Raw genomic sequence first — 72089 nt, 5'->3', positions numbered from 1 at the left:
TATAAATTGATATATTATTTTCAATATATCCAGTCCTACTTGTTGCTTGTTTCTCCTTAGATTTCTTGTCGTTTGTCCCTCCATGTTGTGTATGTGGATTTAAAACTGACAAATCTTTTGGTGATAGAGTTAGCTAAATTACTATTGGACCTTGTTATGTGTATTTTAGTTTGAATGAAGATTTGTTTTTTAACACTTGTACTGGGTCAATCTTTGATATTATTACATGTTGGTTACCTCAAAGATTGGGTAGTAAATGTATTTCATATGGCATTTTCTTAGAAATCACTAGCTTTATGTAGCATAATCTCCCGTGGTTTTTAGTAACTTTATTACCATTATTACCTAATTTGAGGACTACTGTCTCCTCTAGTGTTGTTACTGCTTTGTGCCTCCCTTTTGCTTTGAGATTTAACTTTGTTAAATATTAGTTTACATTGCCTTTGAGTGCTATATTACAGTTCTTGTTGGTTAGTGTAACTGAACCCCATTTTAAGTCAAAGTTTAGATCAATCAAATTTCATATGGTTATTTTATTTTTTTATCATTGTGAATAGATGCTAACTCTTATTATGTGTTCTTTTCACGTGAAATCTCCCCAAATCCTGATGGATTATATCTCCTCTTCGTGCATTTCTTATTGGGCCATAAAGGCCCAATAGTAATGTTCATCGAGTCAGCCAGCAGGAAATTAAATTATGGGAATCTAGCGATTTAACGAAGTTGGACTTTGAATTTTCAAAGTCTGAAACCATGAAAAGGGTAATATAATCAGAAAATATGATATACAGGTCAAAATGTGAAAATGTGGAAATACAAAAGAGTGTGTTTGGTATGAAGGAAAACATGAAATGTTTTCTAATTTTCTCATGTTTGGGTGGAACAAAAGTTTTGGAAAATGTTTTTCAAATCAACTCATTTTTCTCAAAATTAAGGAAAATGACTTCCCTTCAAAAATTAAGGAAAACATTTTCCATAACTCTCCTCCAATTTCAAATTACATTTTTTTTGGGAAAAAAATATCAATTTAAAAAAAATATTTTCAATTTTAAAATTTTATTTTTTAACTTGATCCTTGACCCCCCCCTCCCCAAAAAATCAATTTTGCTTTTTAAAAATATTTTCAACTTCAAATTTTTATTTTTAAAACCTACCCCTCCCTCCCCCCTCCCCCGGCCAGCCCCCACCCACACCAACCCCTAAAAAAATTAGTTTTGTTTTTTTAAAAAAATACTATCAATTTTAAATTTTTATTTTTTCATTCCTACCCCCTCCCCTCCCCCAAAAAATCAATTTTGCTTTTTAAAAATATTTTCAACTTCAAATTTTTATTTTTAACTCCTACCCCTCCCTCCCCCCTCCCCCGGCCAGCCCCCACCCACACCAATCCCCAAAAAAGTTAATTTTATTTTTTTAAAAAATAATATCAACATTAAATTTTTATTTTTTCATTCCTACCCCCTCCCCACCCACTACCCCCACCCCACCCCCATCACCACTCCCTAATAATAATTTTGATTTTAAAAATATTTGCAATGTCATTATTTTTTTTTACTCTAGTAAAAATAAAAGGTGTCTCTCAAAAATATTTTTCATTCATAAATCAAACACTAAAAATCATTTTTGGAAAATATTTTTCACTCACCAACCAAACAAACATGAGAAAATAAGTTCAAAATCTACTTGTTTTTCCAGAAAAACATTTTCTAGGAAAACATTTTTCATGGAAAACATTTTCCTCCATACCAAACACACCCAAAATTCAGATAAATTTACAGGTACGGAAGTTTGAGAATTAGCGATATACATGGTCTATACATCAAATATACACTTGGTGTATATCATGACAAATGAGAATGAAAAAGGTCCAAAAACCCAAAGAATTTCCACAGGTTCAACAATTTGGGTTCAAGTGCATTTGTGAACAATTTTTTTGAGTTAGGACAGGTGGGCCAAAGGCCCAACTTAGTTGAATTAGGCAAATGGATCAAGTTCAAACATTCTCTTCTTTTACCTCTTTATTTGTTTATTATTGTATTAACTAACACTTTTGGTTGAATTTGATTGATTTTCCAAAGATGTGCTTCTCTTTTATATTCAAAAAGTTGAAATATTTTTCTTTTATATATATTTTATTTTACTTAGTTCTATTTTATTATTAGTCTTATCAACCACTTGAATTATTTCCTTTAGAAGATTTCCCTTTAGTTGTTCCCCTAAAAAAAAAGTTAGGACATTTTGAGGGCCTAACACCTTCTCGGAACGTATATTTAATTTAGAACATATTTTTTCAAATTGATTCTTATCTATTTAAATTCATTTGAAAACCTTTTTTTTATTTATTTTTTCTAAAAAAATTAAGTGGCGACTCTATTACTTTGAAAATTCGATTTCTCTTAAATCATAAGTTCAATTGATTTTTCAAAAACTTAATTATTTTTTTATTAAAATAATATGCATTAAAGTCATCACAGCCTGTTGCTTTATTATCATTTATCCGCTCTAAAGCATGTATCATTTCCTCACTTGACACAGGTGCTAGCAGTTGTGCATGTTGGCCTCTATCTAGTCTAGGCCTGTCTTTCATTGCTTGACAATTCACAACTGGTAATTGAGTCGCACGAGTCCTAGTTTTTTTTTTTGTAGAATCCAAGTATCTCTTCTTCTACATGATTAGTACTTGTCAGTATGTTCCCACTAGCATTAGTTAGACTAGCTATTCTATTTTGAGCAAGCCTATTTCTCAAGCTATCATGGAAGTAAGTTGTATTATCATCTTCCAATTTCAACCATTGTACTCTAGATTTTGTGTTATGATGTTTTCTTATCTCTGTGTCTTACATAGGAGACCCTACCTTTCTATTTTCCCCTCTATGAATTGTATTGTAGTGTCCTATAGTAACCAAGGTGTTTGTTGATTGTTAAGTAATTTACAATTGAAAATAGAAGGATAATGTGTAACAATCCAGAAATTTTTTCGAACTAAGACTCGAACCGTTCGTCGTAGTGAGTGAGATTTTACCAAGAAATTAAAAATTTATCAACTATTATGGTCATTTCACTAGATTTAGCACCAAGATTTCCAAAAAGTGCGAAATTGAAAATAGCAAAATCTGACATTTGGAGAGTTAAGTTAAGTATGGGTTCTGGGTCAACTTCAAATGACCATAACTCCTATTACATGATGACTTAGGTCTTCTACAAGTTACCATTGGAAATATCTTTTAATTATTTTTCCAACGCCACAAAGTTAGCGAAGTTTCGAGCTCGGATGAGTGAGATATGATCTTTTGAAGTTAGGTTGTCCAGTTAAGGAAAGTTAGCCGAAAATAGTGAGGGGTATTTCCTTCTTTTCTTTACCCAATCAGACTTAATTCGTTTTTAGTAATATTTTAGGGGTATAATCGTATTAGGTTCAGTTTTATAACCCTACTATACACCTAGGGTTTTAGTTAAGAGTTCAAGAAAAGAAAAGAAGAGAAAAGTGGGGAGAATCAAGCGTTTTGCAAGATTATTGCGTGATGTCGTGGACTTTTGCCATGGGCTTGATCCCAAAGAGGTATGTAAGCTTCCATAGTGTTGGTTTAGTTTACCACACGCCAATCACGTTATTTTTTTCAGCGAAATTTCATTCATAAAGTTTAAAAATTAGAGTTTTTGATGAGTTTTTCGTAGGTGTTCTTGAATTTTATTCTAAATCTTGTTGTGTTGGGGTTTTGATGATTTTTTGAGATGAAATTGAGTAATTTTAGTGTTGTTTTTAATTATATTAGATTTTAAAAAATTTAAGTAATAGAATCCAAGTGATTGGGAAATAAACTCTTCGATTTTAGACGAGTTAGGGTGAGAAAATGAGCAAGGATGTTCAGAAATTTTTTGGGTTGGGGTCTGGCGTGATGCGCCTTCTAGAGCGCCCCAAACCCTTCTCCGTACTTCAGGGGCTGGCTCCCCGCGCCACCCATGCCCTAGGGTCGCCTGCCCCATCCAGTTTGCCTCCGGTTGCTCTGTTTGAGTTCATTTAAAGTGCATCTTCACTCCTTTTCGAGTCTAACTACTCTAAGCTACTTCTAAACACCTAAAATCATTCCTAACAGGATCATAACCTTTTATTCATAACTCAAATTCAATGTAGAATTAAGGGTTAAGTTTGAGAATTCTTTCCAACATTCTAAGAAAGCCCTTTGAGTCCTTTTATGAGTCTTCTACAACTTCTAGTAACTTGTTTCAATATTCGAGCAAGTGAGTATATGAGAAAGAAGAGAATGCATTCATAATTCTACCTTGTCATCATGAGATCCTCCATATAATGAACTAAAACTCTTGAATTCATAATTCACATTGAAGAAGAGAGTTACGAGAAGAGTTCAAGAAAGCTTTTGAGTTCAATAGTGAATCATTTTAGGTAAACCATTAATTTGAACTAAGTTTTGATGAAGTAACTATGAGAATGATAAGATTCGTATACATGAGTTCCTTATTGATATTTTGACCCTAGGGTCGAGTCGTTCATGCCCATAACATATGCATGAACTTCAATCAGTTGAGTACCTTTGAGATTAATAGCATATTCAAGTCCTAAGTCTTGAGTAATAAGTTTCTAAATCATTTGAGTATATTTCTAATCATTTGACTGTTACATGTTATTCATGAAGCCTTTGAATTGAATTGTTCATGCATGAACCCTATGAGTGAATACTCTTGAGATAAGAAGTGTCTTTGAGTCCTTAAGTTAGTGTTCATGCTCATAATTTTGTATGAACCCTCTAAGTTGAATATCATGAAACCATCCATAAACATGAGATCATGAACCTTGAATCCATTATCCAATTCAAGGAAAGTTAAGATCAAAGTCAAAGAAGTTAAGAGTTAAGTCTAGAAGTTAAGAAGTAAGTCAAAGCAAAGTTTGTCAAAGTTTTAAGAGTCTTTATTTGTTTTAACTTCATTTTAAGGCTCAAGTTTCAAGTTAAAGTAAAGAGTAAGAAGTTGAAGTCTTTTCTTCAAAAGTTATTAAGGGAACTAAATATTTCTCTAAGAGTTGATATAAGACTCAAGTATCCAATTAAGCAAAGAGTAAAGAGTTGAGTTCATTTCTCAAATATACAAGGGAACTAACTATTCCCTAGAAAATTTATGAATGTTTTCACATTTAAGTTTAGAGGGAACTAAGATTTCCCAAAAGATTTTTGAACAAGAAAAGGGAACATTTACTCCAAGAGGGCTTTTTAAAGCTAAGTGTTGAGAATGTTCTCAACCCAAAGAAATGAAATTGATTTTGAAAGCATTAGCTAAAGTATATTTTGGAAGTAGTATTGAGCATCGATGGGGGATGAGAGTTTATATTAACTCAAATCTCCATGAAAACCATGTAGTCATCATGGGTGTTAACGGGTAATACTTTTTAGATGATCACGTATATTAAGCTAGTGGATCCACTAAATTAAGTAAAGTCCTATACTGATGGTAATGTATAGGATGGTTCTTGACAGCGCGTGGTAAAACGTTGCACCAACACTTAGGCTTGTAGTGATGATTTTCGGTTAGAGAATTTCCCATAGAAATTATATTACTTTATTATATAAGTAAAATTGAGTTTATTCTTCCATTTTCTATACAAAAATAATTTGTTTTTAATGTTTTATAAAACTTTCTATATATTGCATTCGTATTCTTGCTTTATATTGAGTTGAGTATTCAGACTCGAATATTATATCTTTGAGTTGAGTAATCTAAACTCTAGTTGAGTATCTTATCCTTGAATACTTCTGAGTTGAGTAGGTTGAGTATCTTGAGTATTCCTTGAGTTGAGTAAGTTTGTAAAGAGGTAAGTATTTTTCCTTTTTATCAAGTTCAAGCCTATGTTTTGTGCTTTAGTTTTCCCCTTACATGCTTGTACATTTCACATACTGAGCCAATGGGCCTGCGTCTTCTCATGATGCAGACACACGTATTCAGGATCATCAATAGGAGCTTTTTTGATACATCCGAGAGTTCGAGTTAGCTATGGTGAACCCCTTGTTTTCGGAAGATTTCAGTTACTTTTCAGTTTAGTCGGGATGTCGTGGGTCTTGTCTCGACTTCCATCTTTATCAGTTAGAGGCTTCATAGATAGTCACTTTAGTTAAGAAGCCTATACTATTCATTTGTTTTATTAAATGTTTTAAAGACTTAAGTTGCTATTTTATGGTGAGTTTAATATATGATTTTCATTCAAAGTTGGTCATTTGAGTTAAAACCTTTGTAAAGTTTATTTTATTGAATTTTACTTCAGTTTTAAGTTTTTGCATACTTAAGTTAGTCTTCTGCTTGTAGTCAGCCAGGATGAGGGTTCGCTTGGCGATCAACAATGGTCTTCGAGTGCCGGTCACGTCAGGGTGTAGACTCGGGTGGTGAGATAATGAAAGTTGTAGACTCGGGTGGTGAGATAATGAAAGTTTACTTGTACATGGCAACAATTGAAGACCCAAGAGAAGTGCACTTAGGCATCATTGTGGTCATATAGAAATAAGAAAATCATGTGTTCTCGTAAGGTGAGGTTTTATTACAAAATTCAGATTTAATTAGTCTTTTTTATAATTAGAGGCATGTCTTATACTTATAATAATGGAATAAGACACAAGTACTTGTTTTACTCAAAAATATAAGTAGAAAAAATGACTTGTTTTTTTTTTTAAAAAAAAGGGGTCAAACTCAAGATTTAAAGAGAAAGTAATCTTCCAAAAGAATAGAGTCTCCACTAAATTATTTAGTAAAAATAAATAAAAAACTTAAAGGTTTTCAAAAGATTTAAACAGATAAAAATCAATTGAAAATAAATTGATTCGACTTCAATGTACATTTCAAGAATGTGTGTCTTTGACTAATTTTAGAAAAAAAATATTAATTAAGTTTGAAAATCAAGATAATTTTAAGGTCCTACTTTTAAAGTAAAAACTCGACATAACTTTTATTAGGATAAAATAAACATATATAACTGAATATATAAAATAGGTAAAATACTAAATACTTTAAAAATAAGAAAGGGCTATCTTGGGAAACTTAATTAAATCAAACCATAAAAATAAACAAAGTTAGTCAATCAATAAATTATAAATAACGAAAAAGCGCTTAAAATACCATTGAAGTATTGAAAATGGTACAAAATTACCTTCAATCCACCTATTAGTTCCAAAATACCCTTTCCACCCACCTATTGACTCCAAAATACTCTAGTCAACCTTTGGGTTCGAAATTGACACTTATTTAACGGTTTAAATTTAAACTATTTATATATTTTTTTAAATACGTGCTCAACTATTTGTTATAATTTAACTTATTAGTATAATTTAAAAATCAATTCACTACCCACCCATTATTAATTAAACCCCATCAAATTAATAAACATGTCACATTACTAATGCAACAATAGGGAAGTTACTGTCAATGAGTGTTTCTAAAAATTTGAGGCAAAAATATCTGTAATTGTAAATATCATATCCAAGTGTCTAAATAAAAATTACTGATAAACATAAAAGTTTGACTATGTTCCTCTAATTATTTTTTCCTCTGAATTATTTGATGTTACTTCATAGATGACTTTTTTAAAAATAATATGCTAAAGGTTTTAAAACAAATCATCAATATTTATAAAACTATATTTAAAAAAATGCATGAATTAATTCGGGACGTACTACATCTTTATCTTACTCATAAATTTCGAATTCAAGCTTGAAAGAGAATCCTATTAAAAGTGTTCTCCTAACTAAGCAGTTCAACCTAAATTTAATTGGGGCTTCGATTCGGACTCGAATAATTTTGGATGTAATTTTCAGGAATCTATAATTTCGTCATGTTTTAGTAGTGTTTATGACGATTTATACATTATAATTGGTTTATTAATTAGGTGGGGTTTAGTTAGTAATGAGTGGGTAGTGGGTTGATCTATAAATTATATTAATAACTAAATTATAACCAATAGTTGAGCGCCAAGTATTTTTTAAAAAAATATTTAAACAATTTTTAATACTGTTAAATAAGTAGTTGATTTTGAACCCAAAGATGGATGAGAAGGACATTTTGGAGCCAATAGGTGGATGAAGGGTAATTTGGACCATTTTCAATACTTCGAGGATATTTCATGACCTTTTCCATTTAAATGATAATAGAGGGAAAAGAAATAATAGACCTCCCTTTGGACTAAATCCAATTAAATTGGTCTTTTGGCCCACTTGTCCCTAAGACTACAACTTTGCCAACAATCATGGGTTTCAGCCCATTATCTCATTTGGACATGCTGATATTGTTCACGGCTTTTGGGCCTATCTCCTTCAGAAAAAATGTGTATATGTTCTATGTATATCTCTTGGGTCTATGTTTCTGCATTGTTCCTTTATATTAGCTTTTCAGTTTGTATTTATCCCTGTATTTTCGACATTTGAAATCTATATATCAGTGTATACATCGTGTATACAACTTTCTAGACTTTGGAGACATAACAAGTTAATTTCCAACTTTAAATTGGACCTCTGAAACATGTATCAACTTCCAAAGACCTGTTCACCATCTTCTCTATTGGCTATGAGGTTGATCTGGCAGGAAAATAAATGGTTTTGGGCCTTTATAGCCCATCTCAATATGCAAGGATGGGAGGAAGAGTTTAGTAGACTTCTTCAGTGTAGCGTTCCGGCGCAACGATCTTGAATTGTAAAGCTTCCACCACCAAAATGGAGCAACGCCAAATTGGAACAAGCTAGGAATTCACCCTAATACATTAGGGGAATGTCAATCTCTTCATTTTCACTCTTTCTTTCTTCAATTTTAGTTGTTTTTTAGATAAGAAAAAGACTGTTATTTTGAAGTGAGTCACCGTCTCTTTAAGCTTTTTTTTGGTTGAGCATCTCGCCTAAAAAAATCTCCTTCAATAGTGAATGAATAGTGCTATTTATAAGGTAGATTTTGGGAATGAAAAGGGGGGAAATTGGGTAGAACTTTTTGGATGAATTCGAAATTCAAAATTCAAATTTCCCTCTAGAAGATAAAGTTGGAATAGTAAGATTCTTGTCCCATTCTTCAATGGAAAAAGCATTGAAGCTGTCTGATTTGAGCAAAGGACGATTGAGGCGAGGAGATAAAGAAATCTGGAAGATTCCTTGTATTGAGACAACGATGCTTTTCGCTGGGCTCGTCAGGTTAAATTTGTTGTTGCGTTCACGATTTTGCTGAGATTAGAATCGTGTTGTTCGCGTAAAAGAAGAAGAAGAAGAACACGTACAACGTTCTGGTTTGCGTCTGGTACTGGTATTTGTTTGGATCATTATATGTATTGTATAGAACTATAAATGTTGGGTTATTTGGAATTGTGTTGGAATGGATTTGTTGATGGTATTGTATTGTGTGGACTGGGCTTTGAAAGGAAATGGGAGTGGGCTGAGTTTCTTTAATGGCTGAAAGAAATGGATTTTAGACTCGGCCATAGGGATTATGATTATATCCATTAGAAATTACAAACGTAGCCGAGTTGAATTCATTTAGTAAATTTGGCTAATAATGTAATAAGATGAATTAAAATGACTAAACTAACGAGCTTCTCTATCTTAACGAAATAAAATAATTAATTTAATTGTAAAATGATTAAACTAATCAAGTTAAAATTATAACTATAATAAAGAATATACTAAATTACTAAAATTTTAACTTTAAAAGTGTAAAATCATTTTGTGACGATTTTCAACTATTTGCCAAATATACTAATCGAATATATGTGCCTATATAAAACACATTAATTATTTAAAATACTACATAGATAACTTAAATCATTTTAAAACTTGAGAAATATTTTGAGTTTTTCATAAAACTAATTATTTCAAATTGTTTAAAAATTAAGAAGCTCACAAGATAGTTTCTACCATCGCGGGTCAAAATTGGGTGTCAACAGTACTCCCCATAGATAATGACTGAAATTCCAGAAACACACTTTAATTAAACTAAGGTCCTATTACCCCCCCCCCCCCCCCCGCGCCAATTCATTCTTTTTGAAATTTTATACACCTTTTCGCTTCTGTGGAATACTATGTGACTCGACTTCGTACATGTGGATGATATTTGGGTCCCACATAGGACAAAAAAGTACAAAATTACAAAAAAAAATGGGTTCGAGTAATTGCATGGGGCTATGAAAAAGGTTAACATATTTAGGGAAGGTCGAAAATGCTTCAAAGCTGACAAAAGTCTTATGTCGATGTTAGAAAAGTAGAGCTTATATTTGAAGTTCATGATTGGGTTTCTTTAAAAATCGCACCTATGAAGGGTGTGATGAAGTTTAGAAAGAAAATGAAGCTTAGCCCTTGATATGTGAGTTCATATCACATTATGATGTATATTAGTAAGGTCTCTTATGAACAATAGTTGCAAATAATTTAGCATTGGTACATCCTCATTTCGTGTCTCTTTATTAAACAAGTGTGTTGGAGATCTGTTGTTCAATATGCCTTCAGTAGGTTTGCAATTTAAGGAAAATATTTCCTATGAAGAGGTTCCAGTTGAGATTTTAGACTTATCAAGTTTGAAAATTGATGAATAAATAAGTTTCTTCCATAAAAGTTTTTTGTGTTAATCCATTTGTTGAGGGTTTACTTGGAAGGCCGAAGCCAGCCGATATTGTGTCCTGGTATCCTCATCTCTTTGCCTCCACCCCGATTCCTTAGTTCCTCATGCTTCATTCTTTTAGATTTATGTATCTTAGTCATTATAATGTTTTCATATACATATATTTTCATGAAAAACTTGATTTTTTAATGTTATGGTTTAGCTTAGAGGGATTCTCCATTATTATATGCATTGTGATGAGATTTGCATTTATTTTGGGTTGTTAGTTTATATCGTACTTTATTCATGCTAAAATTGAGTACTATTCAAGAATGAATGTTTCCAAGAGAAAAATATTGTAAAATCTTAAAAGATATGTAAGGGAAGGTACATCATATCTCGACACTGGTTGTGTCCTACAAGAATAGTCTATGGACCATAGAAATTTTAACATTCATAAATAGCACTCTTGGGAATGAGGTTGAGTTTAGGAAAAAATCAAGTTTCTGAAGTTGACACATGAGTTGACAGGCATCCGTAGAAATGATTCATACTTAGTGAAATTTTGGACTTGAAGTTGAGTTCTACAAAAGGGGTCTACAGATCTCGTAGACTGGTTGTTGGTTCATAGATCTGTCACATGGAAATTTGAAGGAATTTTGGGTTTCTGAGGTTGAGTTGGCCAGTATGAGTCATAGGTTAATACCATAGAGGTCATCCGACAGTTATTCTTAAAGATATTTGAGTATTTTCATAAATGCATTTAATACCAATACTATTTCATTTTGGCCCTATTCCTATGACATATAACTATATTTCAGTTTCCAATTCTACTAAAACCCTCTCATTCCTTCAAATTCCCAAATTTCATCCAGGTTCATTCCCTCCATAATATCTCAAGAATCCAGGATAAAATATAGGGTTCAATCTTCAAGTCTGTTTTTTTTTTCTTCATCGATTTTAGAATTTGATCATCAAGGTATGAGGAGATTCACCAATGGATTTCATTTACCCTTGAGTTCCAAAATATTTCTAAGTTCAATAAAATTTGATATAATTTTGATTAGATTTCATCCAATCTCCATAGAGCTTATTAGATTTTTAGTTAATTGTTCAAGTTCATTTTTCTAAGCATGTTTAGATTCAGTTACATACATGTCTATTAATCAAAGATATTTTCATGATTTTTACTATAAATTTATAAATTTATGAATAATATTTATGAATTTATTCTTATTTCATTAAAAAGAGTGTTTATGATCTAGCGTTGCTTTTAAGATAAGCATCAAAGAACTTGTGAAAGGTTTTCTTACATATTAAGAAGTCATGATTTTGTGAACGGATATTATCACACATACATGATTAATTATTATAAGAGCTACACTATGATGACTTTATAATTAGGATTGGTATAATGGTTAGTTTCTACCCCAATATTATATTTTTGATAATTGACTTTATTTATTCCCGATATTTAACTTAGCATGAGAGAACATGAGATAGAAGCTTTTCAAGATTTATGTAGTTTGGTTATGCATATCATTTTTTCCTTTACGTCACCTTTATTATCATGTTTGATATTTCAATGCATTTACCATACTTAGTACATTACATTTAATATGTCATATTTGTGCCTTCACTGTTTATAATATAGGGTTTGATGCTTCTTCTACTCTTGTTTATTATTAGTTGATTGAGTGATCCTTGAAGACTGGTGAGTCCTCATGTTTTGAGAATCATATAACTTTTACTATAATTTCATATGTATTTAATTTTCAGATGTTATACATGGTTTATAGAATACATCTTAATGACTCTTTAGATGTATTAGATTGGCTTATCAAAACTATTATTAGACCTCCACTTTTATGTCAAACTGTCCTATACGAGAAGACTTTTTACTTACATTCTCTTTTTAAATGTGTATGTATATGTGTGTGTGTGTGTTTCAAGTGGCTTATGTAAAACCTCTCATGGTCTTATACTCCATATCACATTTAAGGTGTACTTTGGGCAATAATAAACTTGGTATACAGAGCATAGGGTTATAGAAAGGTCCTAGTATGCTTGACAAGCCGCGTTGAGTAGATTCTTGTTCATGAGTGTGAGTTGTGTCAAATTTATGAATGATAGGCTACTAAAAACATAAATTCTTTCACTACTCTAAATTTATGCCATAAAGTTTATCTCTATAAAGGTCCTTCTCCTAACTCATATCGATGTTTTTCAAAATATGGCTCCCAGAAGAACTTATGTGGAAAGGAATAAAGGTTAGATTATAGAGCCGGAGATTCTTCAAATTTTAGTTGACCCTTGGGCCTAAAAAGTGACTTAAGCCAAGTTTCTAGTTGCATTTAGGGAAACGGCTCAAGCTATGACGATCCAAGCCAATAGAGAAGCAATTTCTCTCGTGAACCCAAAACTAGGTATGGAGGTAACAAGGATAAGGGACTTTACAAGGATGAATCCTCAAGAGTTTCATGATTGATAAGGATTATAAAGATTTCATTGATGAGGTCTATAAAATTGTGGGAATTATAGAAGTGTCAGAGGTGGAAAAGATGGAATTGGACGTTTATCAACGTAAGGTGTTCTCTAAAGTTTACTTCAAAAAATGGAAGGAATAAAAGACAGTTGATGAGGTTCCTATGGGTGGCAGCGGGTCCGGAACCGAGACTGCCGGACCGGTTGTAATCAGTTTTGGCACGAAACCGGGATCCACCAGCCGAAATCGTATCAGAACCGGGACGGTCCGGTACTGGTAGTGCCGGCATTTTTTCCGTGCTCCGTCCCGATCCGCCAAGGAAGCGGTACGAAAACGGACCGGAACCGGATCGGATTTCGGGATTGGCCGGGTATAAATATTAAAAAAAAATTATTAAAATGAATTAAAAACTAAAAATTAGAAATTATTGTTTTAAAGTTAAAAAAAATCAAACTTTTCAAACTTTTAAAGTTAATTATTCATACTTTATGAACATCAAAGTTTGAAAGCTTGTAAAACTTTAAACTTCAAAGTTTAAACATTAAAGTTTGAAAGTTCGATAGTTTGTAAAATTCAAACTTTCAAATTATAAATATATAATTTAAATATTAGCTTGATACTTTAAATATAATTTATATTATATAAATTTAAATTTTATATTTTTAGTTTAAAATTTTAACTTTAAAAGTTTGAAAATTTAAAATTCAAACTTTTCTTTTAAATTTAATTATTTATACTTTATAAACATCAAAGTTTGAAAGTTTGTAAAACTTTAAACATTAACGTTTAAACTTTAAAGTTTGAGAGTTTTATAGTTTGTAAAATTCAAACTTTCAAATTGTAAATATATAAATTAAATATTAGTTTGATACTTAGATATAATTAATATTATATAAATTTAAAATTTTATATTTTTAGTTATAATTTTAACTTTAAAAGTTTGAAAATTTAAAATTCAAACTTTAAAAGTTCTGAAAATTTAAAACTTCAAACCTTGAGGACATAAAAGTTAAAATTCAAACTTTAAAGACTATAAAAGTTTAAATTTCATAATGATAAAAATTAAATTTAATACAATAATAAAAAAGTTAAGGCGAATAGCCTAGACTTTTGTTCATATTAATTTGATAGTACAATTTGATCAACAAAAATATTAGTGGCGTGTCAAAAAATCTAATCTACACAGCCACTTTCTAGGAAGGGCTTTGTTTGAATTAGATCTCGAACTATCATACTCATACTAATATACAATTAAACATTTAAATTTAATAGTCGGTGCTAGAGATCCTTTCTTATATCATTTAACATTTCTATAGTAACATGATCGGGAATCGATTGAATAGATAAATCCTCTATTGCTTCAGTACCGTCGTCACTATAATCTTGCATTATTTCATCAACGTCACTTTGGAATATGGTCGGTAGTGGTTCAGGACCCAAATTTCTTCTCTCGGCATTAATCCAATCTCTAAATAATACCATTATCTCCAAGCTATCTGCTGCTAGTGAATGCCTATGCTCTCCAATTTGAAACCTTGCTACACTAAAAACGCCTTCCGAAGCTACTGAAGATGCTTGAATAGCTAATACATATTGAGCCATCATTTGAAGTTTTGGAAATCCTTTGCCGCGATTTCTCCACCATGCTAGAATATCGTCAGTAGGTTCTGTATTTTGACTAACATATGCATCAAAATCATTTCTATTATTGTGAGAAAGTTCAAGATAATAATCTAAATAATCATCAATATTATCTTCATTAACTCTACTCCTAGAACTTTTAGGTTCTTGATCACTTGATACATTTATATTAGAATTATATAAGTAATACAATTTTCTATCTTCAAATTTTACGCTATCTTTAGCTTCAAATTTTATGTTATCTTTAACTTTAAATTTTGTGCAATCGTTATCATACATTTGTATACCATCTCTAACAATCATATTATATATGTGTGCAGCACACCTAATATGATAATCATCACCATAAATAGGGCAAAGAGAAGGTTTTAACAATTCAACAGCAATTGTATTATTTGCAGCATTATCTAAGGTGATACTACTTATTTTATCACATATTCATAGCTTTCTAAAATATCTAAGATTGTTTGACCTATATAATAACCAATTTTTTGCATCTGAAAACATTTATAACCTAAAATTCTTTTTTGTATAATTCAATTTTCATAAATCCAATGTGTAATAACAGTCAAATAATCATTACCGTTTATACTACCGCCCATATCAGAAATAATAGCTATTTAAAATTATTATAATAAAATAAACAATCGCAGATATTGAATGTTGTGCTTGATAATCAAATACAACCTTTTTAATTGTATTTCTAGCAAAACCTTTAAAATGTGGATTATATACAATTTGAATATAATGTATAAATCCGGAATTTTTAGCAAAACTAAATGGCAAACCCATAACAACAATCATTTTAGCTAGTTCTTCAAGATCTTTTTCTCAACTATATGAACGTGGTAATCTAGAGCCAGAAACATTAGAAAAATTTAATTGGGTTTGCACGTTGTTAGAGCCGCCTACTCCTACATTTTCAGGAAGGGCGGCACCATTCTTTTTAGCTTTGGATACCGTTTTAATATGCAAAAATTCATTTTTACAACATGACATTAATGATAACTCAGATGTCCCGTCCCACCTTGTTCTCCACAGTTTTATGATTTAATCTATGTTTACATTTATTACAAATAGCTTGTGTCTTATCTTCATTTTTGTGTCATAAATTGCCAAACAGTCAATTTTTTAACACGTTCTACATTAGGCCTAGGATGTACGGGGAGAATGGAGGCAGTACAACGAAAGGGAGCGGGACTGGGAGTACTAGTAGTCGTAGGTGGCTCAGTTTCATCATCGTCATCATCAAAATTAGGTTTATCAATATAATCATCATTATCATTATCATTATCATCATCTTGAGGCAAATCCTCATTAAAATTACCAAACTGTCTTTGTAAATATTCATGATAAGGATCTAATCCAAAATTACAATCAATATTAAAAACAGTATCATCAACATGTGTATCATCCTCCATATTCATTCTTACTATAGTAGATCTTTTAGTTTTAGATCTAGAAGAAATGTCAGTTTTTTGATTATCGGAGATGTAAGTTAAACATACTTTGAACACGCTCAATTGCACTTTTTTTACCTTTTCCTTTTTGAACAACATCTTTGCCGAAATCCATATTCAAATATTAAATGTGAGTAGATTATATATAATACAAAAATTATAATGCAAACAAATAATTAATCACAAAATAAATAAATAATTGTTGCAATATAAATGAGATGTAAATTATAAGTTTGAACGAATGTACCGAAGGATGGTAGGCAAGCTCAAGCTACTGGTTCTGGTTTGGATGCTACACATTAGAATAGATTTTATTCTCTTCAAACTTGACTGTATCATAAGGGTTCACTGAATATTGTGACTGGTATGTTGAAATTATTTTATCTTGATTTTACGCTTTACTTGATTTGGGTGCTACGTTATCATTTGGTACTTCTTATGTGGCAATGATATTTGATATAAGTCCCCAAATCCTTTCTAATCCCTTTTATTTCTCTACTCCCTTGGTGATTCTATTGTCGCTAAAAGAGTTCATAGAGATTGTCCAATTTCCATTTCTCATAGAGTCACTCATGTTGATCTTGTAGAACTTGATATGTTTGATTTTGATATTATTATTGGGATGGATTTGGCTTTATGCATGTTATGCTTCCACAGATTCTAGGACCCATTTGGTCACTTTCAATGTTCCAAACAAATATAGCATGTCATGGGAAGGGAGATATTATGTTCTTAAGGGTAAGTTCATATCTTGCCTAGAAACTAGGAAAGTGATTTCTAAGGTTTTATTTATCATCTTGTTTTATTAAATATATATATTCTGTAACTCCTAATCTTGAGTCAATTTTGATTATAAATTAGTTTCCGAAAGTGTTTTTAGATGATCTTTCACGTATTCCTCCCGAAAGAAAAATAGACTTTGATATTGACCTTTTCCTAAATATGAAACATATCTATATTCCTCCTTATCTAATGGACCCAGTTCAGTTAAAAATTTTTTTGGATAAAGGTATCATTAGACTAAGTATCTCATCACGGGGTACTTCGATATTGTTTGTTTAAAATAAGGATAGTTTCTGCTGAATGTGCATTGAACCTCGATAATTGAATAAGGTTATCAGTGAGAGTGAGAATAAGTATCCTGTTGAGAGAATTGATGATCTTTTTGACTAACTCCAAGGTGTGAGTTGTTTCTCTAAGATTGACCTTAGGTCGGGTTATCATTAATTGAGGGTGAAGGAAAATAACATTCCACAAACGCCTTTCAAATCTGGTATGGTCACTATATGTTTTTGATGATGTTATTTGTTTGAATTAATACCCCAGCGACGTTCATGGATTTAATGAATATGATCTTTAACATATATCTTGACATGTTCATAATTGTGTTTATCGATGACATTTTGATTTACTTACAAAATGAGGATGATCATGTTGATCATTTGAGAATTGTGTCACAAATTATCAAGGATCTTGAATTGTACGCTAAGTTTAGAAAATGTGAGTTTGGTTTAGGTATGTTTCTTTCTTGTCCATATTGTCTCCGGTAAAGGTATTCATGTTGATCCTAAGAAAATTGAGGATGTTAAGAATTGTCCTATATATTTGTCCACATTAGATATATATAGTTTCTTGGGTTTGGCCGGTTATTATAGACTATCTATTGAATAAATTTCCTCTGCTGCCTCTCCTTTGATGACATTTACTCAAAAAAAGGTAAAATTCCTACAACGGGAAGCTTATGCGAAGAGTTTTTAAGATTTGAAAGATAAACTCACTTTATCTCCTATATTGACATTACTTGAAGGACTGTATGGCTTTGTAGTGTATTGTTTTGCTTCACAGATTCATCTTGGTTGTGTTTTTATGAAACATTGGAAAGTCATTGCTTATACTTGAAGGCAGATTAAGGTGCATGAAAAGAATTATACGACTTATGATTTGGAGTTACAAGTGGTAGTGTTTGCTCTAATGATTTGGAGGTATTACCAATATAGTTTTCACATTGATGTGCTTACCAACGACAAGATTTTAAAAAAAAAATTCACTCAAAAAGATTTTGAATCTTGACCAAAGAAGTTGGCTTGAGTTATGAAGGATTATGATATGAGTGTCTTCTATCATTCGGGTAAAAAGAATGTAATGGTGGAGGTGCTTAGTCGGCTATCATGGGTAGTGTTGTTTATGTCGAGGATGGTAAGAAAGAGTTAGCTTGTGGGGTTCGTAGATTGTCCCTATTGGGTATGTGTTTTGTTGATTCTAATGAAGGTAAAGTCACTGTTCAAAATGGTTCACAATCGTCTCTTGTATCCAATATGAAAATGAAGCACGATATCGATCTGATATAAGTTGATATGAAGAAGTTGGTTTCTAAAAAACCCACTGAGGCTTTCACCGAAAATAAAAAATGTATCCTTTTTGATATCAAGGTTGGTCATTTGTTCCGAATGCTGATGAGTTGAAAAATCAGATTTTGATAGACAGTCCTCAATATTCTATTGACCCAGGAGTCACCAAGATGTACCATCACTTACGAGAGGTCTATTGGTGAAATGAGATGAAGAATGATATTGGAGAATTTGTGGCTAAACGTTTGAGTTGTCAACAAGTAAAGCTTGAATATCAAAAACTAGGTGGCTTGGCTAAAAACATTAGAATTCCTACGTGTAAGTGGCAGTATTTTAATATAGACTTCATTATGGGTTTATCTCGTACTCATCTTCAGTTTGACTCGTGGCTTGGCTAAAAACATTAGAATTCCTACGTGTAAGTGGAAGGATTTTAATATAGACTTCATTATGGGTTTATCTCGTACTCATCTTCAGTTTGACTCAATTCGGGTTATTGTGGCCCGAAATGATGGAATTGGTTCACTTTTTTCTCGTAAAGACTTCATTTTCGGTCGAGATATATGCTAAGATATATATTCGGTAAATTCTAAGATTACATGTAATTTCCTTGTCCATTATCTCTGACTAAAGTACTCAATTTACGCCTCAGTTGTAGAAGTTGTTCAAAAAATTTCTTGGTACGCAAGTGAAACATAGAACAATATTTCATCCTCAGACCCATGGACAATCTGATCATACTATTTAGACATTGGAAGATATGTTATAAGCTTGCCCGATAGATTTCAAGGTTAATTAGGATGATTGTTTTCCTTTGATTGAGTTTGCTTATAATAATAGTTGTCATTTTAGCATTGGGATGCCACTATTTGAGGCTCTTTTATGGTAAAAGTATAGGTCTCCTTTGGTTGATTTTAATTTGGTGAGGTTACTTTGATAGGGCCTGAGTTGGTGTATGAAGCTATGAAAAAGGTTCAACCTATTTGATAAAGGTTAAAAACATCTCAAAGTCCACAAAAGTCTTAGATGAGGGTGCTTCTTGGGAGGCCGAAGTTGCTATGGTGTCACGATATCCTTATCTCTTTACCCCCACTACTAATTTAGCTTGAGTTATTACTTCACATGGTTCATTATTTAGATTCATGTGTTTTTGTATTGTTCATGTTTTCATATGCATGTATGTTCATGAAAATCTTGATTTTTTTGATGTTATGATTTATCTTCGAGTGATTTTCTATGATTATGTGCATTATGATGAGATTTGCATTCATATTGGGATGTTAGTTTGTCTCTTAATCTGTTCATGCTAGCTTGAGTCTTATTCACGGATGAATATGCCCAAGGGGGAGATATTGTAACATCTTAAAAAGATTTGTAAATGAAAGGACTTCAAATCTTAGTATTGGTTGTGTCCTACAAGACTAGTTCATGGCTCAGAGAATTTCCTATGAGTCGTGATGGAACTCATAGGAATAAGGTTGAGTTTAGAAAAACTCAAGTTTATTAATTTGACTTACGAGTTGAAATGACGAGACGGAGGAGTTTGGACGGGCCGTAGGTGGGTTCCATAGAAGTGATTTAGACTTAGTGAAATTTCGATTTTGAACGTGGATTCTAAAAGGGGTCTACGAACTATATACTGAACTACAGATCATAGATTAGTGTCGTGGAAAGTTGAAGGAATTTTGGATTTCTTAAGTTGGTTCTACGGTTGACCAGTACGGGCCATAGAAAGTCCTACAGACCCTAGGTCCGAACTGTAGAAGTCATTTAGTAATTATTCTTAATGGTATTTAGGTCTTTTACTATACATTTAATACCTATAGTATGTCGTTTTGACACTATTCCTAAGCCCTATAACAACATTTCAATTCCTAATTTTACCCAAACCCTCTCATTCTCTCAAATTTCCAAATCCAATCAAAATAGATCCCTCCAAATTCCCAAGAGCTTCTAATAAAGAAATTTAATGTTCAAGCTTCAAGTCTCATTTTTCCTCCATTGCTTATGATCTTTGATCATCATCCATTTAGGTCTCAAAAGATTTCTAAGTTCTAATTAATTTCACCTAATATTGATCAGGTTTATGCAATCTCTATAGGTTTTATTTGATTTAGAATTAATTTTTCAATTTCAATCTACATATGAATGTCTAAATTCAATTAAATGTACTTAGATTAATTTTATATAGACCCATGCATTTTCATGATTTTTAAATTTATTTATGAAGGTATAAATTTAAGAAGTTCTAAAAGTGATATATGAAATTCTTCTTATTTTATGAAAAAAAAGATATATGTTTATGATCTAAGGTTTTTTTTTTAAAGATATGCATTAAAGAACTTATGAAAGGTTTTTCCACATATTAAGAATTATGATTTGGGAAAATGTTTTCTAGCACATGCATGATTCATGATTCATGATTCAAGGAACTACTCTATGATGAATTTATGATTAGGATTGGTATGTTCATTATTGTCTAGCTTAATGTTATATTTTGATAATTGACTTTATCTATTTCCTTGAAATTTAACATAGCACTGAGAGAATTTGAGGTGGGGGCTCAAATTGGGTGTCTATAGTAGGAACCTGTAGTTCCAAACTACGTATTCCTGTAGGATTTTCTTAAATGACTTACCTAGTTGATCCACAAATAGTATACAAATGAATGATATGTAATTCTACCTTTGCAAATATACTCTTTCTTCTTGGTTTGGGAGTTCCATTAGATTTCATGTTACAACTCGCATGGTCTATTATCGGTTAAAGTTAATACCCCACAAAATAAACTAAGTTACTTCAAAGGTTTTATGAAACTTTCATTAAGTTTTAAGATGTATTGACCACATTCATTATTTATTTCCATAAAGGATTTTCAAGATATTTTAGCTTGGTCATGCATGTAAAGTTTCCTATACATCTAATTTAAGATCATGTTTCTATGCATTTCTGCATACTTAGTACACTACATATATCATTGTATACTTGTACCTTTTCCAATCGAAACATGAATATTTAAGCTAAAATCAAGTTTATTACCTTGATTCACAAATTAAAATATCACAATTAGCTTAAACCCAAACAAAACTATATAAAAGGGGGCAATACACACTATTTCACCAAATTAATCCATACCTATAGCCATTTCCACACCCTTAGAATTGGGATTTTATCGAATCGTGATAATAATAAAAGATTACATACAAAAAACATTATTGGTCATCTTTGTTTGTCAATTACGACTTAAATTTCAAAGACCAAACAAAATTACTTCAAAAATGCAACACAAAATTGTACAACACCCAAAACCTATAAAGGTTCAATTGTATTGTAGTTCAAAAAAGTGCAAGATATTTTTATCTTTCTTTTCCATTATTAATATCTTTCCCAAAACATGGACGAAATTTCAACATGTGACTCGGTAGAAGAGGTTAGCCACGCTTGCGGACTTTGTTTCCTCTCGCCATTTTGTCCTTCATTGTAGCTCAAGTGGACTGTCAATTTAGGTTAGCTTGTTCAAACTTGCCTAGTGAGTTTAGCGAGTCATTGATGCATCAATATACTCACCTACTATTGATGATTTTTTAAGTTAGGTTCAGGAATCTTTTGTGTACCATCTAGGAAATTGGAAAATCAAATTGGATAGAAAAAGTGTAAAAGGTTTATTGAAATAGTGGTGTACGAGACTGACCGATGGACCATAGGAATTGAATCGTAGAACTTCGAGATGAGTTTTAAAAAATTCAAGTTTATGAGGTTTGACCTATAAGTGAACAAGACGAGTAGTAGTATGTTTGACGGTCCGTAGGATGGTTATGTGAGAGTGAACCCAGCTTAGAGAATATATGGACCAAATATTGAGGAGTATGAATAAGGTTTATGAACAAATGAAAGTTCGACAGTCCGTTTAAAGGTTTCGTGGAAAATAAGGTGAATTTTGGGTTAGGAAGTTGGTTCTACGGTTGATCAGTACGGCCCCTCGAAGTCCTATGGACTGTAGGTCGTCCGAACCATAGAAGTGACCTGGCAGTTATTATTAAGGATATTTTGGCCTTTTCCAAAATATTTAATACCTATACTATGTCGTTTTGACCATAACTTTAACACTGAAAACTAACTTTCAATTCCTGATTCTATCCAAAGACTTTCATTCTTCAAATCCCCATTTCCAAGAAGAAACCTAGGTTTCAAGCTTCAAGTCTCTTTTTTCTCTATTGCTTTTGGGATTTATTTATTGAGGAATAAGGAAATTAACTAATTGATTTCATTCATCCACTAGGTCACAAAAGATCTCAATTCTCAAAATTCAAGTTCTCTAAATTTTATTAGGATTCATGCAATCTCTATGGGTCATATTCGATTTGGAGATAAATGTTCAATTTAAGTCTTCATATGCATCATTAGATTCAATTACATATCTTTCGATATATATATTATATATACTCATTCATTATTCATGATTTTAAATATAAATTTACGAATATATCAATATGATTTATGAAAGTTTAAGCATCAAATAAAGTGTGAAAGGTTTTCTCACATATTAAAAAGTCATGATTTGTTGAATTATTTTCTCACACATGCATATTCATGATTCAAAGAGCTGCTCTATGATGACTATGATTTGGATTAGCATGTTTATATTGTCTATCCTAATTTAATGCGTTGATAATTGGCTTAATCTATTCCATTGAGATTTTATTTAGCTCTGAGAGAACATGAGGTGGAGGACCTAGTTCAAAACTATGTGCCTCTATAGGAATTTTTTAAATAACCTAGCTAGTGGATCCACAAATAGCATATGTATGAGTGATACAGAGTTCTACCTTGGCAAGTAGACTCTTCCTTCTCAGTTTGAGAATTAAATTGGATTTCATGTTATAGCTTGCATGGTCTATAGTCGGTTAAAGATAATATCCCACAAAATAAACTGAAGTTACTTTAGTGGTTCTATGAAACTTTTATTATGTTTTAAGATGTATTGACCATGTTCATGATTTATGATTCTTCCTTAAATCATTTTGACTTTATCCCCGCTCAATGATTTAGTAAAAATATATCACCATTTTAGGTGTTTTTCTCTTTATTTTTTTTTTAGAATTAGTAATTACACGTGACCTATACCTCTTTAATTTTTAGTTTTAATAATACTCAAGACTATTGTAATTCTAAACAGTGGCGGAGTAAAATATTTTATTAATGGTGTCCAAGTATAATAGTGTGTGACTGTCAAAATAAAATAAAGAAATTATTGTGATATTTGGGATTCGAATTCGAAACTCCTTTTTTCAAATGAACACCTATTACTATTACGGCGAAAACATAAGTTTTGTCAAGGGTATCCAAGTTTAAATATATGTCCTTTATATGTAGAATTTAACATATATATAACATAAGTTTTCGAGAAGGATATTCAATTGGACACCCTAAGGTCACTATGGCTATGACACTCCCTCCAGACATTAATTTGTGAGTTTATGATGTCTTATGGTATTCCTTTATTTTGCCTATATAAATTCATACTTAGCTTCATGGATATTCTCATTCAAGATTATCATTTCTCTTCTTCAGCATATTGGTTTGTGAATTAACTAACATGTAATAGGAAAGAAGTATATCGAGGTGAGAAATATTTCATTTTCAAATATGTCTTTCTTTTTTTTTTATGCATTTTGCCTATATAAATTCATATTTAAATTCATGAAAATTCACATTCAAGAATATATTTCTCTTCTTCATTATATTAGTTTGTGAATTTACTAACATGTAACAAAAAAGGACATGGAAATAAGAAATATTTCATTCTCAAGTCTCTTTTTTCTTATGTATTTAGACATGCTTTCTAAATATTTTATTTATGTGTGTTTTGTCATTCTCCAAACAAGTATGATTCAAAAAAAAAACTTTCTAATAATGAACATGTGTTGTTAGTATCTGATTGTTCTCTCTTATAGTCAATTTATGGAATATAATGTAGTTTGATTACAATATCTATTAGATCTCAAGAGATGATTTATAGATATATTACATGTAATTTGGATTTCTTTATTTATTTTAGTATAATTACTTTCAATAGGTATGAACGTGATATTTTATTTATTTATAATTATGTTCTTTTTATTTCAATTGGAAGCCTATAGTGAAAAGTTTGACATATGGAACACATATGATTGCGGGTTTACTTGCAAAGGAAGATGTAAGAAGAAAAAAACTTTTTTTAAGAATAATTAGTTATTATTTTTGCTAGATTTTTTCTTAATTTGACTTGAATAGGTAAGGTAGCTACTTTTCTAGGGGTGTCAAAATGAACTCAAACATAGGTAACCCCCCCCCCTCCCCCCCCAACCTGCCCAGAATTTAAGGGTACTCAAGATAATTTGAATTTGGTTCAAGCTCTACTCATTCAAACCTAACCCACTTTATGTGAATTCTCAATTGAGCCCAATTCAATCTCCAATTTCAACCTGTTTTAAAATTTTATATTAAGATGTGTTCCTATATTAAAGGTGTGAATTATTATCTATTCAACAACTTTTAGGATTTATCTATCCATTAGTCAAAAAAAAATTTAAAAATCTTGACCTGAAATTTGTTTTGTGATTATAAAAGTTAAATATCCTTGTGTTAAAATTATTGAGATTAATCGGATTGAAATAGGTTGATCAGTACCCAACTGTATTTTAGCCTATTTGAGCTCAAAGTAAATTTGGGCGGGTCAAGATTCGATTTGATTTCTATGTCAACCCAATTTTAATATCTCTAATTTCAATCCAACCCGCTCATTTGATACCCCTATACTTTTGTTATAATTTTTTAAACTTTATTTTGTACTAGTAACTTAACTACATATATTGACAATACTACTTGTTTGGTTCCTTGCTATTCTTTGGTTTTGTGGTTATGAAACACAATTAATACAACTGTCATTTCAAACAAAAATTATGGTGATCATGAACTTCATTTTTGTTATGATTGCAAAAAAATAATTTAAAAAAATAAAATACTAATACTATGTTGCCTTTTATTTATATGTAACAATCACTATTATTTTACGTTTGAAATGTACTTTTATATTTCTCATCCAGTCACCAATTATTATTTTTTTGTTTATAATAATATTTCTATCCCTTTTTTTCACATTTGTTTTTTTATTTATTTATTTTTACAAATAAAATTAATACATGATTATTATTGCAATTGATGTCTAATAAAATTCATAGCTCATGTCTTTTCAACTTACTTGTAACTTATACTTTTAAATATTATTATAACTTTTTCATATTTCGTTTTCATAATTTTTGTAAATATTTAATTAAAGTTTTAAAAAATATAATAAACAAATTTAATAATAAAGACACAATGAAAAACTCCAAATTTTTATTTTACGAAATAAGAATTTGTATAAAGGATCATAAAAATGTAATTCAATATATTTTTATGGGAAAATGCACAAGTACCCCCTCAACCTATGCCCGAAATTTCACAAACAATATTTATACTATACTAAGGTCCTATTACCCCCACTAAACTTATTTTATAAATAATTTTATACCCCTTTTCGGCCTACGTGGCACCACCTTGGAAAAATAAGTCAATCAGTATTGAGCCCACAAGATAGTGCCAGGTAGGCTGAAAAGGGGTAGAGAATTATTAATAAAATAAGTTCATGAGGGTAATAAGACCTTAGTATAGTATAAGTGTGTCTCTGAGATTACGGACATAGGTTGAGGGGGTACTTGTGCATTATCCCTATTTTTATTTCAAAATATGATCTCTTATTTCATTACTTCACCATGTTAAATATTTTATTCTACTATATACATATGAATAGTTTTCACTTAAAAGATTTTAAATAATTATATTTTATATTTTTAAAAAAAATGAAAAGATGTATCATATTGTAGATGAAGAGAATATCAATATTGTCTATATATCTGCTACTAACATGGATATAAATATTATATCTTATTGTCCAATAAATATTACTTATAGCCGCGCGAAGCGTATATAATTTCTCTAATATTACATTTACTCCATTTAAAAAATTCATGAATTCCTGCAACATGGAATTAATACAAGGAATAGATATTCAATCATGTACTAATATGATGGTTTGCTATTTAATATTAGGAGAAGGGCCTAAAATCTTTCTCAACTATTTGAATTGGTACAAAACTATCCAGCATACACCTTTCGGTTCCAAATACCCCTAATGTCAATCTATTGGCTCAAGAATACCTTATTTCTAACGGCTCACACGCATAATGAGGATGAAGGGTAAATGTATATCAAATATCAAAGTTTAATGGTATTTTAGACCCTTCTCCAGACCCTTCACTATTAATATAATTTGAAATTACTTGATGCATGAGCTCATATGATTCACCTAACTTTTTATTCTATAGTGAATTAATAAAAAAGATTAATCCTCTACTATCTACACTCCCCACCCTCCAACTTCCTCTCTCTTTCACTTTTTTATTCTTCTTGGATTTGATGCACCATTTTAAAATTGGAAAAGGGTCAAAACTACCCTTAAACTATTCGAAATAGATCATTACCTTTTAAACTATACTTCGACTTAAAACTACCATTCCTATAAAACATTGGGTCAAAGATGTCCTTCTTATTAATGGAAATTGTTAAATGTCATGTGGATGAATACATGGTTGTCACATTGCATGCCAATAGGGTTCCATTGCCATACATACTAAACGGAAAAGGTTAAAAAATATCCTTAGACTATTTGAAATAGCTCATATATACCCTTAAACTATATTTCGGCTCAAAACTACCCTTCTCATCAAACTATTGAGTCAAAAGTACCATTTTTATTAACTGAAGTTATTCAATGCCATGTGGATGCCACATTGCATAGGGTTATACTTCAACATAAACTAAATCCCTTAATCTTAAATACTCTCTCCCACCCCGCCAGTTTCACTGTTTTTCAGAAACAATTTCACCCATTCTCCCTCATTTCGTAGCTAGAGTTTCACAGTTTTCTTCGTGGTTGGGTTCCAAAGTGGATATTGGTGGTTATAGGTTAGTAAATCTTTTTTCTTATTTTATTATGTTTACAATTTCAATACATGATGTTAGGATTTCACAACTTTCCCCATATTTCACGGCTAGCGGTTCATAGCTTTCTTTGAGATTGGGTTTCAAAGTGGATTTTCGTATTTGTAGGTTAGTAAATATTTTTTCTTATTTTGTTATGTTTATGATTTCAAAGCATGATCATTAGGATTTCACACAATTCCCTTCATTTCGTATCTAGTGTTTCATAGCTTTTTTCATGCTGGGTTGCAAAGTGGATACTTGTGGTTGTAAACATAATAAAATAAGAAAATAGATTTAATTTGTAGTTGTAAACATAATAAAATAAGAAAACAGATTTACTAACATATAATCAGGAATATCCACTTTGAAACCCATCGATAAAGAAAACTGTAAAACCCTAGTCGTGAAATGAGGGAGAAGGGACGAAATCAGTTTCCTTTTAGTCTATGTGGCAGTGGAAACCTATTGGAGGGTAATGTTCCATCCACATGTCATCTAACAACTTCCGCTAATAAGAAGATCACTTCTAACCCAATAGTTTGGAATGATAGTTTTGAATCGAAATATAATTTAAGGGTAAATTTAAGCTATTTCATATAGTTTAAGGGCATTTTTGACCCTTTTCGTTTAAAATTTATTTTTTCATCTAATGACAAATTAATCATGATAATAGTAAAATAATCTAACTGTTATTTGAGCTTTGCTCAATTAGTCTATATATCGGCTACAATCTGTGTTTACGAATTATCAAGCTCTAGTTGACTCGTGTTATATCAATCTTTTATATAATAATTGCTTAATGTTTCCTCTTCATTTCAACATTATTCTTTTATTTATTTGCTTCAGATGAATTATGTCACGACGCGAGAGTACACCCTTGAAGAAATGGTATTCTCTATTGTTGCACTGCGTACTTGACCTCTCAGAGATCTTGTACAAGCCCTTTGACTTCATTCATTGTATACATATATGAAACGTAGTGCAGAATTAAAAGTTTTCACACGAAATAGTAATACTTCAAAATATCTCTTATATAGAAATCATAAGAAAAGGCTAGGTCTCAAAGTCGTCCTCTTAGACACACGAATATCTTGGGACAGGGCTCATACATCAAAATATAGAAATATCTAATTATATTACAATACTTTTAACAATGAAAATTAAACATAGTGATGTTCTCGTATCTATTGAGGGCATACCCCAACTTTGCTGGAATGAATACTAATTCAAGCTTCCACTTCAAAGACTCCTCTCAAATTCCACCTACACCTTTAGAGATAAACAAAATATATGAAGTTAGTACATTAGAATGCACTAAGTATGGTGACATGCAATTAAAACCATGCTAAAAGGACATTTGTATAAAACATGCTCTTTTTGAATAAAACTTCATAAGACAATTATAAAAAAGTCCACATTAAGTCAACACAAGCACATATAGTTACATTCCACCATATAGCATCAATATCACCTCAAATCACATAAACATGAAGAGACCGACCATATACCCTCCCCAAGCCTACCTAAGAAATCCTTAAAGCTACTCTAGATAAGCACCTTTTCATTTACTTTCATTTTTCTTAAGTCACTAGGCTCATTAAACCATTTAAAAAACATTCATCAATTAAGGACTTTCACATAATGGTCTTGGAGAAGACCTAGGGAACCTACATACTAACATCTTCAAAGCCTACTCCTGCAATGTCTAGATAGCATCCCATTCCACAACCTAATCATCATAGAAATTATCCAATACTAGAATGTATCCCACATAGTGAGAATAGGCAATAACAGACATAGACCTTACTAGTTGCTCATGGAATCCAGAGTCAACTCTACTCTGATTAGGTGTTCAACTTGCCAAGGGTAGAACTAGGACATATCTCATGTAGGCACATGGTTAAGGAATATGAAGGGTTTCTTTGTACTCTAATCTCATCTAAATAAGAGCCACTCCCCAAGCATATTCTCTCAGTTCTAGCATTTGTTCTCATAGAGTATTTCAACAAAGGAGCATATGAAGAGGTACCATATCTTAGTCATAACCAAATCATAATACACTTTACCAAAGAGGGTCCACTAAGGCTGCCTTACAATGGTCAATTGAAGTAGCTCAATGAATTTCTTAAGGATGATTTCATGTCGTTCCAGTCAACCAACCCCTAAGTCCATCATTCACACAAGAAGGATACCTTTACGACTTTCATCTTCAAGTATATCATACCTCCTTTCTAGAAGGTTCCGCATAAATGACCTTCTTAACTATATTCAAGATCATATTCCATTTGTACATGTACATTCACGACAAAGGTGTTTTAGCCTACTAAGTCAAGAGTCATATTCATAGACTTCATGTATCAAGTAAGGGACATAGGTCTATCAAAACAAGGCACACTTATCATCTTATCACATGTACAATATCATTCATGTATCACATAATGTCAACTAAGTATACCTGCAAGTCTCCCTACATACTTCTATAGAAACATCATAATAGTTCATCGTAAGACTCACATAGTCAACTAGGAAGATTCACATTCCAACATCAAGTATACACATATAAGGCATTACTATAGCCTATCATGATCATATATAATCACTTAGAAGAACACATACTTTAACTTGACATATACACATAAACCATATAGACCTTCACAATACTCACATATTCAAGTTATAATATGACAATATCATAATTCATAAAGTAATGTCGACGAGGCCACATTGTTTCACAATTCATAATGTAATGTCGACGAGGCCTCATTATTCACTAGTATAACACATAAGCGCCGCCACCATAAGTGGATCATATGAAACATCATCATTGAAACACCTATACTACACAATATAAAGAAGGTTAGGTCAACATACCACCATTCCATCTACAACAACTCCAATCCAAGTCAATTCAATTAATTCAATCCATAAAGGTTATTACCAATAGTCATAGCCACCAATTCAATCCAATAATCACAATATACAATGATCCAAGATAATACAATATGAGTTTCATCAATTTAGGACAGCGTACTTACAATTCTAACATGCTTCTTACATAATTCAATAGCCTAAATCAAACTACACAAGAAATCAATATCATTGAGACATGATCAAATCACCCATAAAATAGACAAAACTAGGATTGCATGATTTGCATGGGTTCATGGAGTTTTAGTATAAAATCATCAAATTAACATCAATTCAATCATAATTCATTGATTCAAAACATTTTATGCAAGAACTCATGGCTAGATATCAAAAAAGGACAATTCATCTTTTGAGAAGTCTTGAAAATCACTTCAAAGATTGGCTCCTTAAAGAAAGAAGATTCAAGGATGAAACACCATACCTTAATGATGATTATCCATGAAATTGAGGGAAAATTGATGGAGAAATCAAGCTCCAAGATCCAATCTCCCTTCAAGCTTCAATGGTGTTCTAGTGAATTCTTCTTTGAGTTTGGGGTTTTGATTTTTGAATAGTGACTTGGCTAAGGGTTATAGACTTATAAAACTAATTAAAATACCCAAAAATCCCTTAAAGAATCTCCCAAAAAATTTTATAACACTAAGTGAAATACCCAACTTACCCTTCCTTAGGCCTAGACCCTGCACAAAACTGTAGGTCTCCAAATGACCCCCTCATCTACGCCCCGTAAACCACCTACAGACCGTCCTGCGGGTCCGTGGTTTGGGTCAGAGGCTTGACAAATGGGAGAACAAGATCCCCACACTAAGTGTCAACCCACACCCTCAATCGACGGGGTGTTGACTGGTCTAAGGGGCGTCGACTGCCTCCGTCGTTTGAGACTGTTTTTGACAGTTTTGGCTCACAAGTTGGGTCCTCCTCAAGGACCCTTTGGTTGGTCCTTGGGGAGTTTTGCCCAGATGTTTCCAACTCAAATACCCTCGTATTCAAGTTAGGAACCTCTCACATCAATTTCAACCAAAACGAACACGTAAAACATGCAAATGCACACTTAAACGTACAAGCATGTCTCAAGGAAAATCTTTGGAATGTCATGGACGTTCTTGGACATTTGACCTCCAAACATCATCAAACTTTAGACACTGCTTCAAAACATCATTATAAAACATTTTAGGAATTTAAAACCTCATGACACACGTGTTAGGATCTAGCTTCACCAAAGTAGTCTTAGAGGTGTTACAAATTCGATTATATCATCCTCAAACGTTACTTGTAAATTCAATTGTACATTTTTGAAGATACAAGCTTAATATCACAAATTACAAAAAATAATATTATGATGCTTAATTGAAAATGGCATCCCAAAAGTTACTCTGATATTTTACAACACATGTAAAATGGAAAATAACATATTGCTCTATATCTTCAATTTCAATCTAGTTGAAAGATTGTAGGAAGAAAAATTTGGCAAAAGACCCCAATAATGTGTTGCCCGAATTTAATGAATGTTTGGATATAAATGTATAACATAAAAAATGAGAAATTGAAAAATAAAATAAAGATCCAATCTTGAACTAGTAAATAGTATAATTTTAGTATTACGGTTTGTTTCTTGTGGCCGTAACTAATTATGAGTCTAATCTTGAACTAATATTTCATTCACATCCAAACGTTAATTACTGCGAAAGCGAAAACTCTAACACTTTGTTTGGATCATTGTTACATATTGTTTCATAATGTATTGTACTCTATTGGTAGATACAATGTTTGGTTAGATTGTATTGTTTGTTGTTGTTTAGTATATTTTAATTGTTTGGTTTGATTAAATCGTACTGTATTATAATTTATAAATTTATTTAAATATCATCAATTATTCTAAAATAAAAAATTTGACTAGATTTAAATAATTAAAAAAAAATAAAATATTATTTTAAATATAATATAATATAATAGATAACAATAATCTTACGTAGTTTAAATATTGACAAAAACAAATATGTGTCTGTGATAATAGTTTAGTTTTCTTATATATACACGTAGCTTCCTCAATTTAGCACATTTTACACGTCTCATAGTGTTTTGGTGATTACCATTACATCCCTTTTGTATTTTCTTCCCTTTACTTGTTCAAAGACTGGAGCTTTTTGATAGTATTAATTGATTATTCACCTGAATGTTTTGATCTGGGTGATATCAAGATTTGATTTTTCATGTAAATTTGCAGTTTTTAGAGGTTTAGCTGATCTGGGTCATCTTTATTTTTCTCCATCTGAGGGAGGAAGTGAAGATGAAGGTAGGGTTTTTAGTGTGTATATTGTTTGTGATGTGTGGTTGTTGTATGGGAAGATTTGTGGTGGAGAAGAACAGCTTGAGAGTAACATCACCAGACTCAATTAAAGAGGTGTATGAGTGTGCAATTGGCAACTTTGGTGTACCACAGTATGGAGGAACTCTGGTTGGTAATGTCATGTACCCAAAATCTAATAAAAAATCATGCAATAATTTCTCAGATTTTGATATCTTCTACAAATCTAAGCCTGGTGGCAGACCTGTTTTCCTTCTTGTTGATAGAGGAGGTAAACTTTTCATGACATTCCTTACATTTCTGCCTACATAATTGGATGTTAATAGAACATGACAATTTTATGCTGCCTGTTTTAGGAAAGAACTGCCTCTACTTTTTTTTCTTTTCTAAAAATTCAAGCCTAACCCCAAGATTTGTAGAATTGCAAGCTAGTTCCTTTTGAAGCTAAATAGTGTAATGCAACTGTGAGCATGTGTTTGTTTGGCTCTTGCACTGAACAATCGGGGGTATTATTTATGCCTGTTTTTTTTTTTTTTATATATATATATGTATTTGGAGTGGTTTTGCTCGTTAACTTATTATAACATGAAACAAATTTACACAATGTATCCACGTAAACTTATAAGAGTATATACTATTTATCCTCTATGTTTAACTTGTGCTTTCTTGTTCATTCTTGGTGCCTATGGTTTTTCCTGTATTCGCAGATTGCTTTTTCACACTGAAGGCTTGGAATGCTCAGCAAGCTGGAGCAGGTGCTATTCTTGTTGCTGATAACCGTGTTGAGCCTTTAATTACCATGGACACCCCTGAGGAAGAGGATGCAAAAGCAGATTACTTGCAAGATATAACTATTCCATCTGCTTTAATTAGCAAATCACTTGGGGATAGCATCAAGAGGGAACTATCTAAAGGAGAATTGGTTAACATAAACCTCGATTGGAGAGAGGCTCTTCCACATCCCGACGATCGAGTGGAGTACGAATTTTGGACCAATAGTAATGATGAGTGTGGCCCCAAGTGTGAAAGCCAGAGAGAGTTTGTCAAAAACTTCAAGGGGGCTGCCCAGATACTTGAGCAGAAAGGTTATACACAGTTTAGTCCCCATTACATAACTTGGTATTGCCCGGAAGCATTTATTTTGAGCAAGCAATGCAAGTCTCAGTGCATCAACCATGGAAGGTACTGTGCTCCAGACCCTGAACAAGACTTCAGTAAAGGTTATGATGGAAAGGATGTTGTTTTGCAAAATTTACGTCAAGCTTGCTTTTTTAAGGTTGCCAATGACAGTGGGAAACCCTGGTTGTGGTGGGATTATGTCACTGACTTTGCAATACGGTGTCCAATGAAAGAGAAGAAATACACAAAAGGATGTGCTGATCAAGTAATCAAGTCACTTGGTAGGTCGGAGTTTCTTTCCTTTCATATTTCTGTTGGTGTTTTTCACTTGATGCATCATTGCTTTACTGTACATTTTGTATTGATGAAGCCATAAGTTTAGCACAATCCATATTTTCCTCTCTCTGGTAAGGTTGTGGTGCTGGTCATTCATTTCTACTGCTGGTGTTTCTGTCTTTTCATCCTTGTGTGTGAGCTGTGAGAGCTAGAAAATATCATTATTATTGTGCACTTTCTATAATCTACTAAAAAATCTTATTTCTGTTGAACTTGGTCTCATATATATTTATCCTGCTTGAACTTCAACGGTTTTTTTTTTTGAGTGCAATCAAAAAGGTATACACAGTTGAATATTTGTTCTTTCTTGCGTGCTATTTTTGATTTCATAATAATAGTTCAATTGACAATAGTATACCGAAAAGTTATGTAGGATGATAAGAGATCACGATAGGACATGATAGTTTCTATGCACTTATAATACTAATTCCTTTACTTAACCATTCAAGTATCAAAAATGGGCCACATGATCACCCTCCATTTTTTCTTTCTGGGCTAAGGTCAATGTTGTGATGACTTTACATTTTTTTTCCTTGTTAGGTGGTTTTTCTGCATTAATTAATATTCACTCTTTATACGAACTTGAAATGATGTCTTGAATTTTCCTTTTTGTTTTAATGGACTCTGCAGGCTTTGACGTCAAACAGATTGAAAAATGTGTTGGAGATCCTGAAGCAGATACTGACAACCCTGTTCTAAAGGTCGAACAGGACATCCAGGTGTGTGTCCTACAGAAGTGATAGAACAGATCTTCTTTATTGCCTTTTGAGACTATGTGGAGTTGAATTTTTACTTCCCATGTTGCTTCTTTCCAGATAGGTAAGGGTGCTCGTGGAGATGTGACTATCTTGCCAACTCTCGTTATAAACAATAGACAGTACAGAGGTATACCTTGTTTGATTTAGAGGCAAATTGTGTTTGACTTAAATAGAAAGATTCTTATTTTGACATATTTTTCTTCATCTTAGGTAAGCTGGACAAGGGAGCAGTCCTCAAGGCAATTTGTTCAGGTTTTGAGGAGACAACCGAGCCTGCAATTTGTTTAACTGAAGGTCATTTTCCTTGATCTTTTCTTTGTCTTGAAGGTAGTTATTATTTGGTATCAGCTTCTTGCTGCTTGTGACTTTTCTTTAAGATGAGTCAAAAGTCCGAAAGAGATACCTCTTACTGGTGGAATCTTCCTCGGTTCTTTTTTTTTATCTCCAGTGGTGTTCAATCATTTTCTTGGTTGCAAAGACTAGTGAAATTATAATATATGAGACATTGCCGGTATAAATTCTTGCAGATGTGTTTGGCTACCCGACATATCTCAAGTTTTAACCTGATGAGACAAAAACTACATTAGCTACTTTGCTAAATAAAACTCAGATTACCTGATAAAAGAAAAAGAACAGGTCTTAAGGATCAGCTAGTCTGTAGTTTATGCATTCTTCCTACCAGGTGATTCAAAAGTTGTTTTAATACTTGTTTTGCAGAAATAGAAACAAATGAATGCTTAGAATCAAATGGTGGGTGCTGGCAGGACGAGGCTGCTAATATTACAGCATGCCAGGTAGAGTTATTTGTCTAAAGACTGCTTATACGATAAGCCTCGTTTTGTGAAGTTCCAGCTTTATTTGCTTCTAGTTTAATATCCAATCAATGTACAAAATTGTGATGCAGGATACTTTCCGTGGTAGAGTATGTGAATGCCCAGTAGTTCAGGGAGTAAAATTTGTTGGTGATGGTTATACTCACTGTGAACGTAAGCTTTTCATCCACTAATTGTCATCTTTTTTTCTCACACAAATTGGTGGTGTTGTGTTGCATGCATGTTGTCTTCATAGATACTAATCTTTTGAGCTTGTGGTTTGACAGCATCTGGAGCATTGCGATGTGAAATAAACAATGGAGGCTGTTGGAAGGGAACCCAAAATAGCAGGGCATATTCTGCTTGCATTGTAAGAGATTTTATTAAAGCACGATTAGTGTTACCTTTTGAACTGTTGTCCATAGCAGTTCTCATTCTTTCGTGGGAGGCCCTAACCGCCTTCCTTCTTTTTGTTATTACTTGAGCAGTTCTCCAAAGTTAAAGATGGTTTTGTTTCTTGGGTTGATTAGGCATTTATCTCAAATGACTTTCTGTAGACAGAAGCATTATTTGTCATATCCTTGTCTTGTCAGGACGATCACACAAAGGGTTGCAAATGTCCACCAGGATTCAAAGGCGATGGAGTTAACAGTTGTGAGGGTATGTAGAATTGTTCATTATGTATCAATCTGTTGACATATATTGTTCCCGGAAAACATTTCAGATTTAATTCTTTATTTCTTGAGATTTTGTCTGTCTGTTTAATTGCCCCAAAGATATTTGCACCTTTTTCTTTCTAAGAGATCAAATCTTTTAACTTCCTGTCTATGTTGCTTGGACACTTCAAATATGTCAGCTGGTGCGTGTTGGATTCCTAAAGAGACTCTCCAAAAGTAGTGTATTGTTGGAGAATCTGAACTTAGCTTCCTCTCATAGGAACACATTAATCAATATAAGTGATTGAGGTGGAGTCGGGATAGTTTTGCTCTCTGTTTTATAGCACTTCTGTTGAACAATTATCTTGTTATTCTTAAAGTTCGTTTTCAATTTTGGCCCTTCTTCAGATATTGATGAATGCAAGGAGAAGTTGGCTTGCCAGTGTGCTGAGTGCAAATGCAAGAACACTTGGGGTAGTTATGATTGCAGTTGCAGCGCCAATTTGTTGTACATGCATGAACATGACACATGTATAAGTAAGTTTAGAAGCTGTCAATTTAATGAAAATATACTTGTAATGGTAGACATATGGTTTCTTATATACTTGGCTTTGGTGAAGGTAGTTAAGTTTCATAATATGATGTCTCTTGATAATAGGTTAGTTTTTATATGTGATGTTTCTGATATTAGCATGTTTTAGCTTATTTTAATGTAATATAATGTTGCCAACTGCATACCAAAGACATTGATCTACTTTTTTCCAAAGTTGCATGTCTGTCGATATCTTTGCGACTAAGTTTGTTGGAGAAATTGCAGGCAAAGATGCCAAGTCAGAGTTCAGCTGGGGCCTTGTTTGGACTATCATCTTGGGTTTGGCTGTTGCAGGGGTTTCGGCATATGCTGTGTACAAGTATAGAATCCGGGTATGTCATTGTAAAATGTTCTTAGTTTCATCAAAGACAGACAAATGTTACCTTTTGAAACACAGAACTAAAAAGCATTTGAAATGTTATGCTGGTGCTAATTAACCAGTTTTTCCATAGTAATTAACATATGATCTTCAGAACTAATGATGTTAGAAAAGTGATTTGGGAATTTATAAATACTTAGACAATACAAATCTCCTAGGATTTTGCATTTGAGTTACCTGTTGAGGTTGTTTGATCCTTAAATATACATGGTTGATGAAAAGGCCAGCAATTTCCTTTTGTTTTACCACGAGTCCCAGTTATAATCTCACTCAAGTCTTTAGTGAAAATATCCCCAGAATGAGATTTGCACCAAATTCCCCCACATAATAAGAGCAAGAAAGTTAAGAACATTTAGAGTAAATATCAAGTTTTTGGAGTGGGATTTCTTTCTTTAGTTCTTATAGATAGATGTTTTAAAGGTTTCTTTGTTGTGGGGTATTTCTTCCCTATCACCATCTTTAGGACAGATTCATCTTTTCTGTTCAAGCAATTCTTTCCTTTCTTGGAATTAACATGATCCATTAGTGTGTTTTCTTGTTCAATGTTGCTTTCACCTTTTCATTAAATCCTGGAACCTTGTATATGCACATCAGCGGCTCAAGCATATAAGTGGCCTAAAGCAAAAATTAAATGGGACTTTAAACTTGAATCTTTAATAACTTTTATATAATAGATTTCTTTTAGTTTTCAATTGATAATACAACCATTCTTATTTTAAATTATTTTTCATTAGATATAATACTTTAAATATGTCAAATTTCTTCTAATAATTCTTTAATTTTACGTGAAAAGTTTACTTTTTCTACAAATAGTATTCAATATTTATTAAAAAATAATAACTTATAACCTATTATTATAGAAAAATGAGGCCCCTTAAATTTGGAGGCCGAAGGCGCTTGTCTTTTTCTTAACACTGTCGAGCCACCCCTGTATGTGCAGAGATACATGGACTCAGAGATTCGTGCTATCATGGCACAATATATGCCTTTGGGTCAAGGAGAGGGAGCTACTAATGTCCCCCACGGGAACGTCTAATGATAGACCATTACTGAAGAGTGATGATGGCTTGGGTAGAATGCAGCCTTCACTGGGGATGTCTGCCACCAGTTAGTCAGCCTTAAGTTCTTTGTGCCGATCATCATCGAAACAAATTACATCTTATTTATGTACATGTATGTCCCAACAATGCACATAAACCAAATAAAAGGAATTGTCCTTGAATTGGATTTGCGCATGATGTTTTACTTTTAATAATAAGGAAATGCGCAATATCAGTTTGTATTCCACTTGAGAGCATTTTGTATTGCTCCAATATGGTATATGGTAAGGTGTCATATTATTCCATTACTTCCTGTTTTGGAGTGAGGCGTGATTACTTGATTGATATCATCTCTTTTGCTCTTGTAGAAGATTAATTTTGATTTTCCAACAGCAGAATGTTATATACCAATTGTCAGATAGGGCCACTGCCACTGTGTTCTCAATCGGCACGTTGAAGATTTGATGGCTGATCACATTTGAACTTTTGACCTCTGCATGACAAGTTTTGTAATCGAAGAAGTTGACTTTATACCTTTTCTTTTTTGCTTTTCCTATTCGGTGTTTAGTATCTGTACTGGAGCTCAACTATTCTGATTTGCGCTACGTAGGGTCCCATTTAGGGGAAGCATTCCATGCCAGGATTATTTTTTATATTTATTCAGAGTTTGAATAGTATATCTCTGATTAAGCAAGGAACGACCTCATTCATTGCACCACATCCTTCCTTTGGTGGTCATTTAAGTGTAATTTTCAGAGATTTGATTCGTCAATGTTGTTAAGACATTTTTAGGCAAAACTATTAGAAAAATAACTTCCTCTACCCCTATTTACTTGTCCATTTTGACAAATCAAGAAATGACAATTTTTTTTTCCTATTATACCATCATGAATTATTTTGAAAAAAATGTAGAACTTTGTAAAAATATTAAATTTTTAATTTCTCTTCATAATTAACAGGGCTAAAATGATAAAATTACTATGTCAACAATTATTTTCTTAATAGATGTGTCAATTCAAAAGTGAATAAGTAATTAGGGCAAGAGGGAGTATAAATTTAAGAAGAAGAAAAAGATAGCTTTGAGGCGTGAAGAATCATTTTCTGTATAGAGATATTGCTTATATATTGGAGTAAATACAAACAAATTCCTTTTGAATACAACAAAGCTTTTGAATGTACTTGCAGATTTTTCTATTGGCTACTTCTAGAAAGCCTTTATATTTACAGTATTAATAATTAACTTTACATAACATGTTCTTTCATATGAACATATGACTTTTCATAATAGTCATATTTTTCATGCACATATGACTTTTCATAATAGTCATATTTTTTATGAACAGTTGTGTCTGTTCAATTCAAGCATTCTATATATTACCAATTATCCAACAATCTCCCACTGGTTTCTAATATTTCTCATATATCATGCATATCAAAGAGCATCTTATAATATAAATGAACTTTCCGGTAATGCAAGTACTTTATAATTCTGAAAAAATTATTGGTATCTCAAAAGATTTGAACCACAACTCCATGTGCCAAAATAAAAAAATATGTAATGGTTCGGTCAGTCATTTCTGGGAAATTTTGTGAGTTTGCCCCTCTTAATCGTGACCCGAGTCATTTATGTTTGAGTTTGAAAATTTGCTTTCGAAATTTGGGTAAAAGTTGAGAACTTGAGTTAGTTAGTGAATTTGAAAGGCCAAGTTACTTGAAAGTAATTTTGAAGTCTTTTGGAGTTTCGAGTGTCATAATGGAATTTCATCGATTTCATTACTTGAATATGAGATATGGTCGATGAGAGTTTTTGATTTCAGATTCGAAGTCTTTTTAAGGACTTGACATCCTAAGTTGTGAAATTTTTAAAAATTAGCCTTTGAGTTGACTTTGGTCAACACTTGGGGAGAGTTCTATTGGATTCAGGGGATGGTTTAACTCTAGGTGAGGTCTTGGTTGATTTTTGAGAGCTTCCGAGTATCACGCCCCAAGGCTACACCTCGGACGTGGTCGGCACTTGAGAACCATTTCTAATCCCCAAAGCCAACCCTTACGTTGTCTAACTATTTAGCAGAAGACTTACTCAAACAGAAAGAAGCTTTATATGCATAGTCTAACTCATGTATCTCCAATAGACCTAACTCAAAGACCGAAAGTACTCAATGTTATAAATAAAACAGTTTGCAAAACAACTCAAAATAATAGGGAAATACTGAGAGACTCCTCAACTCTAACTATGTATGAAGCCTCTAGTACTAAGATAGATGTCGGGACAAGACCCGCTGCAACTCAACAAAACTTAAAAGATAAATATGAAATCCTCCGGAAAGCAAGGAGGCTCATCAAATCTGAAGCGCAAAATGATCTCAAAGCAATGTCTATTGATGATCCTGAAAACCTGTATTTGCATCATAAAAGATGCAGGTCGAATAACATTAGTACATTGAATGCACAAATATGTCGTGCAGACGAGACGGAATAACTGAATGAAAGGACGACAATAGATATGACATAACAACTGAATGTAAAGAATTAAAGAAATAAAATCACATAACTTTACAAAATATTTTCTCATCTATGAACTTCAACATAAGTAGTAATATATTTAAATTACACTTTAACTCTATTGGGAGATTCTCTAACCGACAACCAACAGTATGAGCTACCTAATGATACATCATCTTGTCCTCGCTGTCAGAACTATCTTATATTGTGTCGGGATATAGATTCACTCAACCAAGTGGATTCACTAACCTTTTGTCCGAAAGACTAAGGATTCATCAAAAAAAAATATGATTTTTACTCATGTTCGCAAGATATGCATGATTTATGGGGGCTGTGAGTTATCTGAACTCTCGCTCATATCGGTGTTCAATAATACTCTCAATATTCTATACTTTCGCTCAAATGTATAAAAACATACTATTTGTCTGGCTTGAGATAATTGTTCAAACTATTCTCTAAAAAAAGGTAAGTGCTTTGAAATATCTTTGAAACTCATTGCTCATTCTAGAAAACTAGATTTCTCTTTGCTCAATGTAAAAATACATTTTGGGTTGAGATAATTTCTCAAAAGGGGTCTCTTTAAGAGGTTACTGCTATTTATTCAATCTTTATGAAAACTCTTTTAACTTTTCTCAAATAAGTATACTCCTTTTATTCATGTAAAAAATGAAACATTTCGGAAATATTTAGTTCTCTTATATACTTTCTCAAACTCCTATTTATTACTTCCTCAAAATTCAATTTAAATAATTATGTTTAAAAAATTCTCATTAAGAATTCAATGAATGCTCAAGAATAGGGTTTATGCTGAAAAATACACATGAACAATCAACTATTCAATGATTAGAAATAGGAATTTAATAACCAAAAACTCAAGAACACAAAACTCTATATCAACTCATATGAAGAATACTGAAATCTAAGTGTAGAATCCTAAATCACTCTTTTACTGATTTGAAAGTAGATGTAGGGCGTGAGGACGAACTACTCCAACTCTATGATAGCCTTATGTACATGGAAGAATGAAGTTAGTGAAAACGACGAAACTCGAAGAACACTTGAACCCTAGTTTTTCTCCTCTTGGAACCTTTCTCTTATGATTTGAACTGTTATGAACGTAAAAGAACTTTTCTACGGTCTGTACTAGTCAACCGTGAAACCAACTTCAGAAACCCAAATTCACATAACTTTCCATGAGACCTTCCTACGACGGAAGTTTTTACGACTCGTAGAGCCAACCGGTAGAATTTAAGTTCAAGACCAAACAAATGACGACCCATCTTGTTCACTCGTAGGTCAACTTCATGAACTTGAATTTTTCCTAATCTCAACCTCATTCCCGAGTGTCATCTATGACCTGTACAAACTTCTATGAACTGTAGACGAGTATGGTAGGATACAACCAATAGCCAAAACATGAAGTTCTTCCCTTTTTTAAATCTCTGAGGTGTTATGTATGGATAAAAAATTCTTAGATAGTGAGTGGAAAGAAAATATCTCGTGGCAAGCTTGTTTTGATACAATTCTTTCAAAGATCACGACTTCCTATGATTTTTGGTTAAACTTGGAGAGTAATAAAAAGACTTATCAATATTAAGAGATTGAGAAATTGGTCTTTCTAATAATAGAGGAAACACCAATAATAACTGTAGAGGAAATAGTAGAAGTATGGATTGATGATTTTCTATCATTGGCAACTTGAGATGTGATTGGGAACAAGAAAACAATAATGTTGAGGATGAGAATGTATGACAATATGATGTACCTTGGGAACTGGCATAATGTTCCACATTTCTAGTTTATATTTCGTTGTTTAGAACAAGGGTGATCTCAAGGGGAAGGGATGCACTCAATTTCTACCGTTACAGTCTTCTATGTCTTCACTTGAAAAGACAAGTTCAACATCTTTTGGGGGGAAATATGGAGAATTAAGGCAATCAATTGTTTATGTTATTCCGCTATCTGCAGCCTTTATTCTGAAACACGAGTCCGACTGTTGAAGGATGACCTTTTTGCAGGCATCAAGGCACATGAATACTGTGAAAATGGCTCTAACCTTGGCAGAGCATGTGGGAATATTATAGATCCCTGAGGTCAAAAATCTCTTATAAATGAGTATTATATCATAATCTTATAGTTAGTTATAGTTATGAGCAGTTAATTGGCAACTGATTGTGTTATTAGCTTCATTTAGTTCAATTTAGTTACTATATAGCTTATAATCAACTCATTAATGAAAATACAAACAAAGATTCTTCCTAGAACTCTTCTCTCTTAATTCTTCTTCCTCAAATTCATTGTGATTCCTGCAATCAAATAACATACGACCAATGTAAAAAATAAAATAAAATTGTATCCTTTAATACCCTCCTTCATGAGGTTGCATCTTTTTTTTTGTCAAAATTATGGTTGGACAATAAACGAGAGAATCTTAATAGATTGAATTGAGGGGAGAGCTTAGAGCAATAACCACAGTTTAGCTCCGATACCATATGAAATGATCTAAGCATCCAATCAAATATCTTAAAGTGATGGTTGAATGACCTAGGAGATTATAAATTCTTTTCTCTTGCACAATTATGAAAGACAAGTCCTCTTTGTAAAATAGCTTCACTGAGGGAGCCCAATAAGAAAGAATGGAAGTTACATATTCACAGAAATATTGAACACCAACATCATTTCATTTCCTCGTACAATGCTTGAGAAATAGTCAACTTTTAGTATCAAATGTCTCATTCATTCTTTCATTTGAGAATGAATGCGATAAGACAAAGAAACCTTTTCTTCTGATGATGATACACATGAACCTAAAATCTATACTGCAGCCCGTTTCATAAACATTCATCTAGAGGGTTTTTTATTTCGTTTCTTGGCATTCTTCACAAGTGCATCACAAATCTCCCTTTTTCTTCCGGAGGCAGCACTAATATTAGGGTTAGTAGCAGCAACATTGGCTGAGTTACTGTTGTCACCTTTGCTTGAACTCTTACCATCAACTTCTAATGCATCCTTGGTGAAGAATTTTAGCCTCCATAGTGTCAATTCGCTCTACAGAAACCACAAATAAACTATTGCTAAGAATATTGATAAGTGATACATAAATTTTTGAATGGGGAAGATGTTCAAGTCTAATGATAACCTGGGCATCTATGTCAAGTTCCACCTCTTCTGCTGAAGCTGGAAATAGTGGGTTATTTTGTGCTACTATCTCCAGTGCCTTACTAAGATCATCAGGAGATAACTTCGTGAGAGCTATCCCTAGATTTCTCTTCTCCTCTATTGATATTTTCCTGAGGTAATGATTTCAGAATTAGAATTGGTGCTATACACGAGCAGAATTAGCATTGGTGCCACAAAGAAACTAGAATCAGATGAAATTTACAGTAGCAGGGTTACAGAAAAAGGTTTAAGCATGAAGAGAGCTCTCCAGACGAATGGCATCAAAAGATGAAGCTTTCTTTTTAATCCGGAGATTATGTATACCAAACGTTCAGTACCAAGTCAGAGAGGCGGATAAATTGCTAAGATCGACCAACTGCTTATTATATATAGATGCTGGAACATTTCTACTGAATAAGAAATTGATCTTGGAAAGGTACATTCAAATTGAAAGAGAGATGCACTTTTTACCAGGGAATTAAGTACAGAAATTAGATTCATATATGAAACAGCACTAACACAAGATAAAACCAAGAAATCATCAAACTCCCATCTTAAACATCGTCATTCAAGCGATTGCCCTGCAAATTTTGTTGCAAACCACAAACTGTCTATAGAAAGTCTTAGCACCAAGTAAAACATATCCAAGTTGACCGAGGAGAACTATACCATTTGCAGACAGAAAAAAACACTTGGCCGCCCAGAAGAGTAACTTAAACCCAATTGAATAAATTTAATACCAATTTATTAGTTTCAGCTTAAATTGAGATTCAAACAATTGTTGCATTTCAGATCTCACAGGAATCCATGAAAGTATTTGTGGATCAACACAGGCGAAAAGGAATCGGCACTAGAGAAGCCCCTGTTGTCAAGGGATCAATTTAGGTGACTACAGAAGGAAGAATTATCATACTGCAATGGAGAAAAAGGCCATGTTTTCCTTGAGCTTGGACACACATAATAGGCTGGCCAACATTGTGTGGTCTCGAAATCAATGAGAAATTAACTTATCAAAATTTACTGCAACAGAGAAATGAGAGTAGTTATAGGGTTAGCTATGTCACGGTGACTAAATTGCATAACATCCATTTCTATTTATCACTTTCAAGAGCTGCTATATTTGCATATGCCAGAAAAATTTAAGATTTCAAATGAAGTTCCAATTTGGTCAGTCCAGAGTAAAAGCAACTTGGCTCACAAATAGCAAACAGTTTTTGGTGATCACATCTCACTAATACTGAAATATCAGGGAAAATAACCACATTTTAAAAATGTGATGTTCTTGTTGGTTTCCAAGCATGAGAATCTCATGTCCTAATGCAAGAAGAGTATTACATAGCTACTACCAATAAAGTTCTATAAAAAAAATCGTATCCTGGATCTTCTGCATGACGCTCTCAGCGTCTCACCAATGGCACTGTAAGGTGTTGAGAACTATGGCTGGCTCAAGAGACTCTTATCTAGAACATAAGATTGTTTTTTATTTTCGGGAATATCGTTTCAGTATGCAATCTGGTATTTCTGCTAATTTCTGTGGACCCGGAGGTTATCTCTATAAATGCACAGCAATGTTATTGTCCTGAATAATAATTTACTGTAGTTATTTGGACAACCTGACTGATTTACCCTTTCGCTTACATCATTAATTATCACCACATTGTGTTTTCAACTGAAAACTCACAGTCAGTTTGTCATCCTAACTAATTGTAGCTAGAGTCCATTTGACTAGACCATAATCTGTCTCTTTTCCAACTAAAAAATATTGAATTACTTAAGTTAATGATAGCATTATTTATTACCTAGCATTGTTTTGCCATATCACTATCTTGATACTCTTAATTAATTTTAAGTCTACTTGTGTGCTAACTTTGTTTTCTAATTATCTTACACAAAAAATAGTGTAATTTGTTACAAGTATTTGGTCAATATTTGATGAAGTTTGAAACAACAAAAAAAAAAGTATGAAATTGAAAATAAAATATTTGGAAGTTAAAGTAATTGTCTTCGGACATGAATTACATTTGAAATTAAAAAATGAATATTACTGAGTGATTTTTATTTCAACTAAGGTACTTCTCAAACGAGTTTTTCAATAATTAATCAGTACATAAAGTAACGATTATTGATCACTGTTTGTCTACAGGCTTTTATACGTGAAAAAAATATATCTAATTCATAAGGAAAGCTGCCACAAGCAAATTGAAAATTACATTTGGTAACTATACAAACAATAACATACCTAGTGTAATCCCACAAGTTGGTCTAGGAAGGGTGGTGTGTACACAGACCCTACCCCTACCTTGTGCAAGAATTGGTGACTATAATTGAATAAAAGCTGAAGTCATTTATGGAGAAAGGTACAACACAAGAACTTCCAAATAACAAATGACGCCGGTAGCTTATAGTAATGCTCAAGTAAACAACATAAAACTAATAGGGAAAAGGTGACTATAATTAAATAAAAGCTGAAGTCATTTATGGAGAAAGGTATGACAAAGAAGAACTTCCAAATAACAAATGGCGTTGGTAGCTTAGAGCATTAAAGCAATGCTCAAGTAAATAATATAAAACTATTGGGAAAAAACAACTTTTCAAATACCATAGTAGTGAGGCAAATACATATGCAGGTCCCTAAAGTTGCTCGATTTTTTCCCTCAGGTACCTCAACTAACCCAGTTTCCTATTGAATCCTTTAACCCCCAACAATTTGATTCTTTTAAATATTCTTGGTTGATGTGGAGCCAAATTTCAATAAATTATTTTTGGTAATTGGGCGTGTGAGATGAACCTTCCCCACGTGGAAATTTCAACCAATATACTTCAACCCAATTACACGTCAGCGCCACATTAAATCCTCAAACCTAAAACCCAATTTCCCCCAAAAAGACTTCTAACCCGATCCTCCATATGATCTCACTGATTCTTGAGCATCGTGCAAACCCCGCCATTTTCTCATCCGCATAAATCTCCTCAGTTTGAACTTCAAACTTACGTGTTTCGCCATTAGAGAAGCTCTCCAGTAGATTGTTAATTGTTGTTGAAGATTGATAGAGCTCAAAGGACACAAAAAGAACGGGGAAAAATCAATACTTTATTAACAATAATTTGACTAATTGTATAATTTTGGCCTCGAATTCAGTTCCCTATAAACCGAAATTTCAGCTTTACCCCCTTCGTCTTCTCCTGGAATCCCGCTTTCTGATCTACATTTAGCTTCATTCTCCATTAATTACCCTTATTAAAATATTCCCCATTGTTTTTCCATTGTACTCATGTCTTCTTCTATTGCCTATATGGTTTTTTCAGATCCACGCTTTCCATTTGCTTTGCGTACTCTTCAAAAAGCAGTATATTCCTCCTCTCACATCTTTTATGTGAGTTTTTTTGTTGTATTCAGGCGTTTGAAGCATTGTTCGGAATCTAAATTTACGATTTGGGGTTTCTTAATTTCTTATCAAAAGGGTATTTTAACTGGTGTTCTTAAAGCTAATTAGACGCTTTTAAAGCGCCTGCACGCGCTAAAAAAATGTGAGATCACGTTTGGCTCCACATCAGCCAAGAATATTTAAAAGGATCAAATTATTGGGGATTCAAGGATTCAATAGAAAACTGGGTTAGTTGAGGTACCTTGGGGGAAAAACCGAACAACTTTAGGGACCTGCCTATGTATTTGGCCAAATAGTGAGAATGAATAAGAATGAAGATTGCCAATAATATGCAAGGTTGAAAGAAGTTTAATATTGATCAAGCAATAAACAAAAATACCAAAAGTTATTAACATCCTCTTAACTATTACTCCCTTGGTCCCAATGTTTATGACTTAGTCTGACTTGACTTTGAGTTTCAGAAAAAAAGAAAGACTTTTGAAACTTGTAAGTCAAAGATGTTTTCATGGCTATCAATCATTTCATTAAGGACTTTTGAAACTTGTGGTCTAAAATAAGTCAACGATGTTTTCATGGCTATCAATCATTTCATTAAGGACAAAATGGGCATTTAAAAGTTAAGTTGTTATTAAATATAGAAATTCGTCATTATTTATGGGACTGACTAAAAAGGAAAGTGTGTCATATAAATTTGGATAGAGGGAGTAGTAGTGTCACATCCCCTTCTCCTTCTCCCTCCCCGCCCATAATGTCATTGAAAAAAGGCATATAAGAACAAATTCATAGACAAAAGATAACACACTTTGACTGAATCAAGATTGTCGGGTCCGTGCGTAAGCACGGGTATAGATAATCTAGCTTGGAATATATGGGACCAACATGAGTTGGTATATGTCAACAAGGTTTAAAAATATAAGGGTCTACTTAATCAGTTTTTATATTAAATAGAAAATCACCTAATCATATCATGACATAAAAAATCGAAATTATATGTAAGACAAATTTAACCAGATTTTCTCTTTTTGGGTTGCCAGATTTCATGACATAATTTTTGAAGCTTCATGCCAGAAAAACCTCGAACCCTGGGAGAGAGGGGCCAGGAGGCATCAATCGTGAAAAAGTGAACAAATAGAGCAATTAAAAGGTAGCAATTATAGATTTAATTATCAGTCATTCAACTAAACCTGCATCTTCTGACCACCATCTCTCTGAGTTCCTCTACGTGTGTGTCAACTTCATAAAGCTGCCAATAATTACATAATTTCAGACTCACCACAAGGCAGATCAAGCTCCGAATGAGAGGCATATGATATCATCATGAATTATCAAAGCTTGTTTAAGGGAATTACTGAGCCATCAGTTTTAGAAAAGCTAAGCTTCAAGAGTAGGTTGGATTTTACCTCGTTACACAGATCCCTGGCTAGTTTAGCATGAGCAGACTCCTGAGCAAACTGCATATTCAGTTGGGCTTCAGCTTCCTCCTCTTCTCGTCTTTTTTCCTGGAATAAATGGAAAGATTTAAGAGATGATCATGCAATATTTACAGATAAAAATATGGAGTATTGACACACAAGCATCATTAGATTAAGAAATCACGGAAGCCATACCAAAGACCAGAATTGTCCAAAGTAATATTTACCTCCTCATTAACTTTTGGCAGAAGTTGTATCCATTTCTCCTCAAATTTTTCCAGTAATGTTTTCGCCATCAGATGAACATCACTCTTGTCATCATTGTACTTCATTGCATTCTTGAACACCAGCCTAACATCAGCACTGATCTCTCTGACATGCTTATACCCAGTGCCATCCGTGGCCTCCATTTGGTTCTTTATTGTACTAAAGTCCATGGGTCTGTCAATAATCTGATAGACAGAAATCAGTTCAACTGCATAATGAACCTTGAACAGAAACATCGTTTCATCAGAAATGAATCCAGAAATTCACAGAGATATTTCCAGACTAAGAAAACAGGTGGGATAAGTCATAACCATATCTGAGACCTCCGAAAGAAATTCCCCCAATACCCCACATTAAATTTCAAAACATTGCCTAGCAGATAGCAGACATATAAAAGTATCACAAAAATAAGAAAATCATACTGTAGAAATTCATCAAAAAAGGTTTTTAAGTTTCAGAATAAAAGAAAAAGAACCAAAATGTTTTACCTCATAGTAGTCATGCAACCCAAGTCCCTTAACATCAACGGGCTGCATAAAAGGCCAAGCCCATTTGTGCTGAGTGATCTGGCACGAATATCAAAAACAGAATATACTATTACTATAAGGTCAATCAAGAATTCAAAATATCGACGAAATTGGAACTGCAACTATTAAAAATTGCCTGGCGCAATATTGTGCCAAACTGGCGCATAAGCTCCTGCATCCTCTTAGCTGCAGCAGCCTCTCTGCGTGATGCTTCCTGTTGTAGCTTCTTAAAGCCAGGAACATGTTTATCCTTATCTTTGTGTTTCGCTGAAGAAGCATTCTTTGAGGTGTTTGGTTGCTTTATGCTTGTATTCAAGTAGAAGTTCTCAACTTCATTCACTCTTTGTTCAAGCTGAAAGTACAGCACCTAGCAGTTAACTCGCACGAAAAATTATGGATTTTTTTTTTTGATGAAGTAACGTTGAAATTGTTTTTATACAGGAAGCAAAACCTGTTAATGCACCAATGAATTACTAGAGGTTGCAGGGATTTTGAACAAACCTAAATTATAGCAGTGCAGAAAGATCCCCAAGGGGATAGCAGAACTATGACTTTCAGTAGACATGGTTTACAAAAACTATGAATTTGAAATTCATGAAAGTCAAAATTAAGCAAATATTGGACTAAGTTAGAAGTTTGTAATGTGTTTTAACTAAGAACACGACAGAGGGATTTCATGGGCTATAACTCTTAGTCAAGTACCAAATCATGTGCATCAACAATATAAACCGATATTAAGAACTGAATGCACATTCCAGAAAAGCAGGTCTTAAAAAGTGCATTAACACTATAAGTTTAAAGGTCAATTCATAATTTCAGCAGTCTTTTCTTTTACGTTCAGACAACAGTGCAAATATTGGAAAATTAGAAATCTACTATACTATCTGCGGAATAATGTGGATCTGTGACCATAGTGTGGTGCTATCAAACATGACAATAATTTCTATCATCCTATCACTAGCTCCAACTAAGAACAAGGAAAAACTAAGCCTGTTTTAATGCTACGATGTCCACATCCAACTTATTGTTAACAAGAATATCTCAAATTCTGTATATTGAAGAGATAAGCTATCAGGGAATTCTGTTTCAACTTTCAACAAGGATGTACTTCAAAGACAGAGTATATATCAAATATCATCACCTACAAAAATAGATGGATAACTGCAACACATGGTGAGTACATCACAAAGTTCATTAGACTGCATATCTACAGAAGTGTTGACGGACTTCTTCGTGATGAAAACCAATTAGGATATTGTTGGTTTAACACATTTCAAAACCAAATGGCTTAAGAAATTTAAATGAAAACTTGACCTGTTTCCAAAACTATATAGTTCCTTGTCATGCTAAAATATTCTAGCAAGGAAAATGATGAGGTAAGTAACCCCAGACTTTTTAAAAGACCTGGTTCTTGACTAACTGATGGAGAATATGCACCTTGCACATCGTACTATGCAGAATGAAAGCACACATCACTCCTAACACACAAAGACAGTGGGAGGAAAGAACTAAAATGTATTTTTTCAACTTGAGTGCTCATTTCTAGCATCTGGAATTACAGAAATAGATAACTCGAGAGCAAGAATGTGAGTATGGTTTGTGCGCTCATTTCTCAGAAGGGGGGTCTTAGCTTGAAGAATCACAGCAAACAAAATGGTTCTCTTCTACAAAAATGTCTCTGGAGGTTTTGCTCAGAAGAAGGAACCATCTAGAGAAGATTTATAGCAAGAAAGTATGGTTTATTCACTCAATGGACAACTGAGGAGGTTGTGGGCACCATAGGGTGTAGTGTCTAGAAAACCATTAGAAGTCTATGGCCCCATTTCAACATCATCTCAATCACTGTTGGTAATGGATTAAAAACAGACTTCTGGAATGAGGTGTGGATTGGAGCAGACAGTCTTAGAAATGCCTTCCCGCATCTTTATACCTTAAGTTTGCAGAGAATGCCAAGATATCCCAAGTTTGAAGTCAACAGGGTTGGGACCTCTTATTTAGAAGAGCAATGAATGACTGGGAAATAGGAGAAGTTGCCAACCTACTGGAAGTTCTAAATTCACATCCAGCTCTATTAGAAAGGACAGACCTAGATGGAAACTACACAGTAAGGGGGAGTTCACAGTGGAATCAAGCTATTGGGAGCTCAACACACTACAGAAAATGAAAGAAAGATGGCCCTTAAGGCTAGTGTGGAAGACCAAATGCCCGTAGCTTATTTTACCTGGTTGGTTGCTAGTTTTAACTTATCGCTTGTAGCTGGGTTTTAGCTTGACTACTGGAGGTTTATGTTGGCATCATCATGGGGTTTTGGGACGTGACAGTTTTTTTAGAAAGACTGATTGATATGATTTTCAGAATCATTAGTAACAACTGCTATTCAATTCTGATAAAAAAACGACAACAGGGTTTCTTCCTATCTTTAGGAGGGGTGAAACAGGGGATTCACTATCACCTACTTTGCTTATTTTGGCAGTTGAAATGCTAACAAGAAACTAAAATGCTCTGCACTAGGTACCATAATTTAGAGGATAATGCATACCTAGATGGAGTCCAAAGGTGAATCGTTTGGGATATAGAGATGAAATGATTATATTCTCCTCAACTGACCTTTTAACATTACAACTAGTCAGGATGACATTGAGGAACTATGAAAAGACTTCTAGCCAAAAGAATAACAAAGAAAAGAGCTCAGCTTATATGCATCAGAATGTAACAAGAGATATAAGTATCACTGTGCAGGTAACTACTAACTACTGGAATAGAAAGAAGGGATTCCACCTTTACATATTTAGGGTGTCCAATCTACTAAAACAGAAGAAGAAAGGATTCATATAATGCTATTTTGGTGTAGATCACAAAGAGGCTTCAATCTTGGAAGGGGAAAATGTCATCTTTGGGGAATGGTGGTCTTGACAAGTATGTTTATTCACATGTTATCAGCAGTGAACCCTCCTGAATGTATTATAAACCAAATGCATAAAATGTTTGCAAAATTTTTTGGAGTAACAACATAGGAGGAAAGAGTAGACAATGGGCATAATGGCCATACTTATGTTTACCAGTGCTGGATGAGGGGGGTAGCTTTTTGATCTCGACATGATGTTTCTATGGCTTTATACTGCAAATTTTGATGGAATTTTAGGACTAAGTCATCATTTTTTATTATTGAGGACGAAGTAACAAGTACTGTAAAAAAGTTAAAAAAGTTGCGGCACAATGGAAATATGGATTCCAGCATCCAAGAAGATATTACAGGCAAGAGTTAATTGAACATCAGTTTTGGTGGAAAACCAAAATGGGGAATGCATAATTCTGGTCTGATCATTGGACAGATTTGGGTGGACTATACTATGCTACATCTGGTGACTACTTTGATGAGAGCATACAAAAATTTATGAGGTGATGAACAGTGGAAGATGGAATAACGACAAACTGGCAGAATTTCTATCAGAGGATATAGTGCAGCACATCATGAATACTATAAAGCATCCATGCTTAGAGAAAGATATGGATACACCTTGGTGTTTACAGGCCACAAAAGGGGAAATCTTAGTGAAGTCTGATTGAGAATATCTAAGACTTAAAGAACAGAAAATGTAGATACACAAATATATGTGGATCAAAGGGCTTCGTTTCAAAATCTCATTCTTTATATAGGGATGTAGAAATACATGTTACCACTTGATGATGTACTAAAAGGATGAGATACAATATAGTATTTCGATGTTGGTGTTGTACAAGTTCTCAGGAGGAAATACAACATCTATTTGCCACAGCAATTTCTGCTAAGAGGACTTGATCCTATTCTTGTTCTTTTTTAAGTATCAATGTGAAATGGACTACAATTACAGCAAATCATACTGAAATGATGGAAAGCCCATGTAACAAATGAGCTAAAACTAATTTTTCAACCTGTACCTGCTATAATCATTAGGGAACTTTGGAAGAGGAGAAATGCTATAAAACATGAAGAACAGAGATCAGTTGGCAGATGCATTTACCAGGTCTTGAAACAATACAAAGATTAGCACAATTCAGGAATCCATCCATCAAACAAATACCAACCAGATGGCCTGCTTCGATTCAGAAGTTAGAGAGATGCAAGCCTAAAGTGAAAGTCACTGAGGTGTTGTGGAAACTCCCTCCAACAGGATGGATTATAGGCAACACTAATGGAGCTTCAAGAGGGAATCCAAGAAGTAATGCATTTGGGTTTTATGTGAAGAATTCAGAAGGTAATTTTGTATATGCACAAGCAAAGGAGATAGGGCACACAACAAACACCGAAGTAATGGCAATAGTGGAAGTTATCAAATATCGCTCTAGCAAACAGCTAGACACATCCTCATACAGACAGATTCAAAATTAATACAAAAGATACTGGCAAAAGGATGGGAACACCATGGAACATTGCTATACGGATAAAAGAAAGGGAAAGAGGCCAAATATACCCCTCGTTTAAAGTTGGTGTACATGTACACCATCAGCTAACAAATGGTGCATATTTACCCCTTTTGTTAGACCTGTATTTACTAAATCAATATATCCTAAAACTGGTTTTTAATTCCTAATGTCATATGGCTTTAAAAATCACCTCACCCATTCTTTTACCCAACCCATACCCCACTCAAATGGGAAAAAACGAAGCCTTCTTCTACTCAGTATTAAAATGGGTTTTGGTCCATCTGAATGAGAGAGGAGCTGGGTTCTTTTAGTTGTATCGAGTCTGAAGGGTAAAGAAAATGGGAGAAACAATATTTTAAGGCCACGTGACTTATTGAAATAAAAAAACCCAGTTTGGGGTTTCCTTAGTTAGTTTGTTATCAAAAGGGTAAATATGCACCATTTGTTAAACGGTGAAGGTATATCTGCACCATTTGTAAAATGGTGATGTTATATATGCACCACTTTTTTCACAAGGAGTACATTTGCTTTAAATGGCATAGTTGAGAGGCATATGCAACCTTCTCTCTAGAAATCACAAAAATCAATAGCTTTATGTAGATCACATATACACATCATTAGAGAAGGAAACAAGTTGGTTGATGCTTTCGCAAATCAGGCCCTTGATGAAGCCACTGTTATTAAGTATGATATACCACAGGTGACCAGGATATAAGTGAGCTGATAAGCTGAGAAGTGGGAACTTTACAAAAAGTCAACACATTCCCTGCTACCTTGCCCAAAGAAACTCATATTGTTGATAGAGAGGGAGAATGGGAAGTGGAGCAACAATCTCTCAGATACTACACGAAACTAACTAAAAAGTAAAAGATACCCGAGTGAGAATCCGCGATTACAATATGTATACTGCACAGTAAAAGGGATGGAATAGACAGAATCGAGAATCGCAAAAGGTAGAGATTCTCACTTTTATTCAAGAAATGTACCTTATCAATGTTCATGACTAGCTCATCAACGGTGCATCTAAAACCATCCATTTCCCCACCATTAACTCGTGGTCCCACATTTTCTAAGTCCAAATTGGATGCATCCGCACATTCCATCTGATAAGAAAACAAGCAAATTACAGTTTCTTAAGAATATCACAACAAACTCTTTTTTATTATTAGGAACGTCGCAACTAACTTGCCAGTGCCTTGAGCTAATGAGCAATAATAGCAATAAAAAGACACTAGGTGATTTCTTTGCATCTATCATTAGTGTAGATGACATGAAACCAGGGTTATCCAATAAATATCAGAAACTTGAACACATAGATACATGAAGCAAGCTAATTCACAGAAATCAATAGTGTGTACATAATTTGCTACTCCCTTGGTCCCAAATTTAGGAGCGGAATCAATCAATCAATCTTCAATCCCGATATCGAATAAAAATAGAAGCACACAAGCCAAGCAGTTGCATTTGAAAGAGGATCATGAGCGATGGAGTTGTTAAATCAATAGGACAACTGTACCGTTAATCGACTGGATGGAGGAGATTACGGCGCCGGCGGCACTACAATACTCGTTGCTTTCTGTCAAACAAATATTATTCTCTTCACCTTCTACTTTGACACCTTTCAAAATCCCAATTTTCATATGGGACAATTACCACATTTCTTTTCTAATTGAAATTGAAAAAAAATAAAAGTTGTCTTCTCCCATTTATATACACGCCCTCTGCACTACAATGTATTTTCTTAATTTATTTAAAATTATTTTATTGCACAAATTAAAAAGCAAAAGTTTAAGGCATGAGCAGAAGTAATGTCTAAAAATTGATATTACGTGTTATAAATTTATTTAACTAAGTGCATTGTTTATTTAGTTTTTTTTTTAAGGTGATATAATTTTTTTTTGAATAATGATGTACTAATTAATTTGATATTTATCATGGTGACTTTTGATGTAATTTCTTTACTAATAAATAGAGATATGGTTCTCCATGTATGACACACTAAAAAAAGAAAAAAAGTTCTCATCTTCATCTATATTTCTTATCTTCGTACTTATGTTCTTCCAAACTTGAGTTTATAACGCATTATCAACACGGATATGCTCTAAAAATTGTAGTACTTTGCAAAAGAGTTTGTAGTTGAAACACTTGTGAGCAGGAATATGTTCTATTTAGTTTTTTCTTGTTACACATTTATATTTTCAAAAGTTCCTCTTATACTAATAATTTATTTTAGTATATATGTGTTATACGAAGAGGTAGAACATATTGGTTTGTTTTATTCTAACGATTTTATACATTGGTTTATGATTATACTAAAAATTCTTCGTTTTAGAAAATAATTGAAGAATAAAGAAGTAAATTTTTACGTTGATTTTATAAGTATTAATTATGAGGAACTTATTAATATTTATAATTACTAGAGGTGAGAAAACTGTCAAAGTCTTATTTTGACTAAATTTGCTTTTATAATTCTTGATTTTTTAAAGGCTCATAGCGAGTAGGCTCATAGCGAGTTCTATTAGTTTTGACTTATATGATATTGATTGAAGAGCAAGAAGATGAATTAGGTCTCATTGCACTAAAAGGGAAAGATATCAAGTTAAAGTTCAGATGCACAAACTGCAAAATGTTTGAGGATAAGATGATGATTCAAGTTTTATTGCATCAAGAGGGTAAGACATAAATTTGAGTTTTGATGCACCATGATGATAAGACATTGGGTTCGAGTCACATAATATTATGGTCTAACACGCATTATAAGTATAAGACATCGAGTATGGGTCTCAATTCGCCATAGTGATGATAAAATGATGACTAAGGCAAAAATAATATACTTTTTTAATGAAAAGTTCTTAAATTTGTCCTAATGAATTTGCTTCATTTCCTTAAACGAATGTGGTAGCATTATATGATAAGTTTGAAATTCGCCCAATTGCCTTTACTGTACGAATTAATTGCAGTGAATAATAAGTTTGAAAGATGACGAGTGACTGAATGTACGAATAAGGGCGTAAAGAGACATAATTATAACAGTTACCATTCTAGCAATTATGAAAGGAAAAACTAAGGAACACTATGTGTTCTCCAAATAGTCCTTACAAATTTGAAGGTAATTATTATCATCCCAAAATGATTTTTCAAAGGTTGAAAGTAGTTATCGTGATTTGGAATAAAAGGTTATTTGACACTCAATTTTGGCGGACCTAATCTAGTAAATTTTATAAATCCTCCATCAAAATAAAAAAAAAGTGATGATGCACTTTATCTTTCAAAGTGATGTTGTGGTGGGTTATGTAAATATATCAAATATAAAAGTATGACATGTATAAATGGTTATGGTCAACTCATGAAGATATTATGACTTGTAATGAGTTCGTCCTCATTCTTGAAAGTGAATGCATCAAAATATGAATAAGAACATATTCGTGTATGATTAAAATATGTCACAACTCACCTCTACGGAAGGTTTGAGAGAAATATATAAATTTTATTTGGCAAAAATGGTCAATGGTCATGTAGCTTTCTACGTTATAAATACAAGTATGTGTGCCCATGCGTTGCACGGTTAGTTGATTAATATAATTCTAACTTTAACAATATATTAATATCAAAAATAAAAAAGAATATTCAAATCTGACACGTTAAACACCAATCATCCTGAAAAAAACATATATATATATATATATATATATATATAATTTTCATGTTCGTTGTGTGTTGGATTTCTATAGAACCTTTAATAACTATAAAATTTTAGATAGAAAGGGAATTCAAGACGATATAGATCTTGAAGAGAGAAGAAAGAAAATATCAATAAAGTAACTTTTTTATAATCTATTTTATTTTTGTAATGAATTTTTTATTCCAGAGAAAACTAATAGATAGAAGTGGCAAGAAAAGTGTCTTTTTTAAGTGCTTTTAGTATCTATCTTGTTTTTAAAATTATAATTTATTATTTAATTAATATTACTTTTCTAAAAAAAAGGACCACGTTGTAGCGTTTTTTAAAAATTATTTTAATTATTTAAAAACTCTGATTTTTGTGGTGATGACACATAAGCGCTATCACCTCTCCTATTATATATAAAACATTTTTAGGCAAATATTACTTATTTATTTTGTCCTTTCAGTAGTTCACAATAAACACATCATAATATATATATATATATATATATATATATATATATATATATATATATATATATATATATATATATATATATATATATATATATATATATATATATATATATATATATATATATATATATATATATATATATATATAATGATGTGTTTATTGTGAACTACTGAAAGGACAAAATAAATAAGGAATATTTGCCTAAAAATGTTGTGGCAATTGTTCAAGGAAGCTGATGAAACATGTCAAAGGTACAAGTTCGACGAAATTGACCGACGAGTTAGAGTTAGAGTTACACTAGGATTACACTACTAAATCCTAATTTATGTACAAGTCTATATTTTGTATGACTAGTGCTGATTTTGTCGATTAGAATAAGGTAAAAATTATATATTTGTGTTGTATAAGGATTCCTATTGTAGCTAGTGTAGGACTCTTCTCCTATATAAGGAATATGTAATTCAACCATTCAATTATTAATATAATCCTTGATATCACCATACTTACGTAACCAAATGATCAGTCTAGTGATGAGGATAAGTTAGCTTATCAGAAATGGTGCAAAGCTGATGACATGGCGCGATGTTACTTTATGGCTTCAATGTCAAAAGTTTTGCAACATCAACATCAAGCTATATTGTCTGCTTTTGAAATTCTGGAGAATCTCAAACAAATGTTTGGAGACCAAGGTCGATCAGCTAAGCAGACTGCCATGAGAACTCTCATGAACACTAAGATGGTTGAAGGCACTCCTGTAAGAGACCATGTTCTGAAGATGATAGGTCTTCTGAATGAACTAGAGGTTTTGGGGGCTGAAATTGACAATGACTCCCAAGTTGAGATGATATTGCAGTCTCTGCCTGATAGTTTTCAACAATTTTGCCTAAATTATAATATGAATAAGATGAGTTTATCTTTGGCACAATTGTTGAATGAGCTACAGGCGGCAGAGATCCTTGTCAAAAAACATGCACCATCAATGACACTTAATGTTGAGAAAGGTTCTACTTCTAAACCGCAAGGTGGACAGAAGAAGAAAAAGTCTCACAAAGCTAAGGCAACTGCACCTCCAACTGGGGAGTGAAAAAGTCTAAGGGTAAGTGTTTTCATTGCAAGATGTCAGGTCATTGGAAGGCACATTGTCCAGTTTTCTTAGCCAAGAAGAAAAACAAACCAGGTAACTCACTTTCACTTGTCGTTGAAACATTTTTAGCGGCTGCTTCTACCACTTCATGGTGTGTAGATTCAGGAGCCACTGATCATATCTGCACTGCTATGGAGGGGTTTCAGAAAAACGCACAAGCTGATTAGAGGTGAAGTTAGCGTTTTTCAAGCAGATGGCTCTGCAGCTCCAGTTTTAGCATTAGGAAATATTATTTTTTCGTTTGATAGTGGTAGAGTTTTAATTTTAAAAGACGTTCTATATGCACCTGCTGTTAGAAGAAATTTGATTTCAGTTTCTAAAGTTTTGAGAGATGGTTATGATGTTAGTTTTTCTGATAACGATTGTGTTATTAGTTATAATAAACATTTTGTCTCTGCTGATACATTGATTAATGGTCTTTTTATTATTAATGTCTCTCCAGAACTGCAACAATTCGTAGAATTGAATAATGTTAACCTTTCAAGTAAAAGAAAACATTCTTCTGATTTTAATGAGACTTATCTATGGCACTTGCGTCTATGTCATATAAATCTAGATAGGATTTCAAGGTTGGTTCGAGATGGATCTTTAGGTTCATTAAAAGTGGAGGCACTACCAACATGTGAATCTTGTTTAGAAGGAAAAATGACTAAGAGACCTTTTCCCTCAATAGGAAATAGAGTCAATGATAAACTAGAGTTAATTCATTCTGATTTGTGTGGCCCAATTTACATTCAAGCAAGAGGTGGGTATGAGTACTTCGTGACCTTCATTGATGACTACTCAAAATATGGATATATATATTTGTTGCGCCGTACGTCTGAATGCTTTGATAAATTCAAAGAGTTTAAGGCTGAAAAAGAGAAACGACATGGAATATATATCAAGTCATTGCAATCTGATCGTGGTGGCGAATACCTCTCTAATGATTTTATTAGTTACTTATCAGAACAAGGAATTGCATCTCAAATGTCTGCACCTAGAACGCCACAACAAAATGCTGTAGCAGAAAGAAGAAATAGAACTCTTTTAGAAATGGTTAGATCAATGATGAGTTACTCTGATTTGCCGCATTCGTTTTGGGGATATGCCATAGAAACTGCAAATTACATTCTGAACTCAGTTCCTTCTAAATCTTTTCCTTTGACACCCATTGAACTGTGGACTGGGCACAAACCTAGTTTGAGACATATTTGGGTTTGGGGATGTCCAGCACATGTATTAAAAAGGAAGGCAGAAAAATTGGAATCTAAAACAGAAGTATGTGTTTTTATTGGATACCCTAAAGGAACGAAAGGTGATATGTTTTATAATCCTAAAGAAAAGAAGGTCATTGTGTCTACCAATGCCAAGTTTCTGGAAACGGATTTTTTAACAAACCATATTCCTAGAAGTAAACTAGTTTTACAGGAATTGAGCAAAGAGAAAACAAATCAATCTACTGAAAATAATGAAAACCAAATTCAAACCCCACATGTTAGAGTTAACATACCATTGCATTATAATATTGGGAGAGATGTTAACAAACATAAAATTCTGCAAGTACAAGATCTTGAAAATTCATTGCATCAAGGTAGTGGGAGTAATAGTGAGCAGATTGCATTAGAGGAAGAAGTTGTTGATATCTCTGCACCGCAAGATACTGAAGATAACATGGAAACTCAAGATCCTAAAAATGATGTGGTTCCACCACAAGATCATAATAATGCAAATCTCTCTGAACCTACCCTTGCAACTGTAGTGTCTCGTCGTAGTGGGAGAGTGATAAGAAAACCACTTCGGTATGCACTCTTGGGAGAGTCTTTTGACAGAATCCCTGAAGAGTCAAATACCGAACCTGTGAATTACGACGAAGCACTACAAGATAAAGATGCAGAAAAATGGATTGTTGCTATGAAATCAGAAATGGATTCTATGTACTCTAACAAAGTTTGGGATCTTGTAGAACCACCTGTAGATGGAGTCAAACCCATTGGATGCAAATGAATATATAAGAAAAAGAGAGGAGTAGATGGACAAGTGCAAACTTACAAAGCTAGACTTGTTGCAAAAGGGTTTACTCAGAAAGAAGGGATCGACTATGAGAAAACTTTTTCGCCAGTAGTCATGCTTAAGTCTATTAGAATTCTCTTATCCATTGCTGCTCATTATGATTATGAGATTTGGCAAATGGATGTCAAGACAGCTTTCCTTAATGGAAGTCTTGATGAAAGCATATTTATGCGACAACCAGATGGTTTCATAGAAAAAGGAAAAGAACATATGTTGTGCAAGCTTAAAAGATCTATTTATGGATTAAAGCAAGCTTCTAGGGCATGGAACACTTGCTTCGACACTGCAGTCAAGTCTTTTGGTTTTGGGCAATGTCTTGATGAGTCTTGTGTGTACAAAAAGAGGAATGGGTGTTAGAGTTGTAGGTGCATGGTTATGAGTCTAAGTGGGAGATTGTTAGGATATACTATTAACCATGCGTTTTGATATAGTATTAATATTGAACAATTATTTATTTATTTATTCAATTCAATAAAGTGTTACATTAAATAGATCAATTGTCATATATGTGTCCTTAACTTATATAGTAGATGATTTGGTGTATAGAGTTTAAGCTTATACACAGAAGATTAAATCATCAGTTCTTATAAGTTAAAATTTATAGTTCACAATCATAGATGGAAATTTGGACAAAATCATCAGAAAGATTGTAGCACGAGATTAAATGTAATTTATCTTGATTATGAGAATGGCATAGTTCTAACTTCTCGTGCTAGTGCATTTGGTATGTATTGAACGGGACCAAGCAGAGATAGTTGTTTTAGACTGACTTATAAAAACATATTCTCTAAACTATTAAATGTACTTATATTGTTAATCTTGATATAACGATTATGATCTGTATATATTATTTATCATTTTGATTTATTAAAAGGTGAGAATCTGAGATGGGTCAATATGCCTGGTAAATTGGATGATAATAATATATATTGGTGAAATAATTAGTTAGTTGATGGAATCCATGTCTCAGTATAGAGATTGATGATACACCTTTTATGAGAAGCTTGTAAGTTTTCATGTGTAAACCCGGCCGGTAGATTTATGAATCTGGCACATGAAATAAGTTAAGTATTGCTCTAAAAGAATTTAATCATTGAATTAAATTCGTCAGTAATTTAATTTATTGATTAGTATCGGTAATCATAACATGGGGAATCAAATAAGTGTTTAGTGGTGAATTTCGAAATAAATAGAGGAGTTCAATTACGAATTTTTAGTGGAATGATTTGTAATTTATTATGGTAAGAATAATTTAAATTAATTATTTAGAATTATTTCCATAATAGGAAGCCTCAGTAATAAATTCTGTGGTCCCTCCAGTGCCCAATTTAATTAGAACTCAGAATCCTATTTTCTAGTAGAAGATGGAAAAGTAGCGTTCTTTTTCTTTGGAGGAAAACGTGTGTTTTCAAGTTCTCCTAAAAGAAAAAGAATTGGTTTTTCCTCTCCTCTTTGGACTAGGAATACATCTCCTAAAAGAAAAAGAATTGGTTTTTCCTCTCCTCTTTGGACTAGGAAGACATCTCTATAAATAGGGATTTTTCTAACCTAGATTTAATGAGAGAATTCTATACAATACTTGCCCACCCAAGTATTGAGAGAGTTCAGTTGTTGATTGGGATCACTGTAGAAGACTATAGAACTGGAGTTGGATTTACTTCAAGATATCTGCACACGCTTCAAGAGGTAATCCTGAGTTAATTTTCAACATACTTTATATGTGATAACTATTTGTGATTGTTATTTATATTCATGCAAGATGTATGATTCTGGAATGCTTCCGCTGTATATGCTATTTTCCAACAGTGGGAATGCTTGGAAGAAACATACCTTCAAACAACAAAATATAAGAAATTCCAACTCAAACAATAATCGCAAAGTGTGAAGCTAGAAAACAAAACAATTGATGAATATATTAAGGAATTCAAAGGCATATGTGATAACCTTGCAACCATTTACAAGCTTGTAGATGAAGATAGCAAAGTGATTAATTTTACTAGCAGTATAGGTCTTAAGTACAAGACTTTCAAGAAATTTATGCTAGGCAAGACATCATATCCTACTCTTAATCACTTTGTTAATGCTCTTAGGGGTTCTGATATAAGGGATGATGAAGAAAAAGTGCCAAAAAAATCATAACATAACATTCTCTGCCTAAAGAAGTAGGGAAAGAGGAAACTACTCTCAAATAAGAGGAAACAATAATTTCAATTCCAGATGAAGAGACTTTAAACTTGATGGACAAGAAACAAATTCTTATAACAACGAAAATGGGCTAGGTCCTCAAAACAATTCTTCAAGTGAAAGTCATGAGAGGAGCAATACTGATGCGTGTCAAATTTATGGTAGGAATAACCATGCTGCTCTTAACTGTTTTTAAAGGTGATATTACTCTTACTAAGCCGCAAATGAGCTACCAGAAGCATTGAATGCTACTAATCTACAAAACGCTATTAATAAAACCTTGTATGTGGACTTAGGAGCTAGTAGCCATATGACACATAACTCAGGTATGTTAAATGATCTTAAATACTATAATGGATTAGATAAAATCATTATTGGGAATGATTCAATGTTAGATATAGCACATGTTGGGATCATATCTGGATCAGGTCTAAAGTTAAAAGAAACTTGTAATCCTTAATATTAATAATTTTGTAGTCCCTAAGATTAATAAAAAATTTATTGTGAGTTAGTAAGCTTGCAAAGGATGATTGTTGCACTCTTGAATTTGATGAACTAAATTTGTTGTAAAAGACAAGAAGTCAAGGACACTGTTGGCCAAGGGATTCAAAAGGAATGGACTCTATGCTTTGGAAGATAATAATTGCTATGCTTTAACTATTGCACACGATTGAAACATTAGACAACATGTGGCGTACTAGATTAGAACACCATAGTTTGAAGTCTTTAAAATTATTGAATAGTAATAGTTGCATCAATATTAGTAGTTGGAATAAAATGCCTTCTGTTTGTTCTTGTTATCACTTGGGAAAGAGTTGTTAACTTCCATTTGGTTTGACAAATAAAATTGAGAAAGAACCTTTATTAATAATCCATTGTGACTTATAGAGACCAGATGCTGTAGATCTTCCCAACATATGAAATATTATGTCATTTTTGTTGATGATCACACGAGATGTACATGGATTTATCCACTGAAAATGGTGAAAAATTATTTTCTAAAGAGATTTAGATCTTTCGGTATGATGGAGGTGGTGAGTTTATCCAAATCGACTTTATCAAGCATCAGAAGATTGTGGTATTGTGAGACATATTTCATGTAATAACACACCTGAACAAAATGGAGTTGCAGAGAAAAAACATAGGCATATTGTGGAGACTGGCTTAACTTTATTACTTCATGTTAACCTACCTTTTGTTTTAATGGGTTGAGGCTTTCCGCAACGCAGTATTCCTAATTAATAGACTTCGTCCTCAGTTCTAAAGATGGTGACTCCATTTGTTAAGTTTTATGTGGAACAACCTATTACAATAGCCTAAAAGTGTTTGGGCGTAGATGTTTTTCATATATCAAGGGTAGCAACAAGTTCAGTCCAAAGACTTACCCGTGTATGTTCGTAGGGTACAAAAGCTTACATATCCATAAATGTTGTGTTTGATGAAAACATATTACCCTATGTGTCTCCAAATCAATCTTAGACTAACATTGATGTATCACCTTACTTTGCTACTTTTATTGAATCTTTCTCTAAATTTCAAGCACATGATAATTCTGATTCAGGGGAAATACAACTTGATATTACACATGTTAATGGTGATAAAGCTGCTACTACTCATATACTCCTTGAAGATAAAAGTATCATTAACCTTTCAGGCGCAGGATCAAATGCCGAGGAAAAGGTTAAATGTGATGATCCATAGAATAATATTGAAGCTCAAAATTCAGATTTTGGATATGCTAGTAGCAGTGAGAAATAGGTTGCACTTACAGGTCCAGTCAATGAGCATCATCAAACAACTATTTTAGTTGACTTACCTGTTGACCATCAATCTGACAATGCTACCCTCCAGTCAACTACTTTTGTTGATGTACCAATTAAGGTACTTCCTACACCACAAGGGCATCATATAATCACTAGACACAAGGCAAAGGAACACCACTTATTACTTGTTGCTTGCAGCAACAAAGGCATTCTGAGGGAACCAAACACTACTAAGGAAACACTTAAGTCACCTTATTGGCTTGCAGTAGTGCAGGAGGAAATCAATATTTTACACACTAACAAGACATGGATAATGGTGCCAAAATATCTTGGTATAAATTTGGTTGGCTCAAAATGGGTGTTCAAGACCAAATCAAAAGTTAATAGAACAATAGATAGATACAAGGCCATACTTGTGTCTAGAGGATTCTCTCAACTTGAAGGCATAGACGTTGAAGAAACTTTTAGCCCTGCGGTTAAAGCCACAACTACTGGATTAGTTCTATCCATTGCTATCAGGTCAAGGTAGGAAGTTTGACAACTTGATGTCAAAAATGTCTTTCTCCATGGGTTCTTACAAGAAGAGGTATACATGAGTCAACATCCTGGATTTATTGAAACCAAATATCCTTAACATGTGTTTCTACTTAAAAGGCATTGTATGGTCTTAAACAAGCACCAAGATCTTGGTTTGATAGGTTTAGCATGCATGTCCTACACCTTGGCTTCATCTGTAGTAAGGCAAATTCTTCATTATTTACATTGCAAGCTCACAAAGGAATTATATTTCTCTTGTTATATGTGTATGATATTATTATCTTATGTAGTAATCCATTGCATGTCTTCGGGTGAGTTCGCCAACTTGGGAAAGAATTTGCCATGAAAGATCTTGGTACTTTACACTTCTTTCTAGGAGTAGAGGTTAAGTATTTTGATGGGAGTTTCACTTAAATATAGAGTACGTTTGTTGTTGAGCTACTCGACAAGACGGAAGTGACTTTGGCAAAGGCTATAGCCACTTCTTTGGCTCAAAAACATCGTTTACATAAAGTTGTGGGAAGCCTGATTGATGCATCTTTTTACGCAATGATAGTAGGAAGTCTTCAATACTTGACACTCACAAGATCAAATATTACTCATGTTGTAAATTTAGCAAGCCAATTTATGCAAAATCCAAATAGTGAACATCTTCAAGGGGTGAAAAGGATTTTCGAGTGCTTCAAAAATACTCTACACTTTTGACGCAAAATTATTTATCAATCACTATGTAGGTTGTATGGATATTTAGATGCTGATTGAGGAGGTTGTACCACCAGTACGAGATCAATTACATGATAGCATCTACCTAGATGCAAACTGTATTATTTGGACTTCAAGAATAGTCCATAGTTTCCCGATCAAGTGCTGAAGCTGAGTATAAAGCACTAGCCTCCATTGTAGTAGAGATAACATAGATCATGTATATAATTCATGACTTTGGGGTGTTTATTCGATCTGTACCTACATTGTATTGTGATAACATAAATGCCTTGTACATTAAAGTTAATCGAGTTATGCATACTAGAACCAAACATGTTGAAATGGACTATCATTTTGTTCGTGTGAAGGTGGCTAGAGGACAACTTCTTACTTGAGGTCTAAGGATCAACTACTTGGTATTCATACAAAATCATTAACCAAATAACTTTTTACTGAGTTTGTAGCAAGCTAGGAGTTATTCTCCCTCCACTCACTAGATTGGGGGAAAGTGTTGAAGGAATCAGTTGGAACATGTCAAAGAAACAGGTTTGACGAAGTTGACTGATGAGTTAGATTTTGTGAGTTACACTAGGACTAGACTACTAAATCCTAAATTTGTATAAGTCTAGATTTTGTACGACTAAAGCTAATGTAGTCGACTAGGATAAGGTATAAATAATATATTTATGTTGTATTCGGATACAAGGGTAGCTAGTATAATACTCTTCTCCTATGTAAGAGTATGTAATTTAACCATTTAATTATCAATACAATATTTGATTTCTCTATACTTACGTGAGAATTCTACAACCATGACCAAAATAATATTACTGTGTAGCAATACAAATTTGTCATTGACTGTTTACCTAAGGTACGACAAAAGGAAAGCAAGAAACATGTCTTGCTTATAATAATTTTGACCATGAAAATAATTATATAATTTTCTTCTTGAAGAAGATGCTCACCATACGAATGGTGTCATGTAATATTGAGAGTACACAAAATTAATAGTAATCTCTAACAAGTTGGTTATTGTTGGAGGAATAATATTAGGGTGTGATGAGTCTGAGATTTGAACTCATTTAGGACTTTATTTATGTAGATTTAGTGTCCTCAAAGGCTTATTTTGTGCCCATAACTGATTTAAAATCCTTAATTTCTAGGTATATGGGTTGAGGACAAATCAAGGACAATAATTTGTAAAAGGGACAAAGCGAGTTGAAAGAATGAAGAAACACAACCTTGGTGATCGTCAAGTCCACTTGGAGAGTCACAAAATGGATATTTGACCGTGTGTCAAGCGCTGAGGGAAGAAATCAAGTTGGTGATGGAAAAGAGTAGTTGGCGGATCATTGAGTAGTTCCGTGATACAGTATTGGATAGCCCAAAGTTATAGACATTGAGGATGTTGAATGCCAAGGTAAAAAGCCAATGAAAGTGACCAAAGGTTAGGTCACCAAGTCATTCGGCAAGCCCGACTTACTTTGCCAAGTGGATCTTCACAACACTTTTTTGACGACTATAAATACATTTTTGAACATTTAGTTTAGTATCTAATATCATAATATGTGAATTGTAGTTGATATTATTTGCACTAAGACAAGTTTTCTCTAGTTTTTCCTAATATTTAGAGAATCAAAGTTTTTCACTTTTTAGAAATTGGAAGTGTCTTACCCAATTGATGGATAATCAAGTTGGTAAGAGTTTTTACCTTTTAATGACATGTAGCTAAAATTTCAATTCTTGGGGGTATGATTATGTGATTATGGGTTGATTTAGTTTATGAGTGTTGCTAATTGTTAGTTTAAATTATATTTAGAAGTGAGTTCAATCATTAATTGTGGTTTAATTTAAGAATTGTAGTTGTAAATACAGTTCTACCCTTGTATTTTTTACTTGCTTGAGAGAGAGGTTTTAGAACTAAACTTATTGATTGATCGTCAATGGGTATTGCGTTGACCTGGGTTCACCTCGAGAGATTAAATCCTAAACTCGATTCTACACATTCAGCTCGATATAATGAATAGACTAAGGTGTGGGTTGTTCTTATTTTTCTTGTTTGTTGTTTGAGAGAAATCAACTTGATCTGGGTAAATTGTTCGAGTAAAAGTTTATCTACTCTGTATCCTAGCTTACTAAAAATTATTTAGCTATTTTTTATTGATGTAATTACCAATTTATCTATATTAGCCTATAACTAGATCACATCCCAAGAACCCATCTCATTATTATTATTTCGTATTGACTGACATCGTTTGTACTTGACAATCAAAACCAAACCCCCTCACCCCATTTGGCATTCGTGTCACCTCCTGATTTGAATAATATTCTTATTTGATGAATTCTATTCCTATGATTGATCTGATCACATACGTACTTACCAATTGACTCTTAAACACGTACTGATCCCTGGGAATTTGATCCCAACTCATTTTGTTGAGTTATATACTGAGTAACGAATGTTGATGCTTAGAATTGGATGAAGTTTCTTTGATAACGTGATTTAATCAGGGTTGTAGTAAGTCACTAAACAAACTTTTTAAGTTTCAGATGGATTAAAAAGAAAATATTATTATATTTTGAGACTAAAAGTTATGAAAAGATTTAATATCATCAGATTACTACAATATAAGTGGTTTATAAATATTTATGTAAAACTTTATCCTTTTTTCCTCTTTTGTTTGTTGTACACAAACATGGACATGCTGATAGAATCACATAAAAAAGTATACTATAAGTGTACTAAAATAAAGATCAGTTGGCATGACCGTTGACCATTCTGATTAAAATATTATGCAAAAATAATTGAGAATTCATTATTATATGTTGAAGAAATAAAATGTTCTTCGAGACTTCTCTTGTGTTGTTTGTTCTCATGATAAAATTATCATTGTACCAGATAAGATTGAGATTCTATTCCTTGAAATTATTTGGAATACATAAAAAGGTGGATATAGACCCGTTCACCTGCCATGCAGATCGTTTACTATTATGATTTAGTAGATGCATTTATAGTATGATCACATGTGTGTTTGTTATCAACTTTCAATTTAATTTTTGTATGATTATTTACTCAAATCTTTAATTACGATGATACTTCTAAAATTATAAAATTATGTTGATACTGCTGGTTGGTTTAGTAGAAATTGTATGTCTCAAATTATAGCTAAATCAATAATTATGAGAACACATACCCCAAAATAAATTTGGTATGGGATGAATTTATTTTACATGTAGAAACACTTATATGCATCAAGTCAACAAAAGTCCCTTACTAAATTGTTCAGGGTTGGGAACAAAAAAGTTTTCATCTAAAATTTTAAATATAAGATTATGATTTAATTGTTCCACTACATGCATAAAGATGAATCCTCAAATGAGGTTTGGATGAATATGAGTTTTTACTATTAGGGAGAGAGATGAATTGACAACTGAAAATTACGTGAGAGATGAACTATGAATTATCTGGATCCTGGTGAAAAAATGTGAACTTTAAGATTAAGGGATAATTCATTTGCACAATGTTGCAAGTCAATCGTCAGATTAGTTTATTGACCTTATGTTTATAGTTCAACTTTAAATGCTCCGGGAGAAGTCCTTGAAGGACAGAGTCTACGATACGCTTGAAGTGTAATAAACCAATCCAAATATAAAAGTCCCTGAGGACGGAGAGGACCAAATGACCAGGATCAGCATATTGATAATGAGTCAAGTGAGTAAAGGAGCACATCAACATAACACTTCACAAAATATTGATAAAGATCCAGCTACCTAAAATGATGAAAAATGAAGAGAACTCGATAAGTTATGCTATATTGAAATCAATATAAAATAAGCGTCGATGGTACCTTTGAGATGAAGTAGCGCCTCAATGATATAGATCGTGACGAGGATCTTAAATTAAAAATTTTCACATAGTGTGGACAATTAAATGATTGGTCAAATAAATTCCATAGTCAGTATATTTTGCTTGACTTAAAAAATTGACGTTTTCGACTAATAGTTTATAAATCAAGGTATAATGTATGTAGGGTACAAATAAATTATTACTATAAGTATCATGTATGACTTGAGTTATGTTGCAATATATGGAAAACTTGAATGCATATAATGAATAATTGTTATGTCTATCTATAAAATGAAGGTTATACAAAAATATTTGAAGCATTCAAGGTGCCTGAAACATATAAAAGTTTAATAAAAACTCTTTAATAATGTTTTGAGAATCGTTATATGGATTGAAATAATCAAGGAAGAAAGGGTACCAAAAAATTGACCCTATTTGTCCTTAAAATTTTTATAAAAAAAATCAGGATCTGAATTTGTTATAATAGTTGTGTATGTTGATGAGTTGAACATTATTAGCACTTGGAGCATTTAAAAGTTATCGAGTGTTTGAAAAAGGAATCTAAAATGAATAGATCCCGACAAGATAAAATTTTGTCTTGGCCTACATATTGAGAAATTCACGAATGAAATATTTGTCCATCAATCAACATACACAGAAATTTTTTGATGTCATTTTATATAGATAATATCTTAATGATTATGAGATTTCTTGACATAAATACAGATTCATTTCGATCGATCTCAAGAAAAGGATATATGAAGAACTTCTTAGAGATGAAACTTCATATATCAGTTAATTGGAGTCATTTATTAACCTTGTTATATATAATCAAATAATTTGCAATGAATTGTAACGACTTGTCCCCATTGTTATATAAAAGCAATCGAGAAAAAAAATTTGGACAAGAAAACTTTTTGGTAGTAACTTGAGAATTCCTACTCTAGTCCAGATTTGGACAAAATCGGAGTCAGTGAGGTATAGGGAAATCTGGTAATGAATGAGAGAGATAATAATGATTTAATTTCATGAATAGATAGCTAAGACGTAAAGAAGTCGTACAACCTTATAGTATTAAATTCAGATGAGTAGAACTTCTGAAACTGATCTTAGCGCAAATAGTAGTTTCTAAGTTCCATGGGTTGAAGGTGTATTGTGAACTGGAGGTTTGATACTCTAATTTCGACGTTCCATCTCTGCGCAAGCCACCAGGGCATGATTATTCCCACCAGGACAGGGCTACTGTGGCGGGTTGGTGGTTGCAATAAAGGGCCAATAGTGAATTAAGTCGGAAATAATTCCCAAAAATGTCATTATTTTGAAAACTTGGTTCCTAAAAGTTAAGAGACAAACCAGGGAGACTACTTAACAATTCTTTTTATCATTATTGAAGCTAAAGGTAAGGTTTTCACTCCTTGAATCCATTTACGATACGTAGAATGTAAATTCATGGGTAATTACTATTGGGGAGGATTTTGGAGCTGTTTGGTTAGTGGGGAAATAGTCTTAGCTTTATATTAGGATATTAGGTTTAGCCTAGGGTTGATAAGGGTAATTAGGCCTTGTTTATTGATCCTTGC

The 72089-nt window shown here is 32.9% G+C and overlaps 3 protein-coding genes and 1 long non-coding RNA gene across 16 annotated transcripts in view; 3 read left to right on the top strand and 1 right to left on the bottom strand.

Annotated features, from left to right (window-relative positions):
- LOC112942158 (uncharacterized) overlaps window positions 1-9360 on the top strand; it is a 10738-nt gene extending 1378 nt beyond the window's left edge. The window contains exon 2 of one of the 2 annotated variants that reach the window (XR_011211602.1): window positions 6310-9360. This is a non-coding gene — a long non-coding RNA (uncharacterized lncRNA). Of the gene's footprint in view, window positions 1-5938; window positions 6284-6309 lie in introns of those variants that run through there. The other variant, XR_003248168.2, reaches the window with a different exon arrangement.
- A 23131-nt stretch (window positions 9361-32491) lies between these two features.
- LOC101260562 (vacuolar-sorting receptor 1-like) lies at window positions 32492-38790 on the top strand. The gene is made up of 12 exons (XM_004246237.5): window positions 32492-33061; window positions 33498-34190; window positions 34876-34964; window positions 35061-35130; window positions 35214-35297; window positions 35721-35797; window positions 35908-35989; window positions 36103-36185; window positions 36409-36475; window positions 36880-37008; window positions 37289-37395; window positions 38383-38790. The coding sequence occupies exons 1-12, from the start codon at window positions 32773-32775 to the stop codon at window positions 38476-38478; spliced, it is 1866 nt and encodes a 621-aa protein (XP_004246285.1). The 5' UTR covers window positions 32492-32772; the 3' UTR covers window positions 38479-38790.
- A 4856-nt stretch (window positions 38791-43646) lies between these two features.
- On the bottom strand, window positions 43647-55859 carry LOC101260850 (transcription factor GTE6-like). Of its 12 annotated transcripts, none has more exons than XM_069288756.1 (9): window positions 55656-55859; window positions 55126-55242; window positions 49872-50087; window positions 49697-49774; window positions 49169-49393; window positions 48930-49028; window positions 48714-48772; window positions 44124-44274; window positions 43647-44032 (listed from the first exon to the last, which is right to left on the bottom strand). In XM_069288756.1, the coding sequence occupies exons 2-9, from the start codon at window positions 55240-55242 to the stop codon at window positions 43826-43828; spliced, it is 1152 nt and encodes a 383-aa protein (XP_069144857.1). In that variant the 5' UTR covers window positions 55656-55859; the 3' UTR covers window positions 43647-43825. The 12 variants fall into 12 exon arrangements, with proteins under 12 accessions (XP_069144857.1, XP_069144858.1, XP_019071292.1 ...); XM_069288757.1 differs by having other exon boundaries at window positions 55498-55816; XM_019215747.3 differs by having other exon boundaries at window positions 49169-49429; window positions 49872-50102; window positions 55656-55816.
- Window positions 55860-58854: 2995 nt separating this feature from the next.
- LOC138338364 (uncharacterized) lies at window positions 58855-59364 on the top strand. Its single transcript, XM_069289320.1, has one exon. It carries the CDS (start codon window positions 58855-58857, stop codon window positions 59362-59364), a length of 510 nt encoding a protein of 169 aa, XP_069145421.1.
- Window positions 59365-72089: the final 12725 nt, after the last annotated feature.

Source organism: Solanum lycopersicum, chromosome 9, assembly GCF_036512215.1.
Source record: "Solanum lycopersicum chromosome 9, SLM_r2.1".
Lineage (NCBI taxonomy): Eukaryota > Viridiplantae > Streptophyta > Magnoliopsida > Solanales > Solanaceae > Solanum > Solanum lycopersicum.
This window is presented reverse-complemented; position numbering and strand designations above follow the sequence as displayed.

What these genes read in the sequence shown, in the direction of transcription:
- LOC101260562 (XM_004246237.5), top strand. Translation starts at nt 32,773, where the DNA reads ATGAAGGTAGGGTTTTTAGTGTGTATATTGTTTGTGATGTGTGGTTGT. An exon ending in CCTTCTTGTTGATAGAGGAG is followed by an intron (nt 33,062 to 33,497) that starts GTAAACTTTTCA and finishes CTGTATTCGCAG; the next exon opens with ATTGCTTTTTCACACTGAAG. An exon ending in AAACAATAGACAGTACAGAG is followed by an intron (nt 35,131 to 35,213) that starts GTATACCTTGTT and finishes TCTTCATCTTAG; the next exon opens with GTAAGCTGGACAAGGGAGCA.
- LOC101260850 (XM_026032779.2), bottom strand. Translation starts at nt 55,411, where the DNA reads ATGTCATCTACACTAATGATAGATGCAAAGAAATCACCTAGTGTCTTT. An exon ending in TGCCAAAAGTTAATGAGGAG is followed by an intron (nt 49,029 to 49,168) that starts GTAAATATTACT and finishes CATTTATTCCAG; the next exon opens with GAAAAAAGACGAGAAGAGGA. An exon ending in AACTTGACATAGATGCCCAG is followed by an intron (nt 44,033 to 44,123) that starts GTTATCATTAGA and finishes TGGTTTCTGTAG; the next exon opens with AGCGAATTGACACTATGGAG.
- LOC138338364 (XM_069289320.1), top strand. Translation starts at nt 58,855, where the DNA reads ATGGCGCGATGTTACTTTATGGCTTCAATGTCAAAAGTTTTGCAACAT.